We start from the raw sequence: 72,089 nt of genomic DNA on the forward strand, positions 1-72,089 counted from the left end.
TTATAGAATCTTTCGGAATCAAGTGCTGTGTTCTACTGGAGAAAGTTTTCCTTCCAGACGTTTCGTTCTCAGCTGCGGAGAACATCCTCAGTGGTGTTGCAGCCGGAGCAGGAGCTCAGACCTTCTTGGCTGCTGTGCATTGAGTGCACAGCAGCCAAGAAGATCTGAGCGCCTGCTCTGGCTGCAACACCACTGAGGATGTTCTCCGCAGCTGAGAACGAAACGTCTGGAAGGAAAACTTTCTCCAGTAGAACACGGCACTTGATCCCGAAAGATTCTACAAACCCTAATGATGTTACCAGCCATGAAAACCTGAAATCTTTGATAATTGTTTTTCTATTCGAAGTCATGTGAGGAGAGCCTAATCTGGCACACACACACACATGGCCCGCCGCCCTAGGCAAATGCATAGGTACAGGGCTTTTTCGTAGAAAAAGTCCAGCAGGAACTCAATAGCATATTAGACCACATCCCCTAATATTAGCATATTAGGTCACACACTCATTAGCATATTAGGCCACACCATCTGAGATAATCAAGTGCAAACTGAACTGTGACAGTAACTTTTCCAGGCCCTGCAGCAATTTTGGCCAGCCAGCCAGGCCCCAGGGAGGCTGCTGCACAGTACATCTGGGCCCTGTGTTCCCTGCCTGGTCCTGGGGAGGCTGCTGCACAGTGCCGCTGGGTCCCACAATCCTCATTGGCCAGCCAGGCCTCAGAGAGGCTGCCACATGGCTCAGTTCGACCCAGCAATCCCCAAGGGCCACACCAAGTGACCTCATGGGCTGCATACGGCCCTCGGGATGGAGGTTTCCTAGCCCTGGATTAGATAGATAGATAGATAGATAGATAGATAGATAGATAGATAGATAGATAGATAGATAGATAGATAGATAGATAGATAGATAGATAGATAGATAGATAGATAGATAGATAGATAGATAGACAGACAGACACAGAGAGAGAGAGAGAGAGAGAGAGAGAGAGGTTGACCTTCAACCCCCTGTGACCTACTCTTCTGCAACTCAAATATTCTGAACTGAGAGATCTGAACTAGATTTTGAATGTCTAGTCAATATCTCAGAAATTAGACATACTATCCCAAGTCATTTACAAATGTGACCACAGCAAAGTAGATATAGCTGAATCTCTGTGTGTCACCCTTCTCAACATTTCCATACAAAACCTTAATATTTCCCCGTACATGACTGAGACCAAAGAATTTATATTCGGGTCATGCTATTCATGTTATTTCTTCAGGTTTTTTCCTGAACACATATACACCTTGTATGACCTTATTTCATGTAATTAGACGCAGACATGATGCATTCATTATCATGTTGGTTACAAAAACAGAAAAAAAAATATAGCAAAGGGAAAAGGGTTTTAGCCTCAGATCATAATTAAGTGAGCTGAACTCTTGGGAGTAATTTGCCAGACACAGAATATAAATGGATCTCTTTCTCATTTACACAGCCTTTTTTATTTGGGTTTATTTATCCTGATGGGGGGGTGGGCTCCCTCTGGGTATCCTACCCCCCCAGGGAAAGTGTATGCCTCTCCTCTCCCGGTGTAGTGAATGCCGCGTGGTCACTGTCTGGCTATGCCTGGCAGATGGTCACTGCAATGGCCTCTCCTGCATTACTGCATACGTAGCAACACCTTCTCGCTGGTCCCCCCCATCTTTCACAGAGTTTGCTACGTCATGGTGCGACCGAATTGTCCGGCGGTATAACCGGATGGGCAGGCTGGGCCCACCAACCTTGCCAGCCTAAGAGAAGGAAAACTCTAACATCAAACCCGGGCAGATAGAGCTCGTTAATGTAACACCTACCACCTGGAGGACTCGCTGCCAGCGTCCCGGCTTACTGGGCCATGGCAGATGACCCCCAGGTGAAAGGGTGGAGCCAGTACCGTGCACACTGGGCTTCACCTAAAAAATTCCTCTGCGCAGGCCTGAAGGGCATATCCACATACAAAACCCACAACGCATCAAGTCCTGCAGCGATGGGCAAGGGGCAAAACGGCAGGTGGAAGGTGCCACTGGAAGCCACAGTCCCGATCCTGCATGTAGGCGGTTCAGGGTATTGGTCGCCTGATGCTAACCCGGAGACGAAAGCATTTTTCGGCAGCACCCTGAACGACCAAGCAGCCTTATCTAGGGACAGCACTGCTTGCTCCACACGGAGAGGGGCCTAGAAAAGGTGGCCTAAACAAAGCTCGTCTCCTCCACCCCAGTTGGCTAGCCGCGGTCAACGGGCATCCTTACTTGCGGCCAAAATATAACAACAAAGAAAAGGCATGCACCTGCCTCACAAAGTGTGCAAAGACTAAAGCTTGCGTGTTGGAACATCAGAACCATGCTTGACACAATAGACAGTGGTCGCCCTGAACGACGCTCTGCTCTAGTTGCCCACGAACTTCTCAGGTTGAATATCGACATAGCAGCTCTCAGTGAGGTCCGTTTCCCTGAGGAAGGTAGTCTTCAAGAACACGGTGCTGGATATACCCTCTACTGGTCAGGTAAGTCAAAGGCTGAGAGCCGCCTTTCTGGCGTTGGCTTCATGGTCAGGAACTCCATTGCCTCCAAACTCGAAAACCTGCCAACAGGTCACTCAGATCGCATCATGCCCATGCACCTCCCACTTCAAAACAAGCAGCATGCAACACTCTTCAGTGTGTATGCCCCAACCCTTCAAGCAGATCCTGCAGAAAAGAACAAGTTCTATGCTGATCTACACAACCTCGTACGGAAGACCCCTACAGAGGACAAGGTGATCATCCTTGGCGACTTCAATGCCAGAGTAGGTAAAGACTCGGAAGCCTGGAAAGGAGTACTTGGCAAACACGGCATTGGCAACTGCAATGACAACGGGTGCCTCCCGCTAGAATTCTGCATGGAGCACCAGCTCACCATCACCAACACTATCTTCCAGCAGAAGAACAGTCTGAAGACAACCTGGATGCACCCATGGTCCAAGCACTGGCACCTTATCGACTACATTCTGGTGCGCCAGAGAGACCTTCGAGATGTCTTACACACCCGAGTAATGCCCAGTGCAGAATGTCATACGGATCATCGTCTTGTACGCTGCAATCTCCGTCTTCACTTTAAACCCACACCCAGGAGAGGAGGTATCCCTCGGAGGAAGTTTCAGGTTGGCAGTCTCCAGTCAGCCGAAGTTAAAGCTGCCTTCCAGGCAAAACTCAAGTCAAGAATTGAGGACCCCAGTTGCCCCACAGACCCTTCTCCAGAAGCACTCTGGGAACACCTAATAACTACCGTCCTGCAGATCTCTGAAGAAGTCCTCGGGTTCTCCACAAGGAAGAACAAGGACTGGTTTGATGAGAACAATCAAGAGATCCAAGATTTACTGGCGAAAAAGAGATCTGCCTACCAAGCACATCTTGCTCAGCCCTCCTGTCCTGGGAAAAAAGCAACCTTTCGCGCTGTATGTAGCAACCTCCAGTGCAAGCTTCGTGACATTCAGAACGAGTGGTGGACCAAGCTTGCTGAGAGAACCCAGCTGTGTGCAGACACTGGTGATTTAAGAGGGTTCTACGAAGCCCTGAAGGCAGTATATGGTCCATCATATCAGACTCAGAGTCCCTTGCGTAGTGCAGATGGCCAAGTGCTCCTCACAGACAAGGCATCCATATTGAACCGGTAGTCGGAGTATTTTCAGGTTCTCTTCAGTGCCAACCGCGTAGTTCAAGATTCAGCAATTCACCTCACCCCACTTCAACCAGTGAAAACAGAGTTGGATGAGATCCCCACTCTAGAAGAGACTGTTAAAGCCATCAAGCAACTGAAAAGTGGCAAGGCAGCAGGAGTTGATGGAATTCCACCAGAGATCTGGAAGCATGGGGGCACAGTACTACATAGCTCACTTCACAAAGTACTTGTCACCTGCTGGGAACAAGGCAAATTACCACAGGACTTTCGCGATGCAATCATCATCACCCTATACAAGAACAAAGGGGAAAAGTCAGACTGCTCCAACTACCGGGGGATAACCCTGCTCTCCATCGCAGGCAAAATCCTTGCCAGAATACTCCTGAACAGACTGGTGCCCACCATTGCAGAAGAACTCCTTCCAGAGAGCCAGTGCGGCTTCAGAGCTAACAGGAGCACCACCGACATGGTATTTGTTCTCAGGCAGCTCCAAGAGAAATGCAGGGAACAAAACAAGGCTCTGTATGTGACTTTTGTCGACCTTACCAAAGCTTTCGATACCATTAGCAGGAAAGGCATGTGGCAAATCTTGGAACATTTAGGATGTCCCCCAAGGTTCCTCAGCATGATCATCCAGCTACACGAAGACCAACGAGGCCAAGTCAGACACTGCAACGACCTCTCAGAGACCTTCCCAATAGGCACAGGTGTAAAGCAAGGCTGCGTTCTCGCGCCAACTCTCTTTATGATCTTCTTTAGCATGATGCTTCAAAGAGCCGCAGTAGATCTAGATGATGACGATGGTGTCTACATCCGCTATCGCACCGATGGCAGCCTGTTCAACCTGAGGCGACTAAAGGCCCACTCCAAGACAATGGAAAAACTCATCCGAGAGCTACTGTTTGCTGATGATGCTGCACTTGTCTCCCACTCGGTATCAGCTCTGCAGCATATGATGTCCTGCCTTGCCGAGGCTGCCAAGCTATTCGGCCTAGAAGTTAGTCTGAAGAAGACAGAAGTTCTCCACCAGCCTGCACCCCAGGAAGATTATCACCCTCTTTGCATCGCTGTGGGTGAATCAGTTCTGAAGACAGTCCAGCAGTTCAGCTACCTGGGGTGCATCATCTCCTCAGATGCTAAGATCGACAAGGAGATCGACAACAGGCTGGCAAAGGCAAACCGTGCCTTTGGCCGACTGCAGAAAAGAGTGTGGAGCAACAAGCATCTGAAAAAAGGCACAAAGATCAATGTTTACAAAGCGGTTGTGATGACAACCCTCATCTACGGCTCCGCATCGTGGGTTTTATACCGTCATCACCTGCGACTCCTTGAGCGCTTTCATCAGCGCTGCCTTCGCACCATCCTCAACATCCACTGGAGTGACTTTGTGACCAACACTGAAGTTCTCAAGCGGGCGGAGGTTACCAGCATCGAGGCACTGCTGTTGAAGACGCAGCTGCGCTGGGCAGGGCATATTTCTAGGATGGAAAACCACCGCCTTCCCAAGATTGCCCTGTATGGCGAACTCTCCACCGGCCATCGAAATAGAGGGGCACCAAAGAAGAGGTACAAGGACTCCTTGAAGAAATCCCTTGGCACCTGTCGCATCAACCATCACCAGTGGTCTGACCTAGCCTCAGATCGCAAAGCATGGAGGCACACCATCCACCAGGCTGTCTCTTCTTTTGAGAACGCACGCATAGCTGGGCTTGAGGACAAAAGGAGATTTAGGAAGAATTGCACTGCTACAGCACCAACCCTAAATCAGACTTTTCCCTGCAGCCACTGTGGCCGGACCTGCCTGTCCCGCATTGGTCTTGTCAGCCACCAGCAAGCCTGCAGCAGACGTGGACTATTGCACCCTTCTTAAATCTTTGTTTGCGAAGCCAAGCCGAGAGAGAGAGAGAGAGAGAATTTATCCTGATTTTATGTCTAAAATTTATGATACTCATCAGTCTGACCATATGAGCAATATGGAATGAAGACCCAACATTTGCAAAGCAAGCTATAATCTCAGCCAAGATTGACACAGGAGATCCCATCATGAAAAGAGGAAGAATTTCTTGGAATATTGCCTTCTCCAAGGTATTCAGTCATTTATAACATTGGACAATCACTAAGGGTTTGAGTGTACAGAATTATTGCTGAACAGTGATAAAAGGTACTCCTTCCCATCTCAATATCCTTTTATTTTACTATTTGAAAGTGTTGCTTTAAACACAAATCCTGGTTTAAAATACAAGTTACAGCAGAGCCTTTAAGTATAGAATAAGAGTGTGGATTAGTGCTCAGGGCAGTATCCACTGCCCTAGTTTCTGTGTAGAGATCATTCAGATATTCACAATATATTCAGATGGCTATTAGAGCTTTTAATGCAAAAATAATACCTCAACTTCTACATGCAACAGCCATTTGGATAAGCAGAGCTTCTGATACTTTGGATAATATATTGACTCAGTTCCTATATTGAATTTTCAGAGTCCCTAAATGTATGGTGGAAACTGAGATTAGGTGGGAGTTAGTACAATGCTCCCTTGAATTTAGAGTTTGGCTAAATTAAGGTTGAAGGCTTTCTTTTCTACTGCATCACCTGGGAGACTAATACATGCCAAAATACTTGGTCAACGCAGATAGATAATAAGTTGGAACTCCTTGGCCTCACTTTTTAGATGCTTATGAGTATAACCCAAGAAGAGGCATGGAGACAGATTAGATTGAAGGCATCCAATTGGGCCAGGGCCAGTGCAGCCACACGTGCTAGATGCAAATGCTCCCTTCTAGGGCTAGGAATCCCACCATTATTTATTGTTCCTGCATATTTAAGTTACCTTACTATCCCTTCTCATAGGTTTGCTTTTACTCCTGTAAAACTAAATGGCCTACTGTTTGCAGAATTAATGGGGTGTTTTGCACATTCCCTATTCAGACAGGCCTTGTGCCTGTGCATCTGGGGAGATTGAGTCTTACACATCTTCTTTTGTTTTGCCTTCATTGGTTAGCTTTTAGGTCTTTTTGAATATATCCTATCTTATCCAAATATCACCTTTCATTGGAGCCATGGGTGACCTCCTGCTTCCTGGCAGATATGGATCCTGAAATTACTGTCCCAGTAGTGAAATACTTGGCAAGTTATAATAGCATTGAAACATAAATAACTGCTGTAAAGGACAAATTTTATTACGTTTCCTGGGTTCACAACTGTTAAATTTTGATACAAATTACTTTTAAAATTCCACTTAGAACAAAACAGGAAATGTTTTATAGCTTTAAACTTTTGAAATTCTTTTGTATAACTAGTAAATTGACGTGACTTGTAATTTGCTTAAATATGCTTGAGACTCTTGGTCATATGAGTGAAATCAAGATATTAAAAGTTAAAAAATCAAAGTTACAGCAGAGCCTAAGTGTGGATTGGTGCTCAGGGAAGTATTCACAGCCCCAGTTTCCATTTATAGATCATTCTGTATGCACAATGTCAATGCATGCACAAACTGCAGTCACACAGAGTCACTTTATGAGGACTGAAATAGTTTCAGTTCAAGAGGCCAGAAGGACCTTGTACAAGCTTAGATCACTGCAATTTAATATGAGGAGGTTGTGTTTGAAGACAGCAGGTGAGAGATCTTGCAACTGGTCTATTTTGTTCCTGATGAAGAGAATACACCCGCCCTACACACACACACAAATTAAATTCAAAGCAGGGCTGTCTTGTAGACTGAGATAGTGAAACAAGAAAGCCAGACTGATTGTTGCTGTGACCTGGAAAACGCAGCCAAGCCCAATCTCATCAGATCTCAGAAGCTAAGCAGGGCTGACCCTGGCAAGTATTTGAAAGGGAGACCTCTAAAGAATACCAGGGCTGGGACACAAAGGCAGGCAAATATCAACCCACCTCTTTGAAACATCTTAGCCCCACCAGGGGTCCTCAGAAGACACCATGACTTCCAGGCACACCAGCCCCCACCTCCCACAATACCAAAAACACCAAAAACAAAAGAAACACAGAAAACCAGACCAATTGTTAATTGGAATTACTAGAATAAAATGGTTTATTTAATATGTCCTACAGACAGACTGCAGCTGGATATTGAGGACATAATGCCCAACCTTACCTCCGCATCTGAATTTCTGCTCCTGGAATTTTCAGACATCCGAGAACTACAGATCCTACATTTCTTTGTATTCTTAGTGGTATACTTGACTGCAGTGACTGGCAACGTTCTCATCATAACTGCTATAGCCCTGGATCATCACCTGCATACGCCCATGTACTTCTTCCTAATGAACTTGGCTGTTTTGGATGTTGGCTCAGTTTCTGTCATAATACCTAAAGCTATGGCAAATTCCCTTTTGAACACCAGGTCTATTTCTTATTCTGCATGTGTAGCCCAGGTTTTCTTTCTTCTCTTCTTTGCAGGATCAGATCTTGCAGTCTTAACAACAATGGCACATGACCGGTATGTTGCCATCTGCAGTCCATTGCAATATGAGACAATTATGCACAGGGAAGCTTGCATTCAGATGGCAGCCTGTGCATGGATTGCAGGTGTTCTCCTTGGTATATTACACAGTGGAGGAACTTTTGCCATCACCTTCTGCTCCAACACAATCAATCAATTCTTCTGTGAAGTTTCACAGTTTATAAAACTCTCCTGTTCTGACATGTATCTAGTGAAGTTGGTATTATTATGTTTGGCAGTTGCCTTGGATTAGGATGCTTCATCTTCATCACTGTCTCCTACATGAAGATATTTGTAGCAATACTCAGAATCCTTTCTGTCCATGGTAAGAAAAAGGCCCTCTCCACTTGCCTTCCCCACCTCACTGTGGTGTCTTTGTTTATATTTAGTAGCATGTTTGCCTATTTAAGACCTCAGAGTCAAGCTTCATCTGACCAGAATATTCTTTTTGCAATAATTTATGCTATCCTCCCTCCCTTGCTTAATCCATTAATCTATAGCATGAGAAACAAAGAAATTAAGACTGCATTGTTGAAGCTCTCTAATTTGGGGCATTTAAAAAAATAATAATTGTAAGCAAAGCTTCTGTACCAAAGCAGGGTTGAATAATCTTGTTCAGAAGTTTTCTTTCCTTTTTTTAACCTCAGATATAGTATACTAAAAAGAGTATGTTAACTTATTTGATGGTGCTGACAGAGGTGAGGCCAGTTCCATGTTTTGATGGGCCTTGGCTAAGAGTGCTCAAGGCTCCCCCTCTCCTCCAATGTCCGTCACTATGATCTTTGTCCCCTCCAACATACTCCCCACCAGGGCTTTTTTTTGTAGCAGGAACTCTTCTGCATATTAGGCCACACACCCCTGATGTACCCAATCCTCCAAGAGTTTACAAGGCTCTTAGTACAGGGCCTACTGTAAGCTCCTGGAGAATTGGCTACATCATGTGGCTGTGGCCTAATATGCAAAGGAGTTCCTGCTACAAAAAAACCCCTGCTCTCCACTAGCCGGTGCATCTTTTGCCCACCTGCTCTGAGTCTGAACCACTCCTACAGCCACCTGCTGCCCTTTCTTCAATGACACTGTAAGGCTTGTGTGGCCTGGAGTGTCACTTATTGGCCAACTATTTACAGGAAACAGTAAGAAGTCCAGGTAGCTGATATCATCAAAGTGCTTGCAAGCTCATGGGCAAAGAAAGGGCACTCAGGCAGGTGGCAGAGGAGGTATGTGTGCAAGGTCTGGTGGTAGTGAGCCCAGTCAGAAGTCCAGGGCACTGGTAGATGCCCCACCTGTGATGCCAATGCAGATAGAATTAGAAATTTAGGGTTTCCCATTCCCCTTGCAAGAGGTGAATATGTTAGGGTTTTCATGTAGAACTGAATGCATCTCAAACAGGCAACTGCAGGACTTCCAGAACACCTCTCCTCCCTACGGTGTCATTGTGGCTTCTCCTTCTCTTAGAAGGCTTCTTGTGCTGACAAAAAGGAACCATAGATCCAACGTAATATTTCCATGTTCCCCACTTGCCGGTGCATCTAGTACATTTAAAATTGTTGGTCCATATTTTCTTTGGCTTGCTATCCTGAAGTTTTACAAGACAACAGAAAACAGGACACATTATATACATTGGGGAAAATCACAAGGATGGGACAGAAATGTACTAAACACAAATTAACAATGCTTTATTAATACTAGTAAAATTAAGATTCTCTTAATAAATGTCTCCAACATTTTTATGAGTAGATGAAATCTGATACTGCCATCTGTAGTGTTTAAGTCTTTTTTGTGTGTGATACTGTTTTTAAATATATAAACTAATTTTAACTTTGTATATTTATTGACTGCTGTTATCCACTCTGAGCCTGTTGTAGGAAGAGCAGATTATAAATTGAAAATAATAAATAAATAAAATCCCATACACAATTTTTTTTTGTGGGGGAAAATAAAATAGAAAATAAAAGTGTGATCATCTGAACCTATTGTATTTAATGCTGATCAGATCCTAGTTTGTATTCATGAAGGGCTATATTTCAATCAGATATGTATCTGTTATCTGTTATGGCAATGGTTTCTGTCTCAGATCTGCCATACCTTTGTTCAAATCCCTATTCTTTCATCTCTCTCGGCTTGACTTCGCGAACGAAGATTTAGGAAGGGTGCAGCAGTCCACGTCTGCTGCAGGCTCGCTGGTGGCTGACAAGACCAATGCGGGACAGGCAGATCCGGCCACAGTGGCTGCAGGGAAAAGTCTGATTTGGGGTTGATGCTGTAGCAGTGCGATTCTTCCTCAATCTCCTTTTGTCCTCAAGACCAGCTATGCGTGCGTTCTCAAAGGAAGAGACAGCATGGTGGATGGTGTGCCTCCATGCTTTGCGATCTGAGGCTAGGTCAGACCACTGGTGATGGTTGATGTGACAGGTGCCAAGGGATTTCTTCAAGGAGTCCCTGTACCTCTTCTTTGGTGCCCCTCTATTTCGATGGCCGGTGGAAAGTTCGCCATACAGAGCAATCTTGGGAAGGCGGTGGTTTTCCATCCTAGAAATATGCCCTGCCCAGCGCAGCTGCCTCTTCATAAAGCACCCTGAATGACCTTGGGCCACTCACTTTCTTTCAGTTTATCCTACCTCACAGACCCTTTTATTATTCCCTCTGGCCTTTCTTCTCCCTCGCGCTCAGCTTCCACAATGAGTCTATTACCTCCCCATGGCTCCACTGCTGGTTTTTTTCCTGAGCAAGTGATCACCGCTCCTGCTACAGCCGAGGGGGGAATGAGGGAATCTACCACCTCCTCTCACTGGCTTTCGTGCTGCAGCAGCCTGGAGAGGGCGTTGGCCAAAAAGTTTTTCGACCCCGGAATATGTTTGAGAGTGAAATCAAACTTAGCAAAGAATCCCGCCCACCGGATCTGTTTTTCAGTCAGTTTTCTGCGCCCGGTGAGTGCTTCCAAGTTTTTATGGTCGGCCCAGATCTCGAATGGCACTCTAGCCCCTTCTAACCATGATTGCCATGTTTTCAATACGAAAGTTACTGCGAATGCTTCCTTGTCCCACACCGACCAGTTGCGCTGCTCATGGGAGAATTTCTTGGAAATGTAAGCACATGGTCTCAACCGCCCTTCTGAATCTTTTTGCATTAATATGGCTCCTACAGCCACGTCGGAAGCGTCGCATTGAACCACAAAGGGCTTAAGCTCCTCTGGGTGTGTTAAGACCGGCTCGCTGGTAAACAAGAGCTTGAGTTTGTCAAAGGCTTCCTGGCAAGCCGGGGACCATTTCAACTTAACTCCAGGCTTTTTCGCTTTGGGGCCCTTCCCTTTGGTTTTTAATAAGTCTGTCAGTGGCAGCATCACTTGGGCGAACCCCTGAATGAACCCCCTGTAAAAATTTGTGAACCCAAGGAAGGATTGGAGCTGTCTACATGTCCTCGGAGGTTTCCAGTCCAGCACCACCTGTATTTTGTCTGGGTCCATCGCCAATCCCTTCCCAGAAACTCGGAACCCTAGGTAGTCAAGTTCCTGTTTGTGAAACTCGCACTTGGACAGCTTAGCATACAGCTTGTGCTCATCTCAAATTAAACAGTTTTATGATAAAAAGGTAACCAATATTTGCCTGCTGCAATCAGAGCTTTTAATGCTAAAACACTATCACAAATTTTGTATAGTATCCCTTTGTGGATTTATGCTCTGGACCAGAAAATAAAAAATATCCAGGCTGCATTTTTACGACAAATTTTAGGAATCTGCAATTGTGTTCCTTATTTTATAATCTGTTCAGAAACAGGTCAATCTCTGATTGAAACAAAAGCTTGGACTCTAACTTTTAAATATTGTTTATGATTATTTTATAGGGCTGAACCTGCTAGCCTGCTCAACCACTTAATAAGAGACCCTTATAATGCTGCTTGGCTAGATGGAATCATGTTGAAGTTCAAACACATGGGCATTGCCATCGATGATCTATTTTCATCTGATGAATCTTATAATTTTAGATTTATCTAACAGATTTAGAATTCCATAAACTGTGTCCTATCCAACTCTATACTAGCTCTCACTTGAACTTGATCAGACAGCCAGGAAAATGGCCAAATATTTATCTGAACTAGATAACCCGCAACATCGGAGAGCTTTTATGCTAGCTAGAATGAATGCATTTCCCTTCAACATTCTCTTTGGGAGATTTCTTCAAGTCCCCTTTAGCGAGAGACATTGTCCATGCGGGTCAAGTTCGCCTGATTCCATCCAGCATATCTTATTGAACTGCTGTATATTAATCTCCAGAAGGTTCTGTTAGATAGTCTTGCCTTACCATCCTATAATCAAGAAAGCAGGATTGATTGTCATTTCCTACTAAATGATAACATAACTGATATCACAAGAGCTGTTGCCAAATTCTTGGCTGAAATTGTCAAAAAATATTCTAAGTAGGTTTTATTGTGATTTTAAATCTTATTTTAGTCCTTTATGCTTTGAATTGACATATTTGACTATTGTTTGTCTGACAAGTTTCTGTATATCTCTTTTGGTTATGCCAATAAAGGTATACAGAAACTTGTTCCGGTAAGCGGCAGAGCAGGGCGGCGGTGTCTTTCAGCTGCAGCTGAAGCCCGCTGAATTTCTGTCTCATAGGGGGACTGGTTTGGTCCATACTATCTCCGTGGTGGAGGTTAGTATTAAGAAGGGGCGAGGGAAAGGGGGTGAGAGTGCCCAGCTCCCCCCAAGTAGTTGCCCTCAGTCCTTACTTCCCGGAGGCAGACGGCGTCTTGGTCGCATTGGCTCCAGCCACTGGGCCACAGGGGGTGGTGAGTCTGAAGAGGACGACGCAAGATTCTTTTTCAGCTTTATTGTCTGGGCTTTCCTTTTGGCACTTTGGACGGCGGTATTTTCAGTTTTGTTTTGTTTTGTTCTGTTTTTGACATTTCGACGCTGAAGTTAATGAGCGAAGAGGAAGGCTCCTCCCCTCCTAATTGAGGAGCGGGGACGGCAGCGGAAGCATTCGCACGGCATCGAGGTGGAGCTGATTGCGGCGGTTTGATTAAATTTTTGTTTCTTTCTTTTTTTTTTTTTTTTTGGCTGCAAAGTAGAGATGTGGAGTGGCTCTGAACTTTAATGACTGAGAAACTTGGAGAACTATAAGTCCTGACAGAACGGTTTCTTTATTATTGGTTTGAAGAGAAGGGGATCGGGACGGTGGCTGGCAAGCGCCAAATCAGGTGGACAGAAGTGGAAACGGCAGAGCAAGCGTTGGTGAGAAGGTCGGGCTGTCAAAGAGGTGTTGAGTGATGACTCATAGCCTGGGAAGACTGTCTCTGCCGGTGGTGCAACGGTGTTGAGACTAAACTTTGATCTGCTAAGTTTGCTTATTTATACTGATTCCAATTTATATTCTGAGGAACTGGAAGTGGGGATGTGTATCAGATTTTGGAAGAACTGAAAGACGCTGTAGTGAAGACACTTTGGGTTGCAAAGAATTGTGAAGAAAGATAAAGAAACTTTGGGGGAGTTAATATATAGCTTGAAACTTAAAGCCATAATTTGACTGTTAAGGTTTATGGTTTATGCTTTTTGATGTGCATGAGAAGGTTTATTTTCTATCTTTTTTTGTTTTATGGTACTGGTGAGAAGGTTTGCTCTGATTTGTTGTCAGCTCAGCTGAGAAACCCTGTCAGGGAATTAATTTAGTATTACAACTTGTTAAGTTTATTATTGCATTGGTTTACCATGTCTCAGCAAGGGAAATTCAGGGCTTCCCCTGGATACCCTAAAACAGTGGCGTCTGCAATTTCTCAAGAAGGTATGAAAGAAATGCAGCAGAATTTCATGGAGGCATTAAATGAAATGAAAGATACGTTATCTAAGCAGATGGATGGTCTTGCAGACAAATTAGAAGGCTTAGATAGCAAATTTAAAGACACTAAAAAAGATTTATCTGAAGTTGTTAAAATTACTAAGTCTATAGAGTGCAAACTAAAATTAACTGAAAGCAAAGTTGATGAGATAGAACAAAAACAGGCTCAACAAAATGACAAAATAGCACAAATGGAAATGGAGCGGGCGGAATATGTCCTCAGATTTCTTAATTTACCTGAGCAAAAAAATGAATCTCTATTAAAAATAATGGCGGAGCTCTTAATGGATATATTAGGATTGGAAAGTGAGGAAATAGAAAAAGAAATTGATGCTATCTATAGAGTTAACACGCTATATGTGAAAAAGAATGAACTTCCGCGGGAGGTACATGTAAAGTTTGTACGTAGGGTAATTAGACAGACGGTCTGGACGGAATCTAGAGAGAAACAAATAATGATTGGAGGCAGTAGAATTAAGATTTTAAAAGAGATTCCATGGTCAATAAGAAACAGAAGAAGAGAATATTTTAAATTAGCGGAGAAATTGCAGGAAAAAGGTATAATGTATAAATGGTTAATCCCGGAAGGAATGTTATTTACATATATGAATACCAGATATAGGATTGACTCGGTCCTTAAACTGGACGATTTTATGAAGGCTCACGTGAGGAACTGGCAAAGAAAGGAGAAATTAAGAAAGACAGATCGGGTGGGAGACGGCTCTCCACAGGGTTTAAGTGAACAAGAGGAGGGAGAGGCGTCACAAGGCGAAGAAAGCTCATATAGAGAAACTAGATTACAGAAAAAAAAGAAGGCGCAGCTGACAGAGCGACAGATAGACGGGTAATTTAGGATGGTTAGTAATTGGAAGATTGTCTCAATAAATATTAATGGAATGAATTCGCCTCAGAAGAGAAAGCGTGTATTTCTCCAACTTAAAAAGTTAAAAGCAGATGTTATCTGCCTACAAGAAACCCACATAAGAAAAAAGGATCAACATTTTTTAATTAATAAAGGTTTAGGTACGGCGATAATATCCTCTGAGGAAAGGGAAAAGAAAAGAGGACTAGTAACATATATTAGAGCAGATATTCAGTCTAAGTTAATTTTTGAAGCTAGTGATGCGCGTTTTCAAGGAATAGAAATCCAGAAGGATCAACAGAAAATTCTTTTAGTGAATGTTTATGCCCCTAATGTAAATCAGCGAGCTTTCTATCAGGATTTGTATTCTAAGATCACAAGCTATGAATATGAAAACTTCTGTATTATGGGGGATTTTAATGCAGTAAGTATTACTGACATTGATAGATCGGACAGAGTTGTGAATAAAAAGAGGAGGAAAAAGGTCACTGGAAGCAATGTTTTACCGCAGATTTTTGGTGAAATGGTCGAAGAACTGGCGCTGGTGGATATATGGCATATATTAAATCCAAACCATAGAGATTATACTTTTTTTTCTAATCGGCATCAATCATGGTCAAGGATCGATATGATGTGGATATCGACCAACTTGCTGAAATTAGTGCAGGAGGCAGAAATTTTACCATCAACTATAGCGGATCATGCGCCTATTTCTTTAGTTTTGAAGCATAGTCAAAGGAAATCTAGTTGGAGAATGTACCCTGGCCTTACAAAAAATAAGAAGTTTGTAGAATATATAAGTAAAGAGATGAATCTCTTCTTTCAGTTTAATTTACAAAAGGAGGTCTCGATTGCTACAGTATGGGATACAAGTAAGGCATATTTTAGAGGTTTAGTTATTAATTTTATGGCAAATAAGAGACGAGAAGACTCTAAGAAGATGGTTGAATTAACGGATTTAATAAAACAAAAAGAAGATCAATTAAAAATTAATCCCTACCAAAAGAGAATTATAGAAGAAATCAGAATTTTACAACATAAACTACATTTGGTAGCTCTAGAGGAAATGGATAAGAAAATAGCTTACTCTAGACAGTATTATTTTGACCACGCAAACAAAGCGGGGAAATGGCTAGCGTATAAAATAAGGAAAGAAAATGAAAAAAAAATTATAAAAACACTGAAAGATAAAGATGGAAATTATAAAACACGAACTGAAGATTTAAAGGTAATAATAAAAGATTTTTATACAAGTTTATATAAAAAAAGGCAGATTCCGAAAGAGAGACAAGAGGAATACCTAGCTGATAAAGTATGGGTAAAATTAACGGAAGATAAGAAAAAGATATTAAACAACCCAATCACAATGTATGAGATAGAAGAAGCATTGTCAAAATTAAAGAAAAATAAAGCGGCGGGCCCTGATGGTATTCCGCCTGAATATTACATCACTTTTAAGGATAATTTGATTAATCATTTTAAAAGTTTAATTGAAGAAATCTGGCAATCTGCTAGTTTACCAGATTCTTGGAGATATAGTAACATTAGTCTTATCCCTAAAGAGGGTGGAGAATTGGAAGATATTAGATCTTATCGCCCAATATCGTTGTTAAATGTAGACTACAAATTATACTCCCTTATTCTTTCTAATAGACTAAAAAGAATATTAACAACTTTAATACATACCGATCAAACGGGTTTTCTTCCGAAAAGATACATGCGAACAAATATTCGTATACTATCTAACGCTTTGGAATATTATGAAAATAATCGGGATAAGCCAGTAGCCTTTCTATTCATAGACGCAGAAAAGGCATTTGACAACCTAGACTGGAATTTTATGTTTGGGGTCCTTGAAAAAATGGATTTTGGAAGAGAATTTATTAAAAATATTCAAGCAATTTATGATAGGCAAAGAGCCAAGATAAATGTCAATGGAGAACAAACTGAAGATATAGCTCTTGCAAAAGGTACTAGACAGGGCTGCCCACTCTCACCCTTACTATTTATTTTATCGTTAGAATTCCTGAATAATGCAATACGGAAAAATAAAAAAAATAACTGGTTTGAGGACAAGAGGAGAAGACTACAAAATTTTGTCTTATGCGGATGATATGGTACTAATACTACAGGAGCCGCTGGAAGCAATAGAAGAAGTCTTAAAAGAGTTAAATGATTATAGTGAATCAGCAGGCCTAAAGGTGAATAAACAAAAAACAAAAATTCTGACGAAGAATATGACTCAACAACAAACCCAAGAAATAGAAAGGAAATCAGGTTTTAAAGTTGAGAAAAAAGTAAAGTACTTAGGTATAATAATGACCAATAGATGTAGCACCATCTATGAAAATAATTATATTCCATTACTTAAGGAGACGGAGCTGTTAATAAAAAAATGGAATAATTTAGGTTTGTCTTTAATGGGGAGAGCTGCATTAATTAAAATGGGTTTATTGCCAAAGGTTTTATTTTTGCTACAAATGGTCACTTTTGCGGTGACAAAACCTTTTTTCATCAAACTTAATCAACAATATAGACTGTTTATTTGGCAGGGGAAAAGACCCAGAATTAAATGGAGATTGTTAACTGATTTAAAGCAAAATGGTGGTCTAGCCTTACCTGATTTAGAAATTTATCATTTAGCATGCCAGACCCTATGGTTAAAGGACTGGGTGACTTTAGAAGATAAACGAATCCTAGCATTAGAAGGATTTGATTTACAATCAGGGTGGCACTCTAATCTTTGGTATACAAAGAAACCACAAACTTATTTTAGAAACCATTTGATTAGGAAATCTTTATATGAAGCATGGATTAAGATTAAGGCTAAGATATATGGAGATAAAACTCCAAGATGGATTTCACCCCATGAAGCAGCTGTTTTACCACAGATTTGGGAAGCACCAGTAGTGATTAGGTATAATGATTTACTGGACGAAAGAGATAAACTGAGACAAAAGGAGCAACTAGAATCCCGGGGAGTGAAGATAGACTGGTGGAATATGTTGCAGATTACATCAAAATATAATAAAGATAAACTATTAGGCTTCACGAAAGAAAATTTTGATTTTGATAAAATTTTATTGGTAGAAAAGCAAAAGATAATTAAGAAGGTTTATAATTATTTTCTACAAATTAAGCTGGAGGATGAAGTAATTAAGGAAACAATGCTGAAGTGGGCAAATAATTTGGGAAAATCCATCACGCTAGATCAGTGGGCGCAATTTTGGAAAAATAATTATAAGGTGATCAAACCGATTAATTTTAGAGAGAATGCTTTTAAACTTTTTCACAGGTGGTATGTTACACCTGTACAACTGAATAAAATAAATCCAATCTTCTCCCCGAAATGTTGGAAGTGTAGGACTCGGTTTGGGTCGTTTTTTCATTTATGGTGGTCCTGTGAGCTAGCCAGAAGGTATTGGAGAATGGTACATAAACTAATAATAGAGATATTAAGAGTTAATATTACTTTGAAACCAGAGATAATGTTACTTTCGATGGTCCGAGATGAGCTCCCACGAGAAGATGAATATATAATGATATATATTGTGACTGCGGCTAGAATTCTTTATGCCGCAGTCTGGAGACAGAAAAATGTTCCACAAAGGGATGATTTAATTCAAAAAATACTGAATGTAGCAGAAATGGATATTCTATCAAATATGGTTAAAGGCTTATCGAAATGTGATGCCACAAAGAAATGGGAAAAATTTTATTTTTGGGTAGGAAACAACTGATTGCTTAGATACCGCCTGTTAACTATTGGTTTGGTGTATGTTAAATTATAATGGAAGTTGAGATGTTTGATTTTATATGGAGAAGGATAGATTAGTAGAATTTGTATAGTAAACTTAACAATGTGATTTTTTTAAATGTAATTTCAATGTGCTCAATCACTCTCTATCTGGATATTTTTTTTCTCTCTTTTTGTTTTGTTTTTGTTTTGTTTTTTTATTCTTTTTTACTTTTTATGACAAAAAAAAGAGAGGGTGTTTATGTGTGGAAAATAACAAAATAAAAATTAAAAAAAAAAAAAAGATAGTCCTGTGCCTGCTCGTTTGAAAGATAGAATAACCTATTTGGCTTCCTCCATTTTGTTTAGTTCTAAAGACTATCATGTCTAAAAAAATGCTAAGTAATAGTGTTGGGCAGCTCCTTTGCTCCATCTATTGCTTACTTCTTTAAGACCAAATTAGAATCAGACAATTATTGTAATGCTCAGATTAATCCTTTTTCAAAGATATTCAATTTTATGTTAGATTTGTGGATGATGTATTTATGGTGGTGCAGAGGACAGATATAATAATAATATATTTTATTTATATCCCGCCCTCCCCGCCGAAGCAGGCTCAGGGCTGCTCACATGTAAAACTTACAATTACAATATAAAACAGTATATGCAATTTACTAATTAAAAGCATATAATTACAATATTAAAAGCATAAAATTACAATATTTGAATCCCCTTGATGCACCCAACTTTCACCCTGGGTTGAATATATTGTTTCTGGGTAACATAGTTGAGAGACTGGAGGTAGAGCATTTCCAGACTATTCTGGATGATTATTTGGCCCTGGAAGCATCCCAATCTGGCTTCCATCCCAGCTGTGGGATGGAATTGGCATTGGCAGCTATCCCAGATGATTACTGTAGATAGTTCAATCGAGGTGGATCAGCACTGCTGCTGTTGTTAGATCTGACAGAAGCATTTGACCCTGTTGACCATGATCTGATGACATACCACCTTTCCAATGTTGGGATTCATGCAACAGCCTTGAAGTGGCTGATCCCATTTCTCCAGGGTCAGGGACAAAGAGTAGTGCTAGGGAAGATTACTTCCTCAAGGCACCCACTGATATGCTTGTATGCAGGAAAGAGGTCCTGTGACTGGGTTGAGGTGACGCCATGGGAGGATGCTAACTTCCCCCTTATGATGAAGTGCCTCTAACACTGGATCCATTTTTAAGTGCTCTATAGAGATATGACAACCTCAAACCCTTCCAGACAACCTGGAGAATATTGGCCTCACCACAGAAATATAGATTTGTGATGTAGATGATAATGCAAGGCACGAACATTGGAAATTATTATTTTTAGATCTTTTCTTTTAACCTTATTTGCAGTATCGTTTTTTTTTCCATTTTGCAAACTGAACCTATGATTAGCTTTGTAACATTTGCTGTTTCCTTACAGTAAATTATTGCATTACATTCATGCATGTTAACTATATTTTAGCCTATTTCATTTATTCAATTTATATCGCACCCTACCCCCAAAAATGGGCTCAGGGCAGCTTACATTGGAAACTCTGCATAATGAATTGGATCCAGAAGTTGACCAGCCAAAGATCCTGGCAGATGTAGTTCTTTGCCACATTCTTCTCCCCACCAGTCCCTTGTGATGGAGGAAGGGTCATTCCCTTTGTTATGATTAACCTACTACAATTAGCGAAACATGTTGAAGGGGCTGTACTGTGGAACAGATAGATGGAAATAGCTCCTCTTCCTTTTGGCATCAGGAGAGCTGCACCAGCAGACGTTAAGATGTAATTTCTTCCCTTTTCCTTCTCCTCAATACAAAGCATTGAGACAGTTAGTTTACATGGGACCAAGAACTCTGGAAATCAACTTTCCTGCCATTAAAAGGAAATGCAAAAAGAAGGACTTATTTCTTGATCTAACCCTATATGTGGGTATAATGTACACATTATAGACATTGTAGCTACAAGATTTTTTACCTCAAGAAACCCTGGGATAGCCATCTTTAATTTCAGAAATGTGTTGTTTTATCAGTTTTAATTTTTCCCTGTTTTCAGATGCTGTTAAGTCATGTTTATGAGGAACCTAATTGTCATACACAAACTTAAATCCATAGATCTTTTACCTTGGATATCCTGGGACTTTCAGACCTCTAGCTCTCTGGGTCTGATCTGGAAAATCTGTGTTAGTTAGTGCTAAGGAATTAGTGTTGTTTTTGCAGATTAATAATAAATCATACCACAAATTAATTAATTAATCTTTGTATGACTGTAGCATAGCTGAGAGAGCTTAAGATTGTCTGACAGCAAGCAGTCCCAGCTCTTTTATCATAATGCACCACTAAGAGGTGAGCTAGACTTGTTTTTAAGGCAAGAGATGTTTCAGAGTGAGCTTGCCATTGGCTGCCTCTGCTTCACACCCCTAGTATTCCTAGGAGGGTATTCCTTGGAAGTCATCCATCCAAATACTAGCCAGGATCAACTGTGTTTGGCTTCCACAATCTGATGAGATCTGGCTAGTCTGGACTACAATTGAGTATCTTGGAGTCCTGTTTCTTCACAACTTCCTGCCCATTATTCCCAGGAAAGATTCTGCAGATAGTGACACTGTCAGCCATACACAACTATGTTTATATTTCTGGGTTGCTTCCCAACATTTCCACAGTGAATCCCAGTATTTCCCTATAAATAAGAAAGGACAAACAAGCTCTCCTACAGTTCTGAGGTATGTTATTTGCTTGACCCCTTTTTGAGGCATTGGTGGATGGGGAGACACATCCAGGCACTGTGGACAGATCAGTCTGCATACCTGTTATAACACTGTCAGTAACATCCCTTTTACTTACATGCTGAGTCCAGGAGAGCGGTGTTGATGAACATTTCTCTGCACCAGTCCAATGTGTCAGGAAAGAAAAGCAAGGCATGATGACAATACCAAGGCAAAATTGGAATCACTGTGAACTGCCCAACCACTGGCTAGAATCTTGGGAGACTCACAGAGTGTCCATAAAAATTATATTTAAAGTGTAATTATATAATTAGACTTAAATTATTTATTTTAATAAACCTAAGCCTAACTCCAAAATTGGTCTGGAATCTTTCTTTTGAGTGCATGATGGCAAAATGGAAGAACTATAATATTGTGATAGACATAGATTTCACTTAGGTATATTTGGTCTTACTTCATGTACAGGCATGCTGTGCTAATCATCAATTTATGTTAATTACGGGGGGATACAGCAGAGGGTAAAGACTTCAGCATCAATAGGCAGTTAACTGAGATGAACTCCTGGGAGCAAGTTGCCAAGAACAGAACATAAATTAAGCTCTGTCTTACCCATACACAGCCTTTTAAAATATGATTCCATGGAAATTAAAAGAGTATATTGCAGTAAGCCACCTATGGAATGGCCTGAGCAAGTGGATACATGAATTTAAACAGCTGAAGAAGGAATTGAATCAGATCTTCTCTCATTTTTCAGAGATCTTAATGTTATTTATCCATTTGTACACATTCACATCAATAATGAAGATATAACACTTGATGACAGAACTTCAGCAGAAATGGAGACAGGGAACCTAAGATGAAAAGGTCTGGAGAAGAAACGGGACTCTGGTATTTGTAAATTTTGATACTGAAAAATCTGTGTTTGAGTGTAGAGTGATTGTAGCACTTTCACAGGTAATCCTTCTGATCTCTACAAGGTTTTATTATGCTATCTGGAAGTGTTTCGTTAATCACAAATCCTTATATATATATGTGTGTGTGTGTGTGTGTTAGAGGAATTGCTCCTGGAGTTATGATGCCAGATTTCCTATATGCACTCATAGACTCATTTCCACTTGGGACCATAAACCTATAAATCAATGGATTCAGGTGGGCAACCTTGTTGGTCTGAAAAGAGGAAAGTTTGAGTCCAATGGCACCTTTAAGACCAACAAATTTTAATTTTAGGTATAAGCTTTTGTGTGCATGCACATTGTCTTTCAGGAATGGAAAGAGGAAAAGGGTATTGAAAACATACATATTTACTTAGAATGAAATGGGCAGCCTAAAGAAAAGTGGAGAGATCATACATTATAGCTGGGTAGCAAAGAATATGCTAACGGAGTAGTTGTTGCCGTCTAAAGGAGTAAACCAGAGAATATAAAATTTACTTTCCCTCTTTAATTAGAAGGAATGGGGGGTGGTTATATGGTATAAAGAGGAGGAGACTGGATTTATACCCCACCTTTCACTTAACTGATCTGTCCACAGTGCCTGGAGTCTCAGAGCAGCTTACAATCTCCTTTCCCTTCCACTACCCACAACAGACACCCTGTGAAGTAGGTGGAACTGAGGAAGCTCTTTCAAGAAGTTCTCTTGAGAGAACAGCTCTTTCAAGAACTGTGACTGACCCAAGGTCACTTGGCAAGTGCATTTGAAGGATTGGGGAATCAAACCCAGTTCTTGCATATTAGAGTCCATTTTCCTAATTGCCACACCAAACTTGCTCTCACTAAATGAAAGTCTTTAACAACTGTAATTGAGAGATAGTTTTCAGGGAAGACAGAGTCTGCTCTTGGTTCTCAAGAATGCCTGGGTATGAATTGCTATATAAAAGAGCCTTTTTAAAATCATTAGGCCTAAGGACCACTGGAGTGGGAATCTGGTGCTGGGGGAAAAATCTATTTTGAGTTAGAACTATTACTAGAACTATCACTTCTGAGAGGTTTACTGGATGTGAGGAACCAGACTGAGTTAAAATTAAGACAAAGGACTAAGGTGGCTGCTGCTGATGTGATTAAAGTCCTGTTTCTCTGGGTGCCCCACGATACCTGCTTTCATATGGGGTGAAATTGCTCATTTGAAAGGTCTGAGAGGGGGAGGCAGCATTCACAGAAATCAGTCAGGTTGAATCAAAATAATTATCAGGAATCCAAGACGGGCCCTTAACAATGGAGTCCCAAGACTCTCTATAGCTGTGTTGGCATATAATTTCCATATACAGTATGGCTAATCCTGTTTACTAAAAAAAACAACAAAACCTACTACAACAAAGGGTGACCATGGTGGCCAGTTTCCCTTGTCCAGTCTGTGAGGAATATCGGACTCCATGGGAGGGGACTACGAAGCAACTCATCATTGTGTGTGCATGGGGGGGGGAGTATTGTATATATTACAAGAGCCTTTACATGTGGAACTAGATAAGGGATCAGGAAATTGTCCACTGTCCCTACCTATACATCCACAAGTTGAATATGAGTCCCTCTGTAAGGTTTGGTATAGTTCCAGGACTAAAACAAACACATGAAAGGAGGGATTAGGGACCACAAGTGAAATATTGATCACCTGTGCAATTTGGCCATGTGCAAACTATCTCATTCTTTGCTTATTCAACATTGTGTTAGCTACCAGGCTGAGATGAACAAACTAGGAATCTTAAACAACCATTATCTTATATCAGTTTATTAACAGTGCATTCAGAAGACCATTTCCCTGAAAAAAGCACCATTGAAGAGGCCAGATTAGGATTCTGAGGAGACCTGCTGAGGATTGTTCTCCAATTTTCTTTCTCCACTCAGCCCTACAGGGAACCTGCAATTGGATATTGTGAGCAAAATGCCCAATCTTACCTCCACATCTGAATTCTTGCTTCTGGAATTTTCAGATATCAGAGAACTACAGATCTTGCATTTCTTTGTATGCTTAGCAGTATATTTGACTGCAGTGATTGGTAATCTTCTCATCATCATTGCTGTAGCACTTGATCATCATCTGCACACCCCCATGTACTTCTTCCTTGGCTGTTCTGGACCTTGGCTCAGTTTCTGTCATGGTACCTAAAGCTATGGTCAATTCCCTCCTGAACACCAGGTCAATTTCTTATTCAGGCTGTGTGGCTCAAGTATTTTTCTATTTCTTTTTGGGGGGGTCAGATTTTGCCATCCTAACAGTTATGGCACATGATCGGTATGTTGCTATCTGCAGTCCATTGCAATATGAAACAATCATGCATAAAGAAGCCTGCTTTCAGATGGCAGCCAGTGCATGGATTATTGGTATCCTTTATGCCATATTACATACCAGTGGTACTTTTGCCATCAATTTTTGCTCCAATAGAATCAATCAGTTCTTTTGTGAAATTCTACAGATACTAAAACTCTCTTGTTCGGATTTATATCTAATTGAAGTTGGACTTCTTATCTTCAGTTTTACCATAGGTGGAGGATGTTTTATTTTCATTATCATTACCTACATGCAGATTTTTGCAACATTACTCCGAATGCCTTCTGTGCAGGGTCGGAAAACAGCCCTCTCCACTTGCATTCCCCACCTCACTGTGGTGTCCCTGCTTGTTTTCACTGGAACATTTGCTTACTTAAGGCCCCCAGATAACACATCATCTGATCTGGATATCCTTTTTGCCGTGATCTATGCTATATTACCACCATTGCTGAATCCATTCATCTATAGCATGAGAAACAATGACCTCAGGACTGCATTGTTAAAGGTCACTGATGTTGGGCATTTCCCTCAAAGCAGCTGCAGCCAAATTCTCCTACGAAAACTATGCTGAATGATCTTTTCTGGGTGATTGTCTTTATTGGTTTTGTTATTTGGGGTATATGTAATATAATATACATATTTATTTGATTCTGTAAGCAGAAAGTGGTAGATGCTTAGATGACTTTTTAGCTTTCCCTTTCTTCCAGTACTCAGCTATGAGGGCTGAAAATGTGATGCTTTGAGGTAGGATTCGCACTTGGAACAAATTTGATTTGAAACAGATAACTGCATTTAGAAAGTGGAAGACATTGAGATCATCCACCAGTTATGTTTCCATAAGGTCTTCTAGCTCCAATGGATGGGATCTTGCATCACAGGTTCAAGTCAATAATTCTATCTTTGTCTGTATGCTTTGTTCTTATGAACATAAGAACATAAGAGAAGCCATGTTGAATCGGACCAGTGGCCCAACTAGTCCAACACTCTGTGTCACACAGTGGCCAAAAACCCCCAGGCACCATCAGGAGGTCCATCAGTGAGGCCAGGACACTAGAAACCCTCCCACTGTGCCCCACTCAAGCACCAAGAATACAGAACACCCCTGCCCCAGACAGAGAGTTCCAACAATATACTGTGGCTAATAGCCACTGATAGACTTTTCTTGCATATTTGTATTGGGATCATTTTGATTAAATTAAATTACATTATTTTAAATATAATTATTCTGTCTTTGTCAGAGAACACTATTCCACCATGGTATGTCTGACCCATGTCTGCTTCACTTGGGGTCAATTTTTATTTGCCATCTTTTATTTGTTTCTAGATTGTAAGGTCTTTCTGTCTTACTTTAAGATATACCATTTTCATTATGATTTTGTATTTATATCCTAATATTAATTGAAAAATGTTTACTTTTAAATTATTTATGTCCCCCCCTTTTATCTTGGTGGAGTCTACAAATTATTCTGTATTGTTGATATGGCTTTTCTTTGCTAATACAAGAAATACTGATTTATTCATATTCCACCATTCAAAATTGTGAGCTCCTTTCCCCTGTGTTATGCTCATTTTGCAATCCTCTAGACCACTACAAAAAGAGTGGGCTACAAATGTTGTAAACATCGCAAATTTGTGGTCTGTTTTAGTGAATTTAAGATGTATTTATGAATGTATGTAAATGTTATACTGTGGCTTGAATATTTTTTTTTGATATGGTTCTGTGTTTGTTCTTTTTCCTTATGGTATAAAATTTATAAAAAAATGAAAACACAAAAAATAAATAACTTATTACTTTTCATTTGGGAAGAATGTCATGTCCAATGCTTTGATCCACCCAGGATGAGGCCACATTATGATCATTTACTGGTTCTGTGCTCATTTTGATTTCTGTCATAGTATCACAATCAATGGCCAAAGAGCCAGTTTGGTGTAGTGGTTAAGTGTGTGGACTCTTGTCTGGGAGAACTGGGTTTGATTTCCCACTCCTCCACTTGCACTTGCTGGAATGGCCTTGGGTTAGCCATAGCTCTCGCAGAGGTTGTCCTTGAAAGGGCACCTGCTGTAAGAGCTGCCTCAGCCCCACCCACCTCACAGGGTGTCTGTTGTGGAGGGAGAAGATATAGGAGATTGTAAGCCACTGAGTCTTTGATTCAGAGAGAAGGGTGGGGTATAAATCTGTAATTCTTCTTCTCCTTCTCCTCCTCCTCCTCCGAAACAGCAGGTGGATTTCTTATATTGGACCATTTCCTCAGATTTTGTTTCTCTCTTTTGTTGAGGTTAAATTTTACACACACATCCCAACAGTGATGGCACATGATCGTTACATTACTATCTGCAGTCCTTTGCAATATGTGACAATTATTCACAGAGGAACATGCATTCAAGTAGTAGTAAGTGCACAGGTATACTTTATGCCACATTACAACTGTGCTGACATTTTTAAAATCACCTTCTTCACCAATAAGGTCAATCTACTCTTCTATAAAATCCCACAGTTAGTAAAGCTCTCTTTGCTCTGAAATCTATCTAGTTACCTATGTGTATAACTAATATATTGCAGAGGAGGAGAACTTCAATTAATGTGGAACTTTAGAGAACAAAGGATTTGGCTACATTTGAGCAAAAGATGCCAGAAGTATGTAGTGTAGCAATAAACAAACCTTTCATTCACACAATTACTGCCATCTGAAGGCAGGTTCCCTTGTTCATTACTGTTTCATGTTATAAGGGTTTGCAAATAGCAAAGTGCCATTCATATATCACCAGTGAAAAGTTGAGTTGTGCACCTGTAATAAGGAATTGACCTGCTGTTCATAAGACAATTGACTCTAGCCATTTTCCCCATGCTCTCACAATACCTAGAACTGGCCTTTTCTAATTTCTAATTCCTAATCCACAGTTTTATTCTGATAGCAGTATATTATTATATTATTATAGCTCAGTTCATGAAACTAGTCAGTCAAAGAAGACACCATGTAAAACAGCTGCCCAAAATCACAAAGAATTACAAGTACTTGATATAATTTGTACAATAAAATCAGATTATTATTCAACCAATATGTGTGTGGGAGGGTACTTTTTGCTACTATATGCTAAACTACAATATATCCAGACTTAATCATCCGTGTATACAATCTATTATCAGACTTTGTAACATCAATGAAGAAAAGCCAATGGACTCATAGACTTGAAGAATATAGTCAATAGACACAATGATCTGATAACATAAACAGTGACTTGACCATTTTTTTAAAAAAAACTTGAAGAGTATTGCAACAAATAGGTACAACAACTTAAGGCCTTAACAATGACTTAAACAATTGGAGATGGACAGTTCTCTTTCCATTTCAATGGAAGTCTTCTGATTTTGATACAGTTTGAGACATATTTATTTATTTATTCGTGATTTATATCTATAATCTATAATAATATCTGATAATATCTATATTTATATCTATAATATACATATAATCTATATAAACACAAAGAAGACTAAAAAGGTAAAGGTAGTCCCCTGTGCAAGCACTAGTCGTTTTTGATTCTGGGGTGACGTTGCTTTCACAACGTTTTCATAGCAGACTTTTTACGGGGTGGTTTGCCATTGCCTTCCCCAGTCATCTACACTTTCCCCCCAGCAAGCTGGGTACTCATTTTACCAACCTTGGAAGGATGGAAGGCTGAGTTAACTCGAGCTGGCTACCTGAACCCAGCTTTTGCTGGGATCGAGCTCAGGTCATGATCGAAGCTTAGAACTGCAGTACTGCAGCTTTAACACTCTACGTCACGAGGATCTTTCAAAGAAGACTAGACAATAGTTAACAAAATACTGGGACAATATAATACAAATTCACATACAATAGCAAAAAAATACTCACCAATACCTAATTTGATTACATCCATCACAACAAAACAATTAAAATTAGACTTGGACCTTGGCTTCTATTTATAATATAAAACTCAAGATAGAGCTAGATTTCAGCTTTCAACAACAGGGAATTTATATTTCAAATAGTCAACGACCAGAGATTAATATTTAGAATATTCAATAGCAGCAAATAATACTCAAATTTATAGTTTATGTTAAGAGAAAGAATACAGAAATGACAGAAATTATAAGAATGGCAAGATTGGAATAGTAAGGTTTAAAAGATATGAAAGATTAACAGTTTGTTAATATTTGTTAATTAGCTCCTTATTCATAAGTGTTTCACATAAAAAAATAACTAGATTAGTTGTTTGTTGATGTTATTTAAGCAATTGAGTTCTTATGCTGAATAATCTTTGTCAATCTCCAATTCCTTTTCGGAAGGCATTAGAGCAGGGATGGCCAACAGTAGCTCTCCAGCATGGCTGATGGCTGGGGCTGATGGGAGTTGTAGGCAAAAACATCTGGAGAACTACCATTGGCCACCCCTGCATTAGAGCTTCACTTGGCATCAGTCCAAAATTTCAATAAAAAGGATCAGTAGTTGTTTCCACAGTATTTCTAAATTCCACTGCAGGTAATTGTTATTTCCACTGGGTGGCAGCAAAGACCACTACATAAATTGAGAAGCCAGTTTGTTCTCTTTAAGGCTGAATATAAGCTCAAGGAAAGAATTCTGTAGTTTTCTCCCCCTCATGGTTCTCCAGAATATAAATGCAGCAAAGATGATATAAAACTGAGGTAAGGTAAACTATAATCCAATTTAAGATCATGCATTAAAACTGTTTTAAAAACACAATTCAGACCACAGACTCAAACAAAAATACTAATTTCTTTCTTCAAGATAAAGAGATAAACATTACAGAGGCAGAATAATGAGTGGAGTACTAAAAATAAATTCTAGGTTATGAAAGGATACTTTGTACACTGCTATGTTACTTTTGGGAAAGACTTAGAAGTGATGTAGGGTAGATCTAGGAATCACCTGACATTTTATGTAAAACCAGAGTTTCTGATTACCCCTTCCAAAGGCTCCCTGTCATTTTTCCCCCTATAAGTGACATAGCTGCACAGCCTCCATCAGTGGCAATAGGCAATCAAATGTGGATGCATGGGATCCCTATTCTTACCGGGGGACTAGCAAGTTTATGTAATCATAGGCTTTCCATGGGAGGAGGAGGAGATTGGATTATATCTTTCACTACCCAAAGTAGTCTCAGAGTCACTTACAATCTCCTTTCCCTTAAACTTCCCACAACAGACACCCTGTGAGGTAGGTGTGGCTGAGAAAGCTCTGACAGAAACTGCTGTTGAGAAAAAAGCCCTAACAGAGTTATGACTGACTCAAGGTCACTCCAGCAGTTACAAGTGGAGGAAGGGAAATCAAACCCAGTTCTCCTGGATCAGAGTCTGCGCACTTAACTACTACATCAAACTGGGTCTCAATGAAGTGACGTAGTGGCACACACAATTCTGGCCTTTGTAATTTTTGTCTCACTACTGCTTGTAGCAGCTGAAGGTAAAGACAGCTGCTAATGGGAGGCCTCCTACCATACTGGGAGACCCGGAAACCCCATTTCAATATTATTGATCATGGTATAGACCACCTTTCAGAGTTTGGACATCAAGGTAGTGTTTTGCAGTGGTTGTATTCCTACTTGGAAGGCAGATGTCAGGAGATGCCTATAGGAGATAGCTGCTTAATGACCTGGCCACTGACCCATGTGGTCTGGCAAAGTTTCATATTGCCCCCTAATCTTTTCAACTTCTACATGAAACCCTTGAGTGAGGTCATTCAGAAATTTGGGCTGAGCTGTCACCGATATGCTAATACCATTTAGGTCTATCTCACTCTTCCAATGGATTCCAGGAAAGCTATAAAAATTCAGCTTTGACAGGTTGGCCAGCTGCAGCCTGTCCTGGACAAAAAAGATTTGGCTGGCCATTGTGGTGCATTCACTGATTAGATCTAAATTAGTTTAATACACTGCACTGTATGTGGGAATGCCCTTGAGAAGTGCTTGGAAACTTAATGCAGCAGGCAGGTTGTTGACTGGAGTGGGCCAGAGGACCATATCACTCCACTTAGACCATCTGCACTACCTCCCCATTTATTTCCAAGCCCAACTGTGCTTGTGTTGTTGACCATTAAATCCCTATGTGGCTTAAAACCAACCTGCTCCCATATGACTCTACCTGATTGCTAAGGTAACCTTCTGAGGCCTATTTTAGTGTCCCTACCTTCTGTAATTAGGTAGGTGGCACCCTGAAACAGTGTCTGTCAAGAAACTGATCTCTTCAAGCAGTTTCTTGTTTAATTCAAACCATTCAGGCTGAATCCTAGAAATGATGGAAGTTTCTTTCTCTGAAATATTGGTCAAGCTACTTGTAGCTTCAAAGACTCAGATAAGGGAGATGGGAGAAAACCCAGGCACTGGTCATAACATTAGATATTACAGTTTCAAGGATACAAAAATTTGAGGGGGGCGGGATGCATTCCAGCCCATTAGCACCTGATGGGAGGGAGAAAGTGTTTGTTTAATTGAACCCAATGCAGTTGAAAAGTGTTTGGTTTAACTAGCAAACCCATCTGATTGGTCAGATCACCTGGACACCACCATACATGATTGGTCAAGTGACATCATTTGCTGTGCATCTGATTGACTAACTAGAATCAGGCTGACACAGGTCAATGAGCATGTAGGAAAGAACTTTCATTATAGTTTTGCCCAGCAATGGAAGATCTTTTGTTTGTATGTTTTCATGGGGCATTCTCTCAACAATCACTTCTTTCTGACCTATGCTGTTATTACTCATTTATGTGTTTTTAATATTTATTCTTTTTTTGTTTTAACAAATTGTTTTTATGATGTTTTTAAATAATATTTTAACTTGCATCATCTTGGTGACCCTGACTGACCAAAGAGGAGCATACAAATTTTGTAAATTAAGTAAGTAATTAAAACACTGGGAATGCATATGGAGTAGCTGTCAAGTCTGCTATGGGTTACTCAATATCTGTATTAAGGTTGGTTCTGAAGTGAAGGAGTCTGGGTACTTTACAGTGTACACCGGGGGCTGTTAGCTCACTCTCCTGCCCCCTCTCTAGAAATGCCTTTGTTGTGTAACCTGCTTTGAAATGCTAACCTGTGAACAAGATAGTGGCGCCTTCCCAGCCTTGTTCTCTGTGGGGAGTATGGGGTGTCAAGACTTCGGTCTGGGAACGAAAGAAGTAGCATCCTAGTGTGAAGATGTGTTGCATAGATTGCCCCCCGTAGGAATCCTTTAGATTCATACTTTAAATACTGGATTAGTGCATATGTGTTTCAGTCCTTCAATCTCTGCCATGGTCCACAGTTCTGATTACAATAAACTTGCTACTTTATCAAGAGACTCGTTATTGAATTCAGCCGACTTGACATTTTGAAGGACTCCCTATCTTGGAGTTCAACCTTTCCGGCAACTGAAAAGGCGATGTCCGAACAGTCTCCGGAGAATGGAGGATTCCCAACCAGAGTGGAGGGGGCCGAGACACCCTGGCACATCCATACTGCCAGAAGGACCGCGGCCTCCCCTCCACAGTTTCAGCTGGTGGCGACCCCACGGCAATACCAGCCAAGAACCTCCACTACGCTGATGGATCAAGCCCCGGTCCGTCGGGAGGCGATCATGACCCGCCACACCAAGCGGGTCCAACTGGCCGAGGCCGCCGCCGTCCACCCGGGCGAGGCGAGCGAAGGCGCCAGCGCCGCGGGGGCGCAGGACCTCGAGAGTGGAAGCGAAGGGGCCGAGTGTGGAGCGGAGGACGGAGGGGCGAGCCCCAAGGACCAGACCGATGAGGAGTACGAGACGTTTCGCGCGATGGTCCGCAGGGAGATCGACGGGGCGGTGAGAGACCTAAAGGACCAGATGCAGACCCTGACCGCGCAGCTGGGCAGAGCGCTGGGGGTGACCGGGGCTCGCCAGCAACAGCCAGCCCCGGCGGGTCCGCGGGGACCCCCGGCTCGACAGGGCCCCGCCGCTCCTCCACCCGGAGCGGCCCCGCAAGCCCCAGCGGCGCCCCCCCCCTGCCCCGGTCAGACAAAGAGACCTGGGGGGGGGGGCGGGAGCTGGACGCCACGTTCGACGGGGACCCGGAGGAAGTGAACTACTTCGCGATCCAAGCAAACAGCTACATGCACTACTGGGGGGACTCATTCCCCGATGAGATGAGCCGCGTGGACTACCTCGGGTCGAAGCTACGGGGCGCAGCGAAGAAGTGGTATGTGAGCCTATGCGAAACCAACAGCCCGGTCCTCCATTTCGTAAACACTTTCGTGCAGGCCCTGCTGACCCAGTACGAGGACCCCCTGCAAGAAACCCGAGCGCTGGCGGCGCTGCGGAACATGAAGCAAGGGGCCCGATCCATCCGGGAGTACGCGGCCGACTTCCAGGCCAACGCCGCCCGGGCTCGGAACTGGAACGAGGTGATGAAGATCGAGCACTTCACCAATGGGCTGAACCCGAGCATCCTGGATAGAGCGCTCACGCAAGCCCGCCCCGATACCCTGGTGGGGTGGATTCAGCTGGCGGGGGAGGTGGAGACCAACCTGAAACGAGTGGCGATGCTGCGCCAAGCACTGGCCGCCGGCAGGGGAACGCCGAAAGCAAGCCCCGGGAAGGCTGAGCCACCTAAAGTCAAGAAGCAGGCGGTGGCTGCCCCGGGGGGGCCCCGACGTTGTTTTCGGTGTGGGGACCCCAACCATCTGGCCTCCGGCTGCCCCCAATCAGCCACCGGGGCCGCCCCACCGCAGGGAGCCAACCGCCCGGGCACCCCCGGCCCCAAGAAAACCACCGGCCGCCCTAAGGACGCGGCGAAGAGCAGCGTGCTCCTGGTGCAAGACGACCTACAAGAGGAGGAGGTGCGTCTGTCAGAGGAGCTGGCCGAGCTGGCGTGGGAAGAGGAGCCGGCGGGAAACGACGCCGACCTGCTTTGAACGGTGCCAACCAGCAGGTCGACCGAGAGGAGGCACCGCTCACGGTGAGACCCACGGGAAGGTTGTACTTTATAGTGGTCAAATTGTTGAACCCAAAGCTAAAAAGGTTCCTACAGATCCGGGCCCTCATAGACTCGGGCTGTAATAGAGAGCTGATTTCCCCCAAGGTGGTGGAGGCTCTGGGATTGAAACGCTTACAACTGCCCCACCCCATGCACTTTGAACAGATGGATGAGTCAGTAATGGGGGGGGAACCCTGCACGCAAGAGACTGAGCCGTGCCCCCTGGGGATTGAGGATCACTGGGACTCAGAGACGTTTGTGATCGCGCCCGCCTGCGGCTACCCCGTGGTCCTGGGAGTGGGGTGGTTGGAAAAGCACGAGCCCCTCATCCGCTGGAGAGCCCAGACCATCAGATTTCCCGACCCAAGTTGCAACCAGCACCTTTGGCAGGCAGCATGGGGGCCACGAGCGCCAGCCGCTCGGGAGAGGGCGTGCGTCCTGGTGGAAGAGGTGCACCATGTCCCGGACGCCTACCGCGACCTGATGGAGGTATTTAGTGAGCGGGAGGCCAACCAGCTACCCCCCCACAGGAGCACAGACTGTGCGATAGAACTAATCCCCGGGGAAAGCCTTCCCAGGGCCAAGCTCTACCAAATGGGGTGGGCTGAGAAGAAGGAGCTGCGAAAATTCCTAGACTTGAACTTGAAAAGGGGGTTCATCAGACCCGCGACGGCCCCCCACGCGGCCCCCGTGTTGTTTAGAAAGAAAAAGGACCACAGTCTTAGGCTTTGCACGGATTTTCGTGGGATTAACGCGATTTCCATGTCAAACGCCTACCCCATCCCCCTCATCAAAGATTTGCTAAGCACGGTGGCGGGGGGGAAGATTTTCACAAAGCTTGACCTGCGGGACGCGTACTTCCGAGTGCGCATCAAGGAGGGGGATGAGTGGAAAACGGCGTTCAACACCCCGATGGGGCAATTTGAATATTTAGTCATGCCGTTTGGATTACAAGGGGCACCGGGGGTGTTCATGAATTTCATAAATGATGTATTGCGGGAATTTCTGTACAAGGGGGTGGTGGTGTACCTTGATGACATCATTATTTATTCGCAAGACAAACAATCCCATGTGAAACTAGTGAGGGAAGTGCTGGCCACCCTGCTGAAGCACCAGCTCTACGCCAAGCTGTCTAAATGCGAGTTCCACCGCACGGAACTAGACTATTTGGGCTTCCGGGTGTCTGGGGACGGGCTGGCCATGGATCCAGCCAAAGTTCAGGCAGTTCTAGAGTGGGCCCCCCCGAGGACACGTAGACAGCTCCAAAGTTTCCTCGGATTCTCCAATTTCTATAGGACATTCATTGAGGGGTTCGCCCAGATCGCTCTGCCCCTAACAGACCTCCTGAAGACGAAGGGGAAGGGGGAGGAGGCAAAGCGACCAGGGGCCAGGCTGAATTGGACACCGACTTGTCAGGCGGCTTTCGACCGGCTTAAACAACTGTTCACAAGCGAGCCGGTCTTAAGCCACCCAGATGAGCGGAAGGGGTTTGTGGTCCAATGCGACGCCTCCGACGTCGCCGTAGGAGCCATTCTCATGCAGAGGGATGAGGAGGGGAAGCTGAGACCCTGCGCTTACATTTCGCGAAAGTTCTCGGAGGAGCAGAGGAACTGGTCAGTGTGGGACAAAGAGGCTTTCGCTGTCATGTTTGCACTGAAAACTTGGAGGTCCTGGTTGGAGGGAGCCAGGGTGCCCTTTGAGATATGGACGGACCACAAAAATCTAGAGGCACTAACAGGGAAAAGAAAATTGAGTGAAAAGCAAATCAGGTGGGCGGGCTTCTTCTCCAGATTCGACTTCACCCTGAAACACATCCCGGGGACCCGCAATTTCCTAGCAGACGCCCTGTCCAGGCTCCCACAGCATGAGAGCCAGAGAGAGGAAGTGGTAGATTCCCTGATCCCCCCCACACAAGTGGCGGCTATGGTCACTACCCGCTCGCAGAGGAAAAAGGAATTGAGCGAGCTAAGCAAAGAACGAATCACCCTAGAGGCCGAACGGGAGGGAGGTGGGCGGCCGGAGGGGTTGCAGAAAAGAAAAGACGCTCTTTGGTACAAGGGGGAGAAACTGTACATCCCGGAAATATTAAGGAAAGAAATTCTCCAACTATGTCACTGCTCCAAATTAGCTGGGCACTTCGGCTATGTAAAAACCTTGCACTTGGTGCACCGGCAGTTCTGGTGGCCGTCCCTAAAGAAGGATGTGTCGGACTTTGTAGCTGGTTGCCCGGTGTGTGTGATGGCAAAAAGGAGGGGGGGGAAACCCCCGGGACTCCTACAGCCTCTGGAAACAGCAAAACGGCCATGGGCCATGGTGTCCATGGACTTCATAGTCGAGCTACCCCCCTCCCGGGGGAAAACAGTCATACTGGTGGTGGTGGACACGTTTTCAAAACAAGCCCACTTCATCCCCTGCAGCCAATTACCCACGGCCAAGAAACTAGCGACTTTATTTTTCGACCACGTGGCCAAACATCACTCCATCCCTGACAAGGTCATAAGTGACAGGGGGCCTCAGTTCGTTGCCACCTTCTGGCGGGAGTTTTGTAAGTTACTAGGGATGGAACAGGGGCTAAGTTCTGCCTATCACCCCCAGACGGATGGACAGACTGAGAGAGTGAACGGGGTGCTAGAGCAGTACCTACGGTGCTTTGTGAGCCTACGCCAGTCGGACTGGGTGGACCTCCTCCCCTTCGCTGAATACGCTTACAACAACAGCGCTCACAGTTCCACAAAAGCATCTCCCTTTGCAACAGTGTTCGGGTATGAGGGAAAGCCGATTCCCATGCTGCCAGGGGGGGAGGGATTGACGGGCTCAAGTTTCGAGCAATGGTGGCAAGGTCCCAGCCAATGTTGGCCAGCCATTCAAGAAAACCTGAAGCTGGCCAAGGAGGCGTATAAGAAACAGTACGATAAAAGCCATGTGCCAGTCTGGGACTTGAAGGTGGGGGACTCCGTGTACCTGTCAACAAAAAACCTGCCTCTGGCACAACCGTCTAGGAAATTGGCTTTTAAGTTCTTAGGGCCATTCAAAATCAAGCGGGTAATCAACCCGGTGACAGTAGAGTTAGACCTCCCCCCTGCTCTTGGTAAAGTCCACCCTGTTTTTCATTGCAGCCTACTGCGCAGATCTCCGGGGCCGTCCAAATGGCATTCACAAGATTCACCAACCCTCCCCTCGAAGGGGGAGTGCCGGAGCCTCTCGGGGCCCGAGTTCCGGAGCCATAAATGTGACTCGCCCTCCTTGCAAGGCCGCCCGGCAGGAGGGGGATCCTAGGGGGGGCAGTATGTCAAGTCTGCTATGGGTTACTCAATATCTGTATTAAGGTTGGTTCTGAAGTGAAGGAGTCTGGGTACTTTACAGTGTACACCGGGGGCTGTTAGCTCACTCTCCTGCCCCCTCTCTAGAAATGCCTTTGTTGTGTAACCTGCTTTGAAATGCTAACCTGTGAACAAGATAGTGGCGCCTTCCCAGCCTTGTTCTCTGTGGGGAGTATGGGGTGTCAAGACTTCGGTCTGGGAACGAAAGAAGTAGCATCCTAGTGTGAAGATGTGTTGCATAGATTGCCCCCCGTAGGAATCCTTTAGATTCATACTTTAAATACTGGATTAGTGCATATGTGTTTCAGTCCTTCAATCTCTGCCATGGTCCACAGTTCTGATTACAATAAACTTGCTACTTTATCAAGAGACTCGTTATTGAATTCAGCCGACTTGACAGTAGCTGGTTATAATATAGTGGGTTCTAGGCATTGAAGAGGTGAGGCGGTAGTGATAACAAGCTCTTTAATGAGTACAGCATGGTTGGTGGCTGCATTAACTCAACTGGCGAACGGGATCCACTGGGCCAACTATATACAACTCTGGGTTCCCGCGCTAGCACGTTATTGCGTCATTCAAACCAGCAGGGGGCCTGTAATTGGAGCACGGCAGTTTGGAGTTGGATCCTACTGTCCATTGTTCCCAAGCTCAATCCTTCAGGCTCCAATGAGCCAGGCAGGAACACCATTAGGTTACATATAGATTCACATATGTAACAGTGGTATTCTTTGAATTGCTTAAGAGTTCTTAGTTTCTCAGTCCAGGTATTATTCATGTTATTCCTATTGCATTATTCCTGTTAATAAATATTATTTTTTCTAACTAGTTCTCAGTGTTACTCAATGCTACTTTCAAGCAGCAGTGTTTTGTCCCTCAGTCATAACAAGATCCCTTGTTACAGATACTTGCTCAGCTATATCTGATCCTAATATGGATATGAAATGTATCTTATTGATATCTTTTTTTGGATATGTTTAGGAACTGGACTGATATTCAGGAATCTTGGCAGTGCCTGTATCCTGATAATAAATGTTCAGGAATATCTGGGGCTGATGTTGTAAAGTTCCAAACATATATATCCCCCCCTCTCCTTTGCAGGTTTCTGGTGCAACAGAAGGGAGGGGGGAAGGGATATGGAGGCAGCTCTCACAAGCACTTGTGGTCACATATTAGGGTGAGTTTGCCAGGCTGGCTCTGCCGGGGTTCTCTGGTCTGAGGTTGTTTCTGTCAGGCTTGTGCTCCATATTGGCTTCCGGTTCTGCTTACTTCTATGGTTTCATATTGGTCATGTTGGTCTGGAAATACTAGCTTTCCCTTGCTTCTCTTCCTCTGGCTTCGAATCTCTAGCTTTTTATTGGATATGCTGAGCTTGCCACACTGGCCTCTGGTCCTGCCAAGACTCTCTAGTTTGATGTTGGTTCTGTTGGGCTTCCTGATTCTGTTTGCATTGGGAAGGTTTCAGCCTGTGGTTTTTGGCCAGTATTGTGACTTTGGCTATTAGCCCTGAAGAAAACACAGATTCTTTTCTCCCATAGGGAAAAAAAAATCAAGGATGGCTGTGTTCACCTTGTTCAGGAGCCCATAGAATTGGATGTTTAAACAATCTCATTTCACATGAAACTTGGGGTGAAGGTCTTTAATTGACAGACATCAATGCTGCAAGGTTTGGCCCAGCAAATTGCTCTGCCCCAGGTATGTTGCATCATTTCCTTTAATGCATGCCTTGGCAACTATAGCCCTGCCCTTCTACCCTCACAGTTGCTCCTGCCTGCGATCTTTTTGTGTCCTACATTCCCAAGGGCACCCACTCACCTCCCATCAGAGTGTCTCATCCAAAGCCATTTGATTCCTGCCCCCCTAGTTCTAGATTCCTGTGAGGAGGGTCACCAGTTCTTTTCCCACCTGCCAAGAGAAGAAATCAGCATTAAGATGGGCTCCCTTGGCTCTGTGCTACATTATGAATGCATATGGCTGGAATGCCAGAGATCAACAGGCCAGACTAGGCTTGGTGTCCTTCATGTGTTGGCACCATAACAAGGAAATGTAGTTGGTCACCAGAGTGCAGGGGTTGTCCCACAAGTACTGCCAGAATACCTCAATGGCTCAGCAGACAGCTAGTGCTTCCCTTTCTATCACAGCATATTGCCATTCTTGCACAGGTAGTTTGCAACTCAAATACTTCATGCTCCTCAGAACCCTGAATCTTGTACAATTCAACCCCTGAGCCTCTTCCAAAAGCACCTTTTTGGATTATGAAGGACCAAGAGCGATAGGGCAGCCTTAGGTACACATCTTTTTTCAAAAGATCAAATTATGCATCAGGGTATCCAGGGTTTATTTAGTAGAAAAAGTCTAGCAGGAACTCATTTGCATATTAGGCCACACTCCCTGGTGCCAATCCAGCCAGAACTGTGTTCCTGTGCATTCCTGCTAAAAAAAAAAGCCTTAAGATAGCCAGTAACTGATCTCCTATTTTGCATGTGTTTTGGCCTTTAGAAGCAGAACACTGGAATTTTGACTCCTACTTTAATGCAACTTTGGAAGTAGTCTTCATTTTGTTTTGTATTTATTTCACGGATACCCAAAATAAAAATTCATCACTGAGTTTCTTCAGTGAGCTGTGATAATCCCCAGTGAACAGGTCTCCTAAGGGCCAAAAGAGAACAAAAAGAAGAGAGGATCAATTGAGTTAACAAGCAACACATTATTGTTGTTTATGTCAACTGCAACCCATGCATATTCCTTCCTGATAGATTTAAGAGCCAAATGCAGTGGCTGGTAAGTAGCAGAAGAAATAGAATCTGAAACTCTGTTTTTATTGTTTCTAATATGGTCTAGGCAGTGACTGAATTATAGACCTACTGTGAATTCTATGTAAGCAACCTTACAATTCAGGAGAGGTGAGATTCAAATGAACTGGATCCTACTAGATTGTCTTTTTGCAGAAAAAAGAGGAAAGGTGATCTTACTCAATTCCCCTCCTTGAGGCAGCATCATTTTGTATGACTTTTCCCCCCCATATGCATCCCACAATTCCTGGAATATCTTTTCTGGAGGATAACACAGCCTCTCTTTTTTTTGCACAAACAGAAAACCTGCTGGATTCAGTCCAATAAACAAATTGTTGGTTATTACACACCCAGTCCCCAACAAAAAAACTGTGAGTTATTACACACCCAGTCCTCAAATCAATTCAGGCTTTAGAGACTGAGTTTGAGGGTCACACAATATTGAATGACTTTTAAAATTTAACACTGTTCTTTTTTTCTTATTTCAAATTTTCCATCATGAAAGAATATTTGCATGATAGCTTTTTAAAGAATTCCTGTTGGTTTATTGGTTCCCATCCCCATACATTCACTATTTGTAGCTACTGACATTTCACTTAAAATAAAATCTGTCTGCGAAATTCCAAAGGAAGTAAAAGAGCACTGATCAGAATAGTGATTTTTTTTACATCAACTTTATCCCTAATTTGTTGTTAACTATGTCCCTTGCCTACAAAGGTAATTTTTATTATCTCATGTGTCAGTGCTGTATCAGGGCTCTGCCATTCAAGAAGTAGGCAATGTTAACTGAGTAATATTGACCCCTTGCTTTACCACACTTCCAGTTAATGAATTAATACAGATTACAGCTAAAGTACTTTCAAGAGAAAAGTCATGTTAGTCAGTTGTAAAACAGAAATCACACCAAATAAAACAGAAATCAATATAAGCTTTTGTGAAGGTGAGTCAGACCTTACTACTGTGCACCTGAAGACTCTGAGGTTCAACTGATGAAAGCTTATGCTGAAATAAAATTTGGTTATTTTAAAAGGTGATATTTTTGTTTAACCTTCGAAGAAATGCTGCCTATTGTCTTTGCCTTTTTTTTTTAAAACAGGGATCAAAATGCTCAATCAAACCACAGAAATTGTTTTCTTCTGGGATTCTCTGATATGCGGCAGCTGCAGATTTTACACTTTGTGATCTTCTTTCTGCTCTATTTGGCGACCATCATGGGAAATCTTCTCATCATCATACTAGTAGCTCTCAACCACCACCTTCACACACCCATGTACTTTTTCCTGGTCAATTTGTCTATGGCAGACATTGGCAACATCTCAGTGAGCATTCCCAAAGCTATAAGCAATTCCCTCAGGAATACCAGGCTCATTACCTATACAGAGTGTGTCTCTCAAGTCTTTTTTCTCATCTTCTTTGCAGTGAATGACCTGTTCCTCCTCACCATCATGGCTTATGACCGATATGTTGCCATATGCAATCCACTGCGATATGAAACAGTAATGAATATGGGAGCCTGCATCCAAATGGCAGCTGGTGCATGGATCACCAGCATGTTCTATGCAGCCTTACATACTCAGGGCACCTTCTCAATAACCTTTTGCTCCACTGTCATTAACCAGTTCTTCTGTGAAATTCCACAGCTGCTCAAACTCTCTTGCAACAACAATTATTCAATGGAATTTGGGGTCAATATATTTAGTGCAAGTATAGTTTTTGGCTGTTTTGTCTTCATTATTTTTTCCTACCTGCAGATCTTTACCAATGTGCTAAGAATCCCCTCTGGGCAAGCAAGGAAGAAAGCTCTTTCTACATGCTTGCCTCACCTCATTGTTGTCTCTTTGTTTATCATCACAGGCACCCTTGCCTATGTGTGCCCCACAGACAAAGCTCCCGAAGATGTGGTTATGATGATTGCTGTCCTATATTCTATGTTGCCACCCATGATGAACCCAGTGGTCTACAGCATGAGAAACCAAGAGATTAGAGCTGCACTGTCCAGACTTTTGAAGGGAAGACAGTGTTCCAAGCACCAAAAGTCTGTTATTCTGTTTTTAGTGTGATGAGTTCAATAGTGTGTATCTGGGAATTTCTGCAGTAAGAATGCTGGGTTGCCTTGTCAATATATGGACATTATTTTCTTCTAAGAACAAATGGTATTCATGTGATAGATTGTTTTTCTGTGTTTAGCAGAACAAATGTTGATTTTGAAATGCTACCGCTATACTCTCTTTTAGGTTTCAGATCAAATGCTTTCCTTTAACTAAAACTTTTAACTGGGGTTTGATTTTTTTATTTGTTTTTAGTCTGCTTCTAGCCTGCTGTGAAGATCCTTCCAGACTACTAACATTTTTCTAATCTGTTTCCCAGTGCTTTTTTTTAGTGCTGTTAGGTTGTTGTTGTTGGTTTCAGTGAAAGTTGGTTTTTAATATTTGTTAAATTTAACTTATAAATGATGTCATATCTTTTACTATGTAAACTACATCAAACTGGTCTCTGAAAAGATGGCATCAATATGTTCTGAATAAGCAATGGTCATCAAGAAAATATGTACATTTATAATTATAAATTGTTATTTCATAGGTTATTTCCTCAGCTCTGTACAGGAAAATATTTAATAGATGTTTGCCTCAAATGATTTGCACATGTTCCTATGCATCTGTACTCAAAATAGAGTTGCCAATCCCCAGTTGGGGCCAGGGGATCTTCCAGTTTGGAGGTCCTCCCTCCACTTCAGGGTTGTCAGAAAGTGTGGGGGGGGGGGTTGAATGTCTGCTGGGCACTCCATTATATCCCATGGAGATTGATTCCCATGGGATATAATGGAGAATTGATCAGAGGGTATTTGTGACTCTGGAGGGCTGTTTTTTGAGGTAGTGGCACCAAATTTTCAGCATAGCATACAATGCCTCTCCCCAAATCACCCCCAAGTTTTGAAAATATTGGACCAGAGACTCCAGTTCTATGAGCCCCAAAAGAAGATGCGTCTAACCTGCATTATTTCCAAATGGAGAGAAGGCATTTAAAAAGGCATGCAGTCCCTTTAAATGTCATTGCCAGAACTCCCTTCAGAGTTCAATTGTGGTTGTCACACCCTTGCTCCTGGCTCCACCCCCAAAGTCCCCTAGCTCCACCACCAAATCCTCAGATATTTCTTGAGTCAGACCTGGCAACCCTAACTCAAAATCTGGGCTGATAACAGACAGCCAGTTCTGGGTGACTTGCAGCTGCCCAGAAGAAAGCCACCCAGAAGAAGAGCGCCTCGGAGCTTCCGGAAGGCACTGGAGGAAGGGGTGGGTCTTGGGCAGCCGGGGAGCATTTGAAATGCTCATGCGTCCTGCTCACAGCTCCCCGGGTGCTTGTAAGGCGCTCTCCAGCCTTCCAGATGGCCGGGAGCCACCTCAGAGCCAACCCAGCAAAAAGGAATGACTTTCCCAGTGGTTTTTTTGAGGCGGTTGGAGCATCTTTCAGGACGGGGTAAGTGCGGGACAGGGGCGGACGGCAGATGTTGCTGTCTGGCCAGGTTTTATTGGGTCGACTTCAGAGGCATCTCTGAGTTGACCCAAAGTGACGGTCTGTAATCAGTAGCGGTGTTCCATACTAAGTGTGTGTCATATTTTAGCTTTGCAATCTTATGGGACAGGCTAACTACCCCTACCATGCTGTCAGTCATGGAGCACAAGACCAAACAAAGGTAATATGCAAAATAGTATAATATTCCTGGTAGAACTTTCTTTTATTTCCATTTCCAATAGATACTATATACAGGCATCATAAAAACGCTTCAATGCTATTTAACATCCACACAAAACCCAAAGTTAAACAAACAATAGTATAAATATACTGTGGCTGTCTCATTGAATGATGCACCATTGCTATTCCTTTAAAATCTTGTTTTCAATAACATGAAAAACATGCATAATGTTCTTTAACTTTTTAAAAACAAAATAACAATGGGTAGAAAAGCATGCATTTGAAAAGCTGAAAAGTTTACTGACTATATATTGGTAGATCAGTCTGCTAGAATCTAGATGACTGATTAAGAATGCCCACAAAGTTATCAAAAGGAACAGAATAGATAACATCACTCAGCAAAATTTGTCATTGCCTGAAAAGCAATAACTAAAACTAATAAAGTATCCAGTGCAATGATGTAACTCTAAAACTTAAAACCAAATCTGAGAAATAATTAAGAGGTACCCTTAAAGTAAGAAAAGAGCTGTTGCAACAGGGTTTAAAAAATATGAATCCAATATGACACAAAATGGCAGACCAAGGACTTATGATCTCTCCTGACTTTGATAAGGTATACCCCTTTGAAAAACTAGGTTCACAATTTGGGAGTGATATTTGATACAGAAGTCACTTTAGAAAACTAAATGGCTACAGTGGTAAAGAGTGCTTTGACTAGGGCATCAGTTGCATCCATTTCTGAATCAGTCAGAACTAGCCCCAGTGAATCATGCCTTAGTTAAATCTAGATTGGACTATTTCAATATCCTCTACTCAGGGCTACCTTTGAAGAATATTCAAAAGCTGTGGCTAAATGTTACAGTAGACTGCTGGTTGGGAGCAGCTATCAGGAACATATGACCCCTCTCTCTCTTGGCTTGACTTCGCGAACGAAGATTTAAGAAGGGTGCAGTAGTCTACGTCTGCTGCAGGCTCGCTGGTGGCTGACAAGACCAATGCGGGACAGGCAGATCCGGCCACAGTGGTTGCAGGGAAAAGTCTGATTTGGGGTTGGTGCTGTAGCAGTGCGATTCTTCCTCAATCTCCTTTTGTCCTCAAGACCAGCTATGCGTGCGTTCTCAAAGGAAGAGACAGCCCGGTGGATGGGATGCCTCCATGCTTTGCGATCTGAGGCTAGGTCAGACCACTGGTGATGGTTGATGCGACAGGTGCCAAGGGATTTCTTCAAGGAGTCCTTGTACCTCTTCTTTGGTGCTCCTCTATTTCGATGGCCGGTGGAAAGTTCGCCATACAGAGCAATCTTGGGAAGGCGGTGGTTTTCCATCCTAGAAATATGCCCTGCCCAGCGCAGCTGCGTCTTCAACAGCAGTGACTCGATGCTTGTAACCTCCACCCTCTTGAGGACTTCAGTGTTGGTCACAAAGTCACTACAGTGGATGTTGAGGATGGTGCGAAGGCAGCGCTGATGAAAGCGCTCAAGGAGTCGCAGGTGATGACGGTATAAAACCCACGATTCGGAGCTGTAGATGAGGGTTGTCATCACAACCGCTTTGTAAACATTGATCTTTGTGCCTTTTTTCAGATGCTTGTTGCTCCACACTCTTTTGTGCAGTTGGCCAAATGCATGGTTTGCCTTTGCCAGCCTGTTGTCAATTTCCTTGTTGATCTTGGCATCTGAGGAGATGATGCACCCCAGGTAGCTGAACTGCTGGACTGTCTTCAGAACTGATTCACCCACAGTGATGCAGGGAGGGTGATAATCTTCCTGGGGTGCAGGCTGGTGGAGAACTTCTGTCTTCTTCAGACTAACTTCTAGGCCAAATAGCTTGGCAGCCTCTGCAAAGCAGGACGTCATATGCTGCAGAGCTGATACCGAGTGGGAGACGAGTGCAGCATCATCAGAAAACAGTAGCTCTCGGATAAGTTTTTCCATTGTCTTGGAGTGAGCCTTTAGTCGCCTCAGGTTGAACAGGCTGCCATCAGTGCGATAGCGGATGTAGACACCATCGTCATCATCTAGATGACGGCTCTTTGGAGCATCATGCTAAAGAAGATCATAAAGAGAGTTGGCGCGAGAACGCAGCCTTGCTTTACACCTGTGCCTGTTGGGAAGGGCTCCGAGGGATCGTTGCAGTGTCTGACTTGGCCTCACTGGTCTTCATGTAGCTGGATGATCATGCTGAGGAACCTTGGGGGACATCCTAAACGTTCCAAGATTTGCCACAGGCCTTTCCTGCTAACGGTATCAAAAGCTTTGGTAAGGTCGATAAAAGTCACATATAGACCCTTGTTCTGTTCCCTGCATTTCTCTTGGAGCTGCCTGAGAACAAATACCATGTCGGTGGTGCTCCTGTTAGCTCTGAAGCCGCACTGGCTCTCTGGGAGGAGTTCTTCTGCAATGGTGGGCACCAGTCTGTTCACGAGTATTCTGGCAAGAATTTTGCCTGCGATGGAGAGCAGGGTTATCCCCCGGTAGTTGGAGCAGTCTGACTTTCCCCCTTTGTTCTTGTGTAGAGTGATGATGATTGCATCGCGAAAGTCCTGTGGTAGTTTGCCTTGTTCCCAGCAGGTGACAAGTACTTTGTGAAGTGTGCTATGTAGTACTGTGCCCCCATGCTTCCAGATCTCTGGTGGGATTCCATCAACTCCCGCTGCCTTGCCACTTTTCAGTTGCTTGATGGCTTTAACAGTCTCTTCTAGGGTGGGGATCTCATCCAACTCTGTTTTCACTGGTTGAAGTGGGGTGAGGTGGATTGCTGAATCTTGAACTACGCGATTGGCACTGAAGAGAACCTGAAAATACTCTGACCACCGGTTCAGTATAGATGCCTTTTCTGTGAGGAGCACTTGGCCATCTGCACTACGCAAGGGACTCTGAGCCTGATATGATGGGCCATATACAACCTTCAGGGCTTCGTAGAACCCTCTTAAATCACCAATGTCTGCACACAGCTGGGTTCTCTCTGCAAGCTTGGTCCACCACTCGTTCTGTATGTCTCAAAGCCTGCACTGGAGGTTGCTACATGCAGTGTGAAAGATTGCTTTTTTCCCGGGACAGGAGGGCTGAGCAAGATGTGCTTGGTAGGCAGATCTCTTTTTCGCTAGTAATTCTTGGATCTCTTGATTGTTCTCATCAAAACAGTCCTTGTTCTTCCTTGTGGAGAACCTGAGGACTTCTTCAGAGATCAACAGGATGGTAGTTTTTAGGTGTTCCCAGAGTGCTTCTGGAGAAGGGTCTGTGGGGCAACTGGGGTCCTCAATTCTTGACTGGAGTTTTGCCTGGAAGGCAGCTTTAACTTCAGCTGACTGAAGGCTGCCAACCTGAAACTTCCTCCGAGGGATACCTCCTCTCCTGGGTGTGGGTTTAAAGTGAAGACGGAGATTGCAGCGTACAAGACGATGATCCATATGACATTCCGCACTGGGCATTACTTGGGTGTGTAAGACATCTCGAAGGTCTCTCTGGCGCACCAAAATGTAGTCGATAAGGTGCCAGTGCTTGGACCGTGGGTGCATCCAGGTTGTCTTCAGGCTGTTCTTCTGCTGAAAGATAGTGTTGGTGATGGTGAGCTGGTGCTCCATGCAGAATTCTAGCAGGAGGCGCCCGTTATCATTGCCATTGCCAATGCCGTGCTTGCCAATTACTCCTTTCCAGGCTTCCGAGTCTTTACCTACTCTGGCATTGAAGTCGCCAAGGATGATCACCTTGTCCTCTGTAGGGGTCTTCCGTATGAGGTTGCGTAGATCAGCATAGAACTTGTTCTTTTCTGCAGGATCTGCTTGAAGAGTTGGGGCATACACACTGAAGAGTGTTGCATGCTGCTTGTTTTGAAGTGGGAGGTGCATGGACATGATGCGATCTGAGTGACCTGTTGGCAGGTTTTCGAGTTTGGAGGCAATGGAGTTCCTGACCATGGAGCCAACGCCAGAAAAGCGGCTCTCAGCCTTTGACTTACCCGACCAGTAGAGGGTATAGCCAGCACCGTGTTCTTGAAAACTACCTTCCTCAGGGAAACGGACCTCACTGAGAGCTGCTATGTCAATATTCAACCTGAGAAGTTCGTGGGCAACTTGAGCAGAGCGTCGTTCAGGGCGACCACTCTCTACTGTGTCAAGCATGGTTCTGATGTTCCAATACGCAAGCTTTAGTCTTTGCACACTTTGTGAGGCAGGTGCATGCCTTTTCTTTGTTGTTATTTTTTGACCGCAAGTAAGGATGCTTGTTGACCGCAGCTAGCCAACTGGGGGTGGGGGAGACAAGCTTTGTTTAGGCCACCTTTTCTAGGCCCCTCTCCGTGCGGAGCAAGCAGTGCTGTCCCTAGATAAGGCTGCTTGGTCGTTCAGGGTGCTGCCAAAAAATGCTTTCGTCTCTGGGTCAGCATCAGGCGACCAATACCCTGAACCGCCTACATGCAGGATCGGGACTGCTGCTTCCAGTGGCATCTTCCACCTGCCGTTTCGCCCCTTGCCCATCGCTGCAGGACTTGGTGTGTTGTGTGTTGTGGATGTGGATATGCCCTTCAGGCCTGCGCAGAGGAATTTTTAGGTGAAGCACAGTGTGCGCGGTACTGGCTCCACCCTTTCATCTTGGGGTCATCTGCCATGGCCCAGTAAGCTGGGACGCCGGCAGAGAGTCCTCCAAGTGGTAGGTGTTACATTAACGAGCTCTATCTGCCCGGGTTTGGTGTTAGAGTTTTCTTTCTCTTGGCTGGCGAGGTTGGTGAGCCCAGCCTGCCCATCCGGTTATACCGCCGGACATTCGGTCACACCATGACGTGGCAAACTCTGTGAAAAACAGGGGGACCAGCAGGAAGGTGATGCCACAGATGCAGTAATGCAGGAGAGGCCATTGCAGTGGCCATCTGCCAGGCATAGCCGGACAGTGACCACGCGGCGTTCACTACACCGGGAAAGGAGAGGCTATGTATTGCGCATACACTTTCCCTGGGGGGGCAGGATACCCAAGAGGGAGCCCAGCCCCTCTCCCCCCGGACTGTGGTACAAGGGGGAAAAACTGTACATCCCAAAAAGCTTAAGAGTGGAGGTACTACAGTTTTGTCACTCCAACAAATTGGCAGGGCACTTCGGCTACGTAAAAACCCAGCACCTAATTAGCAGACAATTCTGGTGGCCGTCCCTAAAGAAGGACATGTCAGAGTATGTGGCCGGCTGCCCCATTTGCATCATGGCCAAAAGGAGGGGTGGGAAAACTCCGGGACTGCTCAAACCCCTGGAGACGGCCAAACGCCCCTGGTCAGTGGTGTCCATGGATTTTATTGTGGAGTTGCCCCCTTCCCATGGGAAATCAGTGATCTTGGTGGTAGTGGACACCTTTTCTAAACAAGCCCACTTCATCCCGTGCGCCCAGCTACCCACCGCGAAGAAACTAGCCGCACTATTTTTCAGCCATGTGGTAAAACTTCACTCATTCCCAGACAAGGTCATTAGCCACTGCGGGCTGCAGTTCGTTGCCACCTTCTGGTGGGAGTTTTGCAAATTGGTGGGGATAGAGCAGGGCTTGAGCTCGGCCTACCACCCACAGACGGACGGACAGACCGAGAGGGTGAACGGGGTTCTAGAGCAGTACCTCCGCTGCTTGTCACGGCTGGGGCCGGGTCAGGCAAAGTCCGGGGGCAGTCCGAGGTCTGTAGCCAGTAAGCAGGAGGGTCCGAGGCGCCAAATCCAAATCACTGTACAAGTATCGCAGGTCCGAGGTCCAGAAGCCGAGGTCAGGGAGTCCAGAAGTCACAAGCCAAAGTCAGGGAGTCCAGAAACCAAAGTCAAGCTGGAGTGGATGCTAGAACGTCAGGGAGATGACTAGTTGCTTCCACAAAGCCTCCTCCCAAAGCCTACAGCTATATAGCCCTCTGCTGGCTGTTGCCCATTTGGGCTAATTGCTGGCTCAGAGAGGCAGCCAGGATCCTGTTACAACTCAAGCATCCTTGCTCTTAGAAGGGCCAGAATCCTCTCAAAACTCAGGGCTCAGGGAGCGTCTTGCTTGTGAGCGTGCCGCCCTCCTACGATCCCTGAGGTCCTGACCTAGGTGGTTACGCACACGCGCCACCTGAGAGGGCAAGGCAGGGGGGCTGGGATCTTATCCAGCAGGAGGCAGGGGCACTGGTGCAGGTGGCAGGGGCACAGTTTCTTCTGCAGGCTCCACTTCCTCTGCAGGGTCCCCAGCACCCATGACACTATCCCCCCCAGGGCCCCGCTCCGTCGACGGGCCTGGGAGGTCGGGGTGGTCATTGTGGAACCGTTGCACCAAGTCCGGGGCATGAAGATTGTCCACGGGCTCCCAAGACCAGTCTTCTGGGCCGTATCCCTCCCAGTCCACAAGGTACTGGAGGCCTCCACGATGGTACCAGGAGTCCAGGATCTGGCGCACCTGATATTCTTCCTCATCATCCACCAACACCGGTGGTGGCGGCAGTGGGCAAGGAGGCCGAGCTGGGTCAGGGGGTGCAGCTGGAACAAGGAGGGAGCGATGGAACACGGGGTGAATGCGGAGGTGGGGTGGCAACCGGAGCATGAAGGCGACGGGGTTTATTTGTTCTATGACGGGGTAGGGTCCAATGAACCGCGCATCCAGCTTGTGAGACCGACCAGGCCGGCGCAGGTAGCGAGTTGAGAGCCACACCTGATCCCCCGGCTGGATTGGGGGGCCTTCCTGCCTCTTCCAGTCCGCAGCCAGTTTATATGCCTCCTTGGCCTGCTGTAGCTGCTCTTGGAGCAAGTCTTGGCTGGCACGGAGTTCTTGCAGGTAGGCATCAACGGCGGGGACATTCGTGGGTGGCAGGATTGCCGGGAAGAACCGAGGGTGGTATTCGTAGGTTGCAGCAAACGAGGTCATTTGGGTGGAGGAATGGACTGCGTTGTTGTATGCAAACTCCGCTAGAGGCAACAGAGTGGTCCAGTCATCCTGCTGGTAGCAGGTGTAACAGTGGAGATATTGCTCTAGCGTGGCATTGGTGCGCTCTGTCTGACCATCTGTCTGTGGGTGGTAGGCTGAGGACAGGTGCACTCGAGTCCCCAGGCTGGAATGGAGGGCTTGCCAGAACTGAGAGGAGAACGGGGGGCCCCGGTCTGAGATCAGGTGGGCTGGGAGTCCCTGCAGACGAAAGATGTGTTGCAGGTAGAGCTGGACTGTCTCCTGAGCTGTGGGAAGTTTCGGGCACAGAATGAAGTGGGCCATATTGGTAAATAGGTCGACGACCACCAAGATGCAAGTCTGACCCTTGGATCATGGAAGTTCCGTGATGAAGTCCATCGAGATGGCATCCCAGGGTCCTGAGGGTGTGGGCAAGGGCTGTAACAACCCCGAGGGTTTGGCCGGGACGTCTTTGGCCCGTCGGCAGACGTCACAGGAGCTGACATAACGGGCAACATCGGAGCGAACTCGTGGCCACCAGAATTCTCACGTCAGCAAGTGGGTGGTCTTATGCTGTCCAAATTGCCCGGCGGGTAACGAGTCGTGGGTCAGGCGTAGCACTTCTGCCCGCAAGGGCCCGGGCGGCACATAGAGGCATTCGCGGTGTAGCAAGAGGCCGCATCGAGTCATGAACTCACCTGCCGAGTCATCTTGGAGTGCCTGGAGGTGTTGCTGGACCCAAGGATCGTTGGCCTGGCTAGCACGAATGTCCTCCACGAGTGTGGGTGAAGTGGAGGTGGCTGCAAACCCTGAGGGCAGCAGGATGGGAGCAGCGGGCGCGGTCTCAGTTGAAGCAGGGGCATATTCCGGTTTCCGGGAGAGCGCTTCTGCTTTCCGGTTCTGGGTATGGGGGATGTAGGAGATCCGGAAGTCAAAGCGGGAGAAGAAGAGGGACCACCGGATCTGGCGCTGGTTGAGACGATGGGTGGTCTGGAGGTGCTCTAAGTTCCGGTGGTCAGTGAGCACTTGAACAGGGTGGCGAGCCCCTTTGAGGTAATGCCTCCAAACCTCAAAAGCCGCCTTGATCGCGAGCAACTCCCTCTCCCAGATGGTATAGTTCCTCTCCGCAGCAGTAAGCTGGCGCGAGTAATAGGCGCAGCGCTGGAGTGGCTGAGATGGCTCCTCGCGCTGGGACAGCACTGCTCCCAGGGCTACGTTGGAGGCATCAGCTTCCACCGTAAAGGGAAGCTGGGCGTCAGGGTATCTCAGGAGTGGCCCGGTGGCAAAGCGGTTCTTCAGGGTGGAGAAGGCATTATCGGCCTCTGGGGACCAGCGGAAGGGTTCTTTGGGGCGGAGTAGTTGAGTCAGGGGTGTTGTCAGGGATGCATAGGCCGGGATGAATTGCCGATAGTAGTTGGCAAAACCAAGGAACCACTGCAGGTCTTTGCGATTCTGAGGAGCCTGCCAGGTCAGGACCGCTTCCACTTTTTTCGGGTCCATGAGGATCCCCTGCGCTGACACAATGTGACCGAGGAACTCGACAGAGTGCAGGTCGAAGTTGCACGTCTCCAGCTTGGCATAGAGGTCATGGGTTCGTAGGCCCTGCAGGACCTGGCGGACGTGCTCGGCGTGCTGGGCAGGATCGCGGGAGTAAATTAAGTTGTCATCTAGGTATATGATTGCGAAGCGGTCGAGCAGGTCCCGGAAGATGTCATTCATGAATCTCTGGAAGACGGCGGGGGCGTTGGTCAATCCGAAGGGCATCACCAGGTGCTCGTACTGCCCGTATCGGGTCCCAAATGCGGTCTTCCACTCGTCTCCAGGCCGTATGTGCACCAAATTGTATGCTCCACGGAGGTCCAGCTTGGTGTAGATTTGGGCCCCCTTTAAGCGATCCAAGAGTTCAGGGATCAGTGGTAGAGGGTACCAGTCGCGGATGGTGATCTTGTTCAGGGCCCGGTAATCATTGCACAGCCGGAGCTCCCCACTTTTCTTCTTCACGAAGAAGACTGGAGCAGACAGGGGAGAGGTCGAGGGTCGGATGAACCCGCGTTTCAGGTTCTTGTCCAGGAAGTCTCGCAGAGCTGCCAACTCAGGCTCCGACATAGGGTACAGACACCCCACCGGGAGTGGTGCCCCAGGTACCAAGTCAATGGCACAGTCATAGGGCCAGTGAGGGGGAAGCTAATCCGCTCCTGTCTCTTCGAAGACATCGGCAAAATCTGCATACTTCTGAGGGAGCTGAGGACCACCACTCGGGATGCCAGCTGGTAGAGTGGTGGGAAGAGTCAGATGAGGACAGGGGTCTCGGAAACATAGTTCCTGCTGGGCCCAGTCCACGATGGGGTTGTGCAGCTGCAGCCAGGAAAGGCCCAGAATCAGTGGGAAGCGAGGCATGCGGGCGACATTAAACTGCAGCTGTTCTTGGTGCTGCTGGACATGGAAGGTGATGGGACAGGTCTCCTGGGTGATGGGCCCAGAACGGAGGAGGCGCCCGTCAATAGCCTCCACCAGCGTCGGAATCTGTTTTCTCTGCACCGGGATCTGGTGCTGCTTTACGAAGGCGGCATCTATGAAACAGTGGGCCCCTCCCGAGTCCAGCATGGCATACACAAACAGCCAGCGTTCGTCAGGCAGACGGAGTTTGACTGGTAGCAGGAACGGCCCCGGGGTATCAACCCGTTGTTCGGAGGACCCAGCTAGTCGCCCCAGCCTGGGGGGTCCACTTACTCCTGGGGCTGCCCTTTTGGCGGTGGTGGCAGCGAAGGTCTGGGTATCTGATGCTTAGCAGGGCATCCAGAGGCATAGTGGCCTGCCGTGCCACAGTAGAGGCACTGATTCTGCGTGCGGCGTCTGGTCTTTTCCTCTGGGGTCAGGCGGGGTCGAGCAGCTCCAAGCCACATAGGCTTATCCTCGGTGCTGGTACTAGCTGGGGATGGGCGACGAGCCAAGTGGCACGGCGCAGGGAGCTGGTGCCCTCTGGTCTTGGCTTGGCGGCGACTTTCCAGGCGGCCATCGATGTGGAGGCAGAGGGTGATAAGTTGTTGGAGCGTGGGTGGTTGCTCTACCCTGGACAGTTCATCCAGGACTTGCTCTGACAACCCCCAATAGTGCATGTAACTGTTCGCCTGGATCCCGAAGTAGTTCACTTCCTCTGGGTCTCCATCAAAGGTTGCATCTAGCTCCCTCCCCATGCTCCGCGGTGCCACTTGAGGGGCAGGGGGTTGGGGAGCTGGTGCTGGTGTGGCACCGGCTCTCGGTGGGGCTGGCGCCGGTGCTGGTTGGCTCGGGCGGCCCCGCACCCCTGGTTGGGCAGCCACCGGTCTCCGGGATACTGCTCATCCTAACACGCTCCCCAGTTGAGCTGTCAGGGGGTGGACCTCGTCTCGTAGGCCCCTGAGCGCTCCATCGATCTCCCTGCGGACCATTGACCGGAACATCTGGTAATCCTCCTCATACGGGTCCTTGGGCTTCGGTTCCCCACCCTCGGCCCCCTTGCACCCAGCTCCGTCGCCCTCGTCCTCTCCAACTTGGACGACGACGATGCTGTCCGCCTCCCCTGAGCCCGGGTTCGCAGCGTCTATTCCAGCCACCTGGATCGGCCTGATGTGGCGGTTCAGGATGGCGTCCCGGTGGAGTGGGGCCTGATCCATGATGGTGGTCAAGGTCCTTGGTTGATACTGCCGGGGTGATAACACCAGTTGGAACTCGGGGGGAGACTCTGCTGCTCTTCTCGGGTCTAAGACGTGCCACGGGGTAGCCGCTCCCTCCAGTCCCGTATCGGGTGGGAGTTCTCCGTTGTCCGGAATCTGGTCGGCCATCGGGCTTTTCAAGTTGCCGGAACAGTTGAACTCCAAAAAGGGAGTCTTTCAAAAGGTCAAGTCTGATGTTTCAATAACGAGACCTTTTTTAATAAAAGTTTCTAGTTTATTGCAACATGTTGTTAGACTATAGAGTTAAATTGAAAGACTGGCGAGTACACAATCAAGGCAGGCATTTAAGGTATACATCAAAGGGATTCTTGTGGGAGGGGTACTCTATGCAGGGCACATTCACACATTGATGTTACTATTTCGTTCTCAGGCCTGGTCGGCCTTGGGCATCTTCTTGGCACCAGTTCCCCCCACGCTCTCCTGAGAAGGCACTACTATCTTGTTCCCATATTCCCATTTCAAAGCAGTACTACATAACAAAGGGAAGGAGGGGGGGGGGAAGGAGAGATCAAGCTAACAGCATTGGTATACAGTGTGGTTTTTACCCAGGATCCTTTTCCTGAACCAAAGATGCACTTTATAGAAATTACAGCAGACTTGACAGTCGGGACCCCGGGGCTTTGGATTGGCATCCTCGAGCATCAGCCCCCCAACCTGTACTAATTGGGAACCAGAGCCACTATGAGGTCCAAGAAATCCTGGACTTTAAAATCAAAAGAGGAATACTGTAATACCTCGTAAAATGGAAACACTTCCCAGTCAGCGAAAATGAATGGGTGGCTGAGGGAGACATCTCAGCACCAGACCTAATCAAAAAGTTCCATCAGAACCAGGCCATAGGGGCGGTGGAGGCGGCTTAGGGGGGGGCAGTATGTCAAGTCTGTGTATAACTCTGGCTCAGTCAAAGAGCATACTGGGTAAAACCAAAGTATATTCAAATGCTGCTAGCTTAACCTTTCCCTACCCCCCTTTTTCCCTTTTGGGTAGTTTTGCTTTGAAATGGAAAGATGTGAAAGCCTTATCTGTACCTTTTCAGGCCTGGCTCAGAAGGGAGTCAGGAGTCTACTACGATCAAGGCCAAAGCAGGCCTGAGAACGAATTGGTAACATCAACGTGTGAATGTTCCCTGCATACCCCCCCCCCCCCGTAGGAATTCCTTTGATGTATCCCTTATATGCTGGTATCTACTGTATATTTGTTAGTCTTTCAATACTGGCCTAGCCTCAAGTATCAGTAGTTTCTAGTATTAACTAGTTTCTTTGTATCAACAATGACTTGTGATTGAATCTGCCGACTTGACAGATAATGCCTGAAGGAGCCTGCATTCAGATGGCAGCCAGAGTATGGATTACTGGTATACTTTATGCCACTTTACACACTAGCGGCACTTTTGCCATCACCTTCTGCTCCAAGATAGTCAATCAATTCTTTTGTGAAATTCCACAGCTAGTGAAACTTTCCTGCTCAGGGAAAGGAAAGGTCCCCTGTGCAAGCACCAGTCATTTCTGACTCTGGGGTGATGTTGCTTTCACAGCGTTTTCACAGCAGACTTTTTACGGGATGGTTTGCCATTACCTTCCCCAGTCATCTACACTTTCCCCCCAGCAAAGCTAGGAACTCATTTTACTGACCTCAGAAGGATGGAAGTCTGAGTCAACCTTGAGCCAGCTACTTGAAAACCCAGCTTCCACTGGGGATTGAGCTCAGGTATGAACAGAGTTTAGGAGTGCAGTACTGCAGCTTTAACACTCTGTGCCACGGGGTGTCAAGCAATGTTCATGGTAAACTGAATGGTTAATTCATTTTCTTTGGTATGGTTATCAGAATGTAGAAATGTTACTGATACTGAATTGAGCTCTGCATATCAAAGTAGTAGCACCCCCCTTCCCTATTTGCTTTTACTAACAAATGCAGGAATGCACTCTTTGAAGTTTGAGCCTCTGGAGACAGGCCTGCAAGCTAGCAAGGCCACTCCGGATGTTCCAGCCATAAGATAGATAAGGGAGTAACTGCCGTGTGAATTTTCACACGTGAAGACTAGATTGTTTTGAGAATGTAGTATTGTTTATAGAATCTTTGATGTGCCATCTTTAAGTATGCCTTTCACTGCTAGTATGTATCAGTTCCAATACCTCACTTGGATGAGTTACTTGGATTATCAATAAACTTAACTTTGTTTCATTAAATCAAAGACTGGTTACTTTGGAATCTCATGAACTCCCTTGCCTGACACAGGGCACTTATATCTAATTGAAATTGAAATACTTCTGTTTAGCTGTGGCTTATTTGGAGGATGTTTTATGTACATCAGGGGTGGCCAACTGTAGCTTTCCAGATGTTTTGCCTACAACTCCCATCAGCCCCAGCCATCAGCCATGCTGACTGGGGCTGATGGGAGTTGTAGGCAAAGAACATCTGGAGAGCTACCATTGGCCACCCCTGATCTACATCATTATCGCTTATGTGAAGATTTTTGCAGCTGTACTCAGAATGCCTTCTTTGCAGGGTCGCAAAAAAGCCCTCTCCACATGCCTTCCACACCTCATGGTGGTGTCTCTGTTTATTTTCACCGGAATGTTTGCCTATGTGAGGCCTCCCAGTAACACTTCTTCTGAGATGAATGTAATTTGTGCTGTGTTTTATGCTATATTACCCCCATTGCTGAATCCATTCATCTATAGCTTGAGAAACAAAGAAATCAAGACTGCATTGTTAAAGCTCACTGATTTTGAACATTTTCCCCAAGCCAGGTCCAATAAAATTATTCTAGTACAACTGGGCTGAACTGTCTTTTCTCATTTATTGTGTTCATTGCTTTTGTACCTTGGACTATGCGCAATATTATACACAGGGAATAATAGTTTGGATTTTGTGAATTACGAGCAGAAGGTTGTAGGACAGGTAAAGGTTTTTCATTTCCTCTTTTATCAATATTCAACTGTTCGTATTGAAAATTTGTTGCTGCTGCATCAGAGGTCCCACATGGATCAAAAACTATTTGAAACAGATAACTGCAATTAAATGGAAGAATATCTTAGCATTCTAAACTATATATTTTTATTTTATTAGTTTTTGTAAATTTGAACTTCTCTGGAACTGTCCAAAACACTGTGCATGACTTTTTGCAAGAATCACAATTTCTTCTGCAATCTAATTGGAAAAAAAAGTATAGAGAGTTGAGATGTATTAATTTCTAGCATTAGGAGTTGAATCTGTTTAAATGCATGTAATTTTTTTATAATTTGTCTTTAGATATTCTGTATTTTTCTGTTTGTTATTTTTTATTGCATTAGTATCTGTATAAAAATTAAAAACAAGAGAAATACATATATAAATCCTTTATGCTAGGAAGCATGGCATTTCAGAGGATATAATCTTCTGGAAAGACACCAAGTTGTGCTTGCTTGCTGGCTCTCTTTATGATTTCTGCTAAGGCGTATGTGTTAATATACTGTTTGTATGTGCAATCATGGAAATGTTAAGAGCTTTAACTGTAACTCCCCTACATCACAGCACATCTCTATATGTGTGTTTGTCTCTGTGTGTAAAGTCCCATCAAGCTACAGTTGACTTACGGTTGCTCTAGCAAGGGACTTTCAAGTCAAGTGATTAAGCAAAGGAGGTTTGCCATTGCCTTCCTCTGTGGAATATTCTTTTGTGAGTTGCCTTCCAAGGACTGACCCACCTTAAGTTCTGAGATCCAATGAGATTCGATTATACCATGCAACCTTCTCTCCACATCTCTATGTAGTAAAGATTAAAAATAATTTGACAGAAGAACATATAATAATTCTATCCAAGCATTTGGGTAAACCATTTGCATTTACCACAACTATGGACTAAAAACAATATATAACAAACTGTTCAGTCTTACTCTGGCAGGAGGTTCTGTCTTTGCTCAGTGAAATGGTAGGAAAAGAGTCAATTGCAGGTTTTGAAGGGCTCTGGGCAGAATGGCTATAGCCACTGAACATCAGGTCAAATAGTTATTGCGGATATCTAGTTCAAATTTTCTATTTCCTCTTTTTTGAACGTTCAGATTTTTCTCTCCTAATAGTGATGGGATGAAGTTGGTATGTTTCTATATGCAATCCAGTATAATAACAGATGTTTTATACAAAGGAACCCTGACTGATGGCAGTAAATGTGTGGATGAGTGGTTCGCTCATTGCTGCACTACATATAGTGGCCACTAGGAATGGGCACAGACCAAACCATGAAACACAATTCATCAAGAGTTTTGTGGTTTGTGAACAGAAGGAGACATACCACGAACTTCCACAGACCTATAAAGCAGTTCATGGCTGTTTAGGTAGTAAATGGATTCAGCAGAAAGCATTTAAAGGGAATCCCTTTAAGCTCCTGCTTTCTGCTCCCCACTGCTCAGCTGTTTTGAGCTTTCTTGTCCAGTTCATTTAAATTTAATGTGGCAGTACAAGAAAGCCCAAAACAGGCTTCTCCCTCCCTCAGGTGTTTTTCAGGCTTTCTGCGAAACCCCTTTTCTGCACTTTTTCCAATGCAGGATGCCCAGTGCTTTTTTTGAGCAGGAACACACAGGAACACAGTTCTGGCTGGCTTGGTATCAGGGTGTGTGGCCTAACATGAAATGAGTTCCTGCTGGGCTTTTTCTACAAAAAAGCCATGTGTGAAACAGGGGGTATGGCCTAATCTTCCTGTTGGGTTTTTCTACCCAAAAAAAAAAGCTCTGTGGGAGACAATGGTGACATCGGGGGGGGGGGGGGGGGGGACTAATATGCAAATGAGTCCCTGCGGGGCTTTTTCTACACAAGAACCCTGCCTATTCTAAAGAACAAAATACAAATCTACTTGTTTACTTTTTCTGGTAAAAGGAAAAATTCCTTAACATTTGCTCCCCCAAGTCGGAATAAAGAGGCGGACACAAGTGAGTTGGTAAAAATATGGGCCACTTTATTAAATAATCATAGCAACTGCAGCCAGGTCAGGGCCAGGGGTCTCCACAGAAAGCTCCCCTGCCTTTTTCGTGGGTGAGAGACCCAGCCCCCCAGCTGGAGCTGTGTGTCACAGCTCCCATCAGGCAGGCCCAGCAGAGAGCCACGCAAAGGAGGGCCCAGTCACCAGACACACTTCTTAGCAAAAGGCACCCATCCGATCGAGTATCCAGGATAGTTTGCATTCACACACCTTGGGTCACCAATACCCAAAGGTTGATCCTGCCAGACCCCTAACTCCCCAAAAGGGGGAGGCTAACCGGTCCTCCCCAGGCCGCCTGGCACCATAAACCCAGTAAACCTGCCCTGAAAAGTGACCAACCTATAAGGAGGCACCATCCTGAAGCCAATTCCACAATCCACTGATATGCTATGCAGGGTAGGCAAAAAACACACCCCAGTCAAAAGCCAAACAGCTGGGGAGTAAAAAATTCCTACCTGTCCCCTCCATAAAGGAGGCAACCAGCACTTGCCTACATAACAAACAGGGCGGGCGGGAGGGCCGAGCAACATTGAGGGACTGACAAGAGGGGGTGGAGGGCCTGTAGAGGCACGTTTAAGCTCCGCCCCCTAAAGTCACGCCTAATGTGTGCGCCAACATCTGCTCTCCCTTCCTGGTAGGCAAACGATCCCCGGCAGCCAAGCCTCAAGGCGGCAGGCTGCCAGAGACTCAATTACCCACCAAGTCGGAATAAAGAGGCCGACACAAGTGAGTTGGTAAAAATATGGGCCACTTTATTAAATAATCATAGCAACAGCAAGGGCAACCAGAACTGCGGCCAGGTCAGGGCCAGGGGTCTCCACAGACCGCTCCCCTGCCTTTTTTGTGGGCGAGAGACCTGGCCCCCCAGCTGGAGCTGTGTGTCACAGCTCCCGTCAGGCAGGCCCATCAGGGAGGCACGCACCAGAGGGTCCTATCACCAGACGCATGTCTCATCAAATGCACCCATCCGATCGAATCTCCAGGACAATCTGCATTCACACACCTCGGGTCACCAATACCCAAAGGTTGATCCTGCCAGACCCCTAACTCCCCAACAGGGGGATGCTAACCGGTCCTCCCCAGGCCGCCTGGCACCATAAACCCAGTAAACATGCCACAACTAAGGCCAAGTGTCTACTTAGGTCTTAGCACCCACCAAAAGGCCCAAAGCCAAAACCAGCCCTTGCCGAAGATCCCCCAGGAAAAGCATATTACCCTTTTCCGAGAGATGAGCCCCATCCCCTCTGTAGAGGTCAGGATATTCTGTAGAAATATCTGGATGAGGCAAATAGTGGCCCAAACCACCTTCCAATGCCGTACGAATCTCCTTGTTTGCTCTGTAATGAACCATCTCTATCTCAGCTGAATTCCAAGCACTGCACCACACCAAGCGCGGAATCGTGGCCGACCAAACTATAATGGTACCAGGCCATCTCTTCCTAATTTATTTGAAATCATCTTGAGCTTGCAAGATCAAAGCCTTACCCTTAATCAGGCCGAGATCATTCCCCCCACCAGGTGAATAATTAAAACCTGAGGAGGAGGGACCATGCTCCCATGAAATAAAAGCGGAAGCAAACCAGGCCACTGAAGACCTTGGCACCCCCAACATTCCACAGTAACATATTGGCTGAGTCCCAGCTGAGAGCCAACAGCAGTTCTCCGAGCCTGATGTGCTGCCCAAAACACATAACTGTGCCTGCAGATGAGAACCCGGCTCCTCCAGCCAGGAACAACAGCAACACAAGTGAGTTGGTAAAAATATGGGCCACTTTATTAAATAATCATAGCAACGGCAAGAGCAACCAGAACTGCAGCCAGGTCAGGGCCAGGGGTCTCCACAGACCGCTCCCCTGCCTTTTTCGTGGGTGAGAGACCCAGCCCCCCAGCTGGAGCTGTGTGTCACAGTTCCCATCAGGCAGGCCCAGCAGAGAGGCACGCAAAGGAGGGCCCAGTCACCAGACGCACGTCTTAGCAAAAGGCACCCATCCAATCGAGTCTCCAGGATAGTCTGCATTCACACACCTTGGGTCACCAATACCCAAAGGTTGATCCTGCCAGACCCCTAATTCACCAAAAAGGGGAGGCTAACCGGAGGCTAACTTCAGCCAGGAACAACAGCATCTAAAGAGAAAAAACAAACAAGTTATAAAACCTAACCAGAAATACCCCAATTCCACTGAACAAAGCTAAGAGTGGAGCAAAGGGCAAATATAACACTTATAAGCCCGAGACCGCCAATGGCCAAGGCGCTGGATGGACGAAGAAGAATATCCCAAAGCTGCAGCCATAGAGGCCACCCCAATTCTAAAGGAGTGTGTACCAAACCTCACTCCCAACAACCCCAAAAGAGCTAAGGCCCTAGACGTCACTGCCCAAAACTGATGTTTTGCAGAGGGCTGCCTCCAGAATGACAAAACAACAATTCTTTGCAGCCTCCCCACACCGCCAAATAATCAGCCAAAATGGAAACTGGGCAAAGCTCCACCTCTGAACACGGATCCAACTCCACTACTGTCCCAATTCCCAAAGGTAGTATACCTAACTGAGCAAAGTTCCTCAGGAATCCCATCATTAACAGAACAACCCTTGGGGTAAGAAAGGTGGTGAATCAAACGAAATTCACCAGGCGCCTTCTTTGGTACCACCCCCAAAGGGAAAACCCTAAGGTTAACCACAAGAGGACTAGAAAATGGGCCCAAAATCCTGCCCTCAGCCAACTCCTTGACAGTCTTAACCTCCACTACATGTTCTAAACTTTTTACCGAACTAAGGTTCCGAGACCAAGTTGGCACCCGAGAACCCTGAAAAGGAATTCTAAAACCCAAAGTAAAACCTTTCAACAAATATAAACTGTCAGCCCTGCGTGGATACCTATGAAGCCACTGCTCAAGAGGTCCACCTTTATCGGGCTGGGGCCCTTTACCAACTTGGGATGAACTCCCACTCCTGCCCTGTCTCTTTTGGCTCTTACGCAGCCGAACTCTTGGACAGTTACTAAAGGAGTGTGGGCCAGCACACATGGGGCATTCATGCTTGAAATTGCAACCCTTCCGATTGCACACCCCCTGTGACCCAAACTCCCAACAAAGCAAGCAAGCGGTGTTGAACCATCTGCCCCGCTGAACCATGGGAAGATGATGAAGAAGTAGCCTGAGAAGAGGAAGCCTTGGCAACTAAATGGCCACTGTCAGAGCAGTCACCCAAATTGGGCCGAGCCGGTGACATAACCTGCAGCCACAGTTGCTGGTGGATGCGATCCCAGGGCAGAGAAGGGTACAAAGCGGCCCTCATCCTGAATCCTCATCATACTGAATCCAGGAAGGGCCGCTAAACATCATGTACCCTTTGTATATGATGTCCATGTACTGGATCAGCACTGCTGCCCACCAGGGCTGAGCACGTGCTATCACACCAGCATACACAAAAAACCTGGGCAGCCAATTAGCCCAGGTCCGGTCCACCTTCCTCTTTTTCAACTTCTCCTTCTCATCGAGATCCTCCTTGTCCTTTTTCTCTAGCTCCCTAAACAAAAGGGAAAAAATGTGTACATATTCTCCCTTGAGGATCTTGTCTCTTGTGGCTGGTAACAGGTGGTCTCCTAAAGGCAAGGCGACCTCGCAAAAAGGCATGGCTCCAAACGGGACCACCCCATAAGGAGAGGGGAAACCCCAGCCCCCAGCTAGGGAAGGAGCCTGCTGCCCAGCTCCTAGCCAACTCCCATAAGGGCCAAACTGGCCATGCCCAGACACCCTGGGACCCCGTGCCCAAAGTGGAAAGGGTGCTTGAACCCCCAGAAACAGTACCTGCACCGCTAGGTGCAACAGGTGTGAAAGGCCTCCATGGCCAGACAAGCCCTGAATAAGCCATGGAACCATCCCCAGACTTACCTGGCAACCCAGCAGGTACCAAAGCAGTACCTACTCCAACAGCAGCCAAAGAAGGACCCGCTCCAGCATCCAGGACACCAACACCCACAGCTGCAGCAGTGCCAGCAGCAGACCTGCCCTCCAAGATAGATAATCTTGTTAAAATGCTAGCTTGAAAAGCTCTTTTTGAAACTTGTCCCTTCTGAGGAACCAACGAAGGCGACAACCCCGATGCCTGCTCAAGGGCACGCAGCCTTGTAAGGATAGCTACATTCGCCTCATCCTCCCCCTCCTCATCAGAAGATGAAGGCAGTGGAGGACGCTTCTGCGGGGGTTTTGGAGCCTTGCGGGCAGGCTGCTTCCCCATTGACTTCCCTGTACCTTTTTTTCCAGACATTGATCACCAGACCAGAAAAAATTCCCTAAACCAGGAAATATATAACTCTGACATGGCCCAAATTACACCACCACAAGCCTAAAATGGCCACCAGATGTCCTGCTTCAAAAATGGCCACCTAAAAGCCACCCAAAATGGCCCCCCAAAATTCAGCTAAAATGGCTGCCAAGCCATGAGGCACAAGGCCTAAAGACTGCTACCCAAAATGGCCACCACCTCACTGTAACTCAAAACTCCAAAGAAATGGCTGCCAATCCACGAGGCAAGCAGAGTAGGAGGGTGGGGAGGGGTGGAGGGGGTGCCTAATGCCAGCCTCCGACGCAGGGAAGCCCCCCCAACTGCCCACAAACGTGCTCCGCCAACTCCACCCGACCAAGAGACTAGCCAAATGGCCGCCAGCCACGAGGCAAAGAAGGTGGCGGGGGGGAGGGGGCTAAACAACAACAACCTAGAGGCCCCCTGCCAGCCTATAAAATAAACCCCTGACACTCCCTTCTATTTCCTTTCTTTTCTTTTTTTTATAATACAACAAACTAGAGATCCAGCGCTGCGCTCTTCTCCAATGACGCTGTCTTTGAAAAGAACCCTCCAATGCAGGCAGAACAGCCTTGACGAAGCCTAATCCCCAGCAGCTGGCCAAGAGCACGCTAACGCTGCTCTCGCACCAAGCAACGTCGAGGGACTGATAAGAGGGGGCGGAGGGTCTCTAGAGGCACATTTAAGCCCCACCCCCTAAAGTCATGCCTAACACGCGCGCCAATGTCCGCTCTCCCTTCCTGGGAGTCAAACAATCCCCGGCAGCCAAGCCGCGAGGCGGCAGGCTGCCAGAGACTCAAATTCCTGCATCGATTTTTTAAAAAGTTTATGAATGCACAGTACTCTTTCAAACCCCAAACAGAAAACTCATGAATTTACAGGAGGACGAGAAAGCATGCCACCATTTGGAGTGTCAGCTCCATATTTTTTCTTAGAGTCAAATGTAGTGTTGAGTTCAAATTGGTTATCTTTGTTCATTTCACTTTAAAATTCATGAAAGTTTTTGTCAGTTGTATAATATGTGAGGTTTTTTTGTCACTTCAAATTAAACAAAAATATATAGCTTAGTTAGGGGATCATACCATTATTACTGGAGTTATTCCATATACAAAGAGGTAAATCTACACAAAATAAATATTCTGCCTCTTGTCAAAGTGTGTTTTCCAGCTCCTGGATGTTTTAGTATTGTGAACCATGATGACCTCTCACAACAAACAAACAAGCTTTCAAATCCCAACAAGCAAATAAAAATGGTTGGATATTTTGTTTTACCACCAGATAGATGAGGATGTTCACCTAGGGTACAAATATATCCCAATACATTATATTTTTACAGGTGGTTTGAAGGCTAACCCTTGAAAACACTATAAGGGTGAAGTTGCTATTCCAGTTCTAATTATTTGCCAGAATGCATTGATGAGTAGCTCTCCAACCTTTTCTTTTTGGACGCTGTCACTTATACAGTGGTAAACAATGTCCCCTCAGTACAGCTGAATCACCTGTAATTTTCCAAAGAGTCTCAGAGCAGCTCACAATCTCCTTTACCTTCTTCCCCCACAACAGACACCTGTGAGGTGGGGCTGGAGAGGGCTCTCACAGCAGCTGCCCTTTCAAGGACAACCTCTGCCAGAGCTATGGCTGACCCAAGGCCATACTAGCAGGTGTAAGTGGAGGAGTGGGGAATCAAACCCGGTTCTCCCAGATAAGAGTCCGCACACTTAACCACTACACCAAACTAGCTCTCTTAAGTGTAGAAAACTGGCTTTCTAAGTGTAGAAAAAGCCTAGCATGAACTCATTTGCATATTAGGCCACACCCCCTGACACCAATCCAGCCGGAACTGCATTCCTGTGCGTTGCTGCTTAAAAAAAAAGCCCTGCTTGTTGGACCCCTTTATGAGGCATCAGTGGATGGGGATACAGGCTAGATCCAGGTACTGCAGAATGACCAGTTCACATACCTGTTGAGGCACTTTCAGTATCCAGCGTCATCCCTTGAACTCCTATGCTTAATACAAGGGAAGGATGTGGGTGAGCATCTCTCTCTGCACAGGCTGAATGTATTCACAAAGAAAAGCAAAGTATGGTGAGACTACCAAAGCAAGCTTGGAACCAATGTAAGTCTGTCTAACTACTGGCAGTGGATTCAAATGCTTGATTGATTTTATCATAGCTGTTTATTAGTGAAACACCACTGAAAAACATGCATGGTGGCCACAACTATATACACATAACCTTCCACCAAAACACTCCCCCCCCCTGCCAAATACAAATCAATCAATAGAAACATCGGGCACTGTGGAACCCCATTCGCTAGAGTGTTAGTCTATAGAAGTTAACTGGTTGGTTGGCTCCTCATGAGCAGTCAATCTGAGTGAAGCTGTAAGGAGCCCCTCAAACAAAGGGTCTTTGCTTGAAGCTCTCAATACACTACATGATCTTCAAATTAAAATTGTAATAAACCTAAAGGTAACACAGAATTGTGGGATCTTTCTTTAGAGTGCACGGTAGCAAATTCTAAAGCAATAATAGTAATAGATTTGGCTATGATGCATTTGGTCTTACATCCAGCAATCACAAATAGGCATGCTGTGCTAAGTATTTACTTATGTGAGTCACAAAAATAGAAGAAATAATACAACAGATGGTTTGGGGGCTTCAGCATCCCTTGGTAGTTGAGTGAGCTGAACTCTTGGGAGCAAGTTGCCAAGAACAGAATATACAAGCGATGTCCCATTCACACAGCTTTTTGGATTATTATTTGGCAGGGTTTTTTGCCATCAAGTCCCAGCTGATTTATGGCAGCTCTGTAGGGTTTTCAAGACAAGAGAAATCCAAAGGTGATTTCCAATTACCTGGTTTCACATCACCATCCTGGTATTCCTTGGAGGTCTCTCATCCAAATAGAAGCCAGAGCTGATATTAGCTGCAGTGATTGGATGAGATCAGGCTGGCCTCGGCTATCAATGGCAGAATTAGTGTTTATTCTATTAACAGTATACTGTATATATACAATGTATATTTTAGCGAGATCCATAGTAACATCAAATGAATGACATGGGTAAAGGAATGGATGAACTTAAACAGCTGAAGAAGAAATTGAATCTGTGTTTCTCTTGTATTACAATTAATTTTATTTGTTTTTAGAATGAAGAACTTATACTTGACAACGGTACTTCAGCGAAAATAGAGACAGGAAACCTGATGAAAAGGAGAACAAATTGGACTCCAAGGTATTCAATAATGTTTCATATTGGAAAATCAGTTAATATTTAATGACAGCAGCACAGTGCAGATAATCCTCCAGTCTTCTATAAACTGTTACCATACTATCAGGAAGTGTTTAGTTAAAACCAAATCATTTTTTTTTTAAATGACAGCTGAGGCATAGTTTCTCTGGAACCAGGGGTACAGCCTTCCTATAACCGCTTGTAGATCCATGTTCATTTCTGAACTCCAGTCTATTAATACATGTGCCAAATTTGGCAGTTTGTCTCCCAGAAATAGAAAGAGGAAAAGGGCATTTGCATTTTTTTTTACAAACTAATGAGCAGCATCAAAGGAAAGTGGAGAGACAGAACATAAAACTTAATATCATCAGAGTATTCCTAAAGGCAGTGGTTGTAGCAGTTTAACAGATGAAAAGGAGAACACAAAATGTGGAGTTACATTGTCTGAGATTCTTTGAGAGATGGTCCCTGGGCAAACAAAGTTCACTCTTGGTACCCAAAGGGGTCTCAATCTGAATTGCTGGGCAGAAGAGCCTTTTTAAGTAACATTGATCCTAAGGACCATCAGAAATGGAATTTAGAATGAAAAAAAATCCAGTTTGGGGTAGAGCTATCAGAGAGGCTGCTGATAGGCTGTCTGCATGTGCAAAATCAGACAGATTTTTAAAAAAATGGACAAAGGATTAGAATTGCTGATGGTGACATGAAAGTCCTGCTTCTCTAGGTTACTCAGGACACCTGGTTTCATTAAGTGAATCTGATCAGATGAAAGATCTAAGAGGAAGATACAGCAGTTACACATATTAGTCAGGAAGTGTTAAAGTAATTCCCAGGCTTCCAAGAAAGGTCCTTGACAAAGATGATGCAATGCATTTCAGGCTGTTTGGTGTAGCTGTTGACTGTACGGACGCTTATCTGGGAGAACCGGGTTTGATTCCCCATTCCTCCACATGCACCTGCTAATGTGACCTTGGGTCAGCTACAGGTTCTCTCAGAGCTGTTCTGCTCAAGAGCAGTTATGGGAGAGTTCTCTCAGCCCCACCTACCTCACAGAGTGGGGAGAAAAAGGGAAAGGAGATTGTAAATTGCTCTTAGACTCCTTCAGGTAGTAAAGGGCAGGTTATAAATCCGATTTCCTCCTTCTCCTCCTCCTCTTCTTCTTCTTCATTTTCCAGTCTGTCAGAGTTACAGGACTCCAAGGCTGAGGGATCTCCAAGTAACATACACCTATGGGGCACTGTTGTCTATGCAACAACAGCCATTACATGTGCAGCTAAAGGATTGAGAAACTGTCCCCGTTTTTCTGTAATTTACAAAACTGATGCATGCACAAGTGTGATAAATTAAAAGCATCTCTATGGCTGTGATCACACACACTAAATAATGCACTTTCAATCCACTTCCAATGCACTTTACAACTGGATTTTACTGTGTTGACTGGCAAAATCCAGTTGGAAAGAATGTTCCCTCTAAGCTGCAGAGTCTTGTGAGCAAAAATTCTACTTTGTGAGCTACTGGCATTAAAGTTGTGAACTACTGGCATTAAAGTTGTGAGCTACTGCATAAATTATTGTGCTCTGGGGCCATTTTTTCTGAGCTAAGACAAAAATGTGTGAGCTGGAGGCTAAAAATCTGTGAGCTAGCTCACACTAACTCAGCTTAGAGGGAACACTGGTTGGAAAGTGCACTGGAAGTGGATTCAAAGTGCATTATTTAGTGTGTGTGACTGCAGCCAAGGAGCATACAGTTTAGTTCCAGATCAAGCATCCAGAGTCTATGGGCATGAAAGCTATACAAACTTAGGTCTGGACAAATAAATATGTGGAGGTTGGGAAAGCCAGCAAGAAATGATCATCCATTCAGTTTGCCCATGTGCAAACTGTCTCATTTGTTGCTCATTCAAAACAGCGTTATCTCTACTGGACTGGGATAGTCAAACCAGGAATCCTGAACAACCATTCACTGATATTAATAGGTTTACAGAACAGTCACACTTTCCTGAGAAAAAGACCTATTGAATACACCAGAGAAGGCTTTCAAGGAGACCTGCTGAAGATTTCAAAAATATTCCCTCTACTCAACTTGACAGTTAATCTGCAACTGGATATTGAGAGCAAAATACCTAATCTGACCTCCACATCTGAGTTTCTGCTCTTGGGATTTTCAGATGTCCGAGAATTACAGATCTTACATTTCTTTGTCTTCTTAACAGTATACTTGGTAGCAGTCACTGGCAATCTTCTCATCATCACTGCTGTAGCCCTGGATCATCACCTGCATACGCCCATGTACTTCTTTCTCATGAACTTGGCCATTCTGGATCTTGGCTCAATTTCTGTCATGTTACCTAAAGCTATGGCCAGTTCCCTAAGGAACAGCAGGTCCATTTCTTATTCAGGCTGTGTGGCTCAAATTTTCTGCTACTTCCTATTTGGAGGGGCAGATTTTGCTGTCCTAACAATAATAGCACATGATCGGCATATTGCTATCTGCAATCCATTGCAATATGAGGCAATTATGCATGAAGGAGCTTGCATTCAGATGGCAGCCAGTGCATGGATTGCCAGTATACTTTATGCCGCTTTACATACAGGTGGTACTTTTGCCATCACCTTCTGCTCCAATATGGTCAATCAATTCTTCTGTGAAATTCCACAGATATTAAAACTTTCCTGCTCAGACTTATATCTAATTGAAATTGGAATTCTTCTGTTTAGCTGTGGCTTATTTGGAGGATGTTTTATCTACATCATTATCACTTACGTGAAGATTTTTGCAGCTGTACTCAGAATGCCTTCTTTGCAGGGTCGCAAAAAAGCCCTCTCCACATGCCTTCCACACCTCATGGTGGTGTCTCTGTTTATTTTCACTGGAATGTTTGCCTATGTGAGGCCTCCCTGTAACACTTCTTCTGAGATGAATGTAATTTGTGCTGTGTTTTATGCTCTATTGCCCCCATTGCTGAATCCATTCATCTATAGCATGAGAAACAAAGAAATCAAGACTGCATTGTTAAAACTCACTGATTTTGGACATTTCTCCCAAAACAGGTCCAGTAAAATTTTTCTACTAAAACTGGGCTGAATTGTCTTCTCTAGTTTATTGTGTTCATTGATTTTGTACATTGGGCTATGCATAATATTATATACAGGAAAGAATAGTTTGGATTTTGTGAAGTATGAGCAGAAGGTGGTGGAACTAGTAGAGGTTTTTCATGTTCCTCTTTTTTCAGTATCCAGCTGTGTGTATTGAAAATGTGATGGTGGGGGAGGGGTGGTAAGAAGTACCACAGATCAAAAACCATTTGAAACAGATAACTGCAATTAAATGGAAGAATATATTTTAATTTCCATAGTTTTTGTGATTTTGTTTTTTTTCTGGACCAGCCCAAAACATGGTGCAGGACTTTTAAGTGAAAATCACAATTTCTTTTGCAATTCATTGGAAATAAGTATAGGCGGTTGAGATGTTTCCATTTCTAGCATGAAAAGTTGAATCAGGGTTTGAGTGTGTCATTTTATCAGCTGTCTTTAGATTTTCAGTATTTACCTGTTTGTTATATTTTATTGCATGAGTATCTGTAAATTTATAAAGAAAATAAAAATAAGAGTAATACATATATAAACCTTTTGTGCTAGGAAGCATGGCATTTCAGAGGTTATAATCTACTGGAAAGACACCAAATTCTGCTTACTTGCTGGTTCTCTCTGAATGCCCCATTATGAGCTCTGTTATGGCATATATCTTGATATACTCTATGTATGATATACTCTATGAATTGGTAAGAGTCTTAGCTGAAACTCCCCTACATCACAGCATGTTTCTATATGTGTAATTGTCTCTGTGTGTAAAGTCCCATCAAGTCATAACTGACTTATGGTGGCCCTAGCAAGGAGCTTTCAAGTCAAGTGATTAAGTGAAGGTGATTTGCCCACCAAGGTCGGAATGAAGAGTCAGACACAATGCATTGGAATAAAATTTGGGCCACTTTATTAATTAACAGCATAAAAAGCAAGGGGACCCCACAGGCGACCTGGCCAGGTCTAGGGGTCACTGCGACCGCTCCCCTGCCATTAACAGGCAAGAGACCCAGCCCCCCAGCCAGAGCTGAGCGAATTAGCTCCCTCCAGGCAGGCCCAGCAGGGAGGCCCGCACCAGAGGGCCCAAACCCAGATGCATGTCTCGGCGGAAAGGCACCCTCTAGCCGAGCCTCCTGGACAGTCTGCAATCTCCAAACCCGGGTCTCCAAACCCCAAGGTTGATCATGCCAGACCCCAAATTCCCCAAAAGGGGGATGCTTTGCAGTCCTCCCCTAGCCGCATAGTGTCCTAAACCCCAAACACCTGCCAACTAAAGTGACCACCTATTTAAAGGCACCTTCTCTAAGCCAATTCCACAATCCACTGCGCTGCTATGCAGGGTAGGCAAAAAACACACCCCAGCAACAGCCAATCAGCCGAGGCGTAAAAAATTCCTACCCGGCTCCTCAAATGAGGCAACCAGCAAAGCCTACATAACAGACAGGGTGGGCGGGAGGGCTGATCGTTGAAGGACTGCTGAGGGAAAAGGTGGAGCTAGCCATTAAAGCGGCTAGCCCCACTCCCCACATTGCGCGCCCAAACGGGCGAGCTCTGACTCCTCCCCCCCAGGGAGGCAAACAGAGTCGGCACAGCCTAGCAGCTATGCTGCAGGCTGCAGGCTGCAGGCTCACGATTGCCCTCCAAGGTCGGAATGAAGAGTCAGACACAATGCATTGGAATAAAATTTGGGCCACTTTATTAATTAACAGTATAAATGGCAAGGGGACCCAACCAGCGGCCTGGCCAGGGCTAGAGGTCACCGCGAGTGCTCCCCTGCCATTAACGGGGAAGAGACCCAGCCCCCCAGCCGGAGCTGAGCGACTCAGCTCCCTCCAGGCAGGCCCAGCAGGGAGGCCTGCACCAGAGATCCCAAACCCAGATGCGCGTCTTGGTGGAAAGGCACCCTCTAGCCAAGCCTCCTGGACAGTCTGCAATCTCCAAACTTGGGTCTCCAAACCCCAAGGTTGATCATGCCAGACCCCAAATTCCTCAAAAGGGGGATGCTTCGCAGTCCTCCCCTAGCCGCATAGTGTCCTAAACCCCAAAAACCTGCCACTACTAAGGCCAAGTCTCTACTTAGGGCTTAGCACCCACCGGGAGACCCAAAGCCACCCGCAACCCTTGCTGCAAATCTCTCAGGAAAAGCATATTACCCTTTTCCGAGAGATGGACCCCATCCCCTCTGTAGAGGTCAGGACATTTCGCCGAAATGTCCGGATGGGGCAAAAAGTGGCCAACCCCCTCTTCAGCATCTTTTTAATCTCCTTGTTAGTCTTATACCTAGCCCTTTCTATAGCTGCAGGGTCCAAAGCACAACGCCACACCAGGCGGGGCAGCATGGCTGACCACACAATGATGGTCCCCGGCCATCACTCCCGAATGTGCTGGAAATCATCACGGGCTTGCCAAACTAAGGCCTTGACCTTCAATAACCCCAGATCATTACCTTCTAGGTGAACAATTAAGATCTGAGGAGGAGGACCCATTCTATCATTAAACAACAAAGGCAGCAGGCCCAGCCACTGAAGGCCCCGGTGCCCCTGCCACTCGATAACAGCATGCTGGCTGAGTCCCAGCTGAGAGCCAGTTGCAGTTCTC

At 45.1% G+C, this 72,089-nt stretch overlaps 3 pseudogenes; all 3 read left to right on the forward strand.

Annotated features, from left to right (window-relative positions):
- The first annotated feature begins 7,749 nt into the window (after nt 1-7,749).
- LOC132583413 (olfactory receptor 14A16-like) lies at nt 7,750-8,703 on the forward strand (annotated as a pseudogene).
- Nucleotides 8,704-24,188: 15,485 nt separating this feature from the next.
- On the forward strand, nt 24,189-25,155 carry LOC132583414 (olfactory receptor 14A16-like; annotated as a pseudogene).
- A 15,605-nt stretch (nt 25,156-40,760) lies between these two features.
- On the forward strand, nt 40,761-41,716 carry LOC132583415 (olfactory receptor 14A16-like; annotated as a pseudogene).
- The last annotated feature ends 30,373 nt before the right edge of the window (nt 41,717-72,089 follow it).

This window comes from Heteronotia binoei, chromosome 15 (assembly GCF_032191835.1).
Source record: "Heteronotia binoei isolate CCM8104 ecotype False Entrance Well chromosome 15, APGP_CSIRO_Hbin_v1, whole genome shotgun sequence".
Lineage (NCBI taxonomy): Eukaryota > Metazoa > Chordata > Lepidosauria > Squamata > Gekkonidae > Heteronotia > Heteronotia binoei.